This window comes from Harpia harpyja, chromosome 8 (assembly GCF_026419915.1).
Source record: "Harpia harpyja isolate bHarHar1 chromosome 8, bHarHar1 primary haplotype, whole genome shotgun sequence".
Taxonomy (NCBI): domain Eukaryota; kingdom Metazoa; phylum Chordata; class Aves; order Accipitriformes; family Accipitridae; genus Harpia; species Harpia harpyja.
The window spans coordinates 12,106,004-12,169,530 of NC_068947.1; the positions used below are offsets into that span (position 1 = coordinate 12,106,004).

The window sequence follows — 63,527 nt, forward strand, 5'->3', positions numbered from 1 at the left end:
TCCGAAAAAAGTCCACAGCCTTAAAACGGCGAAGGGAGTCAGCATGAGCTGCCAGGCGGTGCTGTGCACCCCAGGAGGTGTAAGTGGAGGAGGAGGGAGCAGGCACAGGGAGGGGATTTCATGTCTGTGAATGGATCTCCACTTGAAAACCAGCTGGCCGAAAAACTGAAGGCGGCAGTCACACAGGAGTGCCGGCCATTGGAAACATCTTCCTTACAAAGCAAAGGCTTCACAAGTTGGGACAAGGACGAGGTGACCCTCTTGGCTTCCCGTGAGGGAGTGAGGTGGCTGGAAAAGGCAGGCAGCGAGCTGCCAGGTGGCAAGTGGCACAGCCTGAGGGGCTGGGAGCTGACACCCAGACCTAGTCCGTGGACAAGCAGGGTCCCAACTGCAGTGGTAGCCGCAGGATGAGCCACCAAAGCAGACAGCGCTTCTTTGAGCCCTTCGTGTGTCCGTGCCTGAATGCCTCCCAGGAGCAATTAGTCGCTGAAATGTAAATTATAAGCATCAATACAGGGTCGAACAAGTGCTGTTTGCTGGCCAGGGCAACTGTGCCAAAGCTCAGTGCGTGCTGCAACGTGGACTTTGCTAAGCCAGTGCCCACGTTGCAGCCGTCTGAACACCTGGTGGGTGGAGGACACCTCGGTCGAGCCAGGATGAGCTTTTGGGCACAAAATGTTCTGTATTAGAGCAAACCACCCCGGTCCCAGCAAGCTGCAGGTGAGCAGAACTATGGCTAACAGGCCTGTCGGGCAGAGGCAGCTGCGTCTCACTCTAAACCTCGGGGGGGGGGGGTCCAGACCTTGGGGTTTTGGTGAGCCCATGCCTAGTGTGACGCCTGCGCCTATCTCCCCCTTTCTCTCCCCAGAAGCATGGCTCTCGCCGGCGCCCTTCGCCTGTCGCTCGCCTGCCTCCTGCTCTGCGCTGCGGCCCCAAAACCCACGTGCGACCCCGGCACCTGCGCCCCGTGCCCCGAGGGGGACGTGGAGGGGCTGACCGCCGCCGGGAGCTGCTGCCCCCCCTGCCCCCCTCCCTGCGCCTGCCCCCCCTACCTGGAGAGCGACTGCGAGATGCAAGGCTTCGCCAGCGGCCACGTCCCCGTCGGCCGCTCCTTCTACATTGACTTTGCCCGCAAGCTCTGCACCTGCCAGCCTGGCGGGGACATCACCTGCGCCCCGCTGTGCCCCCGCCTGCCCCCCACCTGCCAGGCCGTGGGCAGCCCCGTGGCCGACGGCTGCCCCCGCTGCGTCTGCTACGACGAGGAGGAGATGGCGGTGCCCGCCGGCACCGTCACCACCCGGGGTGCCCAGATTTGCACCTGCCCCCCCCAGGGGGGCCGGCTGCAGTGCAGCGGTGGCCAGAGCAAGGAGTGAACCTCTCGTCTCGGCCGGCCGAGGGCAGGAGGACAGGGAAGCTTCTCGGGCAGCAGAAGGCTTTCTGCACCGTGGGGCGTCCTCGCTGAAAAGGGTTAAATGCTTCAGACTGTCCTAGAGGACTTGGCGATGAATACGGCCGTGCCACGGAGCGCTGGAGAGATGCCGCATTGTATGTCATTTATACGCCAGGGCAAAGTGTCTATAGCGGGTGAGCTTGCTTTGTTGTAAGGTTTGTTCCATGGCGGTGGGCTGTGAGAGATTAGATTGCTGCTAGCATGTAACTGAAACAACGCAGTTATTTATTTATTTGTAAGATGATTGGGCTTTCGTACGTGTTTATGTTTATATAGTGCGTTTATATAACTTGCTGGATAAACTTCCTCCCGGGAGCGAGGTTTTCGCTTCCTATAATTCCATCAAGTTCAAAGCGGTGGCACCAAAACTAGAAGATTGGCTGACATTCCCCAATCAGGCTTTTTTTGAGGTGGGAGGAGTAAGTGGGTTAGCACATGGCTGTGTTCTTAGGAGGAGGCAAGCCCCTCTCGCGCCTCCATCCTCCAGAGCAAACCCTTGAAGACTCACGTAAGGATGTTGGCAGCCAAAGCTCGATCCTTCACAGCCACCTCGATGAATCAGTTACCCAGGGCTGACCCTGTTGTCAGTCCCTGCTGTGTCCCGGTTCAGCAGGAATACCCCAAATTGCGTGTCAGTGACTCTGTCCTCCTCACTCTTGCTCTCCCCTTACCACTGCTGGAGACATAGGATATGGCTGAACTGCATCTTCCGAATGCTTTGACATATATAGATATATACACACATATACATATATGTACAGGGAGACTGTAATAAAAAACACAGCTTCATCAGGCTGAGACGTTAACAAGTGTTAATGGTGTTCCTTCAAGGTGTTGAATAAAATCAATTTTACCAATAAACTTCTGAAAAGTTTACTGATAAGCACACATACACTTTCCTCATGCGTTAGTTGGTGTTACTTGGGCCAGGCAAGCCTCTCTCCAGCCGCCTTGGCCCTGGGTATATCTGGAAACATTAAACGTGGCCCCTGGCTTCTTTTCACATTCCTCTCTACTGCATGTCGGATGCCATTCGACTGCAAAAAAACAGTGAGCGGATGAGATTCAAGTGAAAGGCTAGAGAAAGATCGGAGGAAGCGGGTGACTTTGCTTTTCAAGACTAAACGAGGGTCCCGGTGGACTGGGGCTGTGGGAGGCTGACCCTGCCCAGGGCTCTGGTGACCCTCGTCCAGAGACGTGAGAGATCAGTGTGTCTGAAAAACTGCTGCACCTCAAAGCTGACCCTGGGGAATAAGGGCACCCGAGTGACTGCACCGTCCCCCTCGGCATGGCCGCCCCACCGAGGGCCCTCGGCTGGTAGCTGCAGGGTGGGAGCAGGCTGGGACCCCCAACCCGGCCTTTTCGCGAGGCTGGAGGGCTCTCGGGGACTCACAGGGCTGGTTCGGGGCCTCGCACCGGGCGGTTTGAGAGCACGCAAAGGGGACATGCTGGGGACATAAGGGGACGTGCTCTGTGTGGAGATAACTCCATGGTCCTGCACCGGTGGCTGCGGGGATGGGGGAAGCAAGGAAGCAGGAGAGAAGGATGCCTTTAACAGGGAAAATGTGCCCCCTCAGGCACCCGACCGTGCCCGGCAAGCTCCCCAGCAGACGGGACGACCCTCGCAGCCATCGCCCACCCCGTGGAGCCGAAGCGCTCGGCAGTTTCATCTCCTGCCTGCGTGATTTGCAGAAAACCACAGTGAACCTGAGGGCTGGTCAGGGTGAGGAAGAGTGCTCGCTGCAAACCGAGATGTGACGGGGCCTCACAAAAGCTGCCACGGGGTGCCCGTGCCTCCGCGTGCTCCGGGTCCAGCCGGCTGCCGGGGCCCCCCAGCTCCAGCACCAGCTGAGCCCCCGGCCTCAGGCACGTCCCTGCCCTCTTCCCAGAGGACGTGTTTCTGTCACGGGGAAAGGGGTTTTACCCAGCGTCCCTTCCCCCACCACTCTTCTCCATTTGGTTGAAAAAATCTCTTTGTTTTTAATAAGGTTAAAGCTCCCTGTCACCTTACAGACCAGACACCAGGCATCCCGTGCTGCTATTGAAGCCAGCAGCGCAAGAAATTCCTCCCATTACCAAGGCTTTTAATTATATGCTGTGCAGCTACTTACAAATAGCTGAATAAATTCACATCCTGTACACGCTTGCAAGGTTTGAGTATTTTAGTCCGTGGGGTTACCTCTCATTCGTGTTTGCCAAGCATTTAAGGAAACCAGTTTGCAAGCGTAGTGGTCGGTTTTGCAAGTGTAGCGATTGTTCGGAGGGAGTCACGAGTGATTTGGGCAGACTCCTTGTCCCCTGGGGAGGGTGGTGGTCAGCTGAGGCTGTTTATTCTTTGTCACGCATCTTATCTGTCCCACCGCTTCCCCCTGCCTTGCGTGACTGATAACCTTTGAACAAGAGAGAATGACCGACAGACGGCAATCCCTGAATAATACTGGGTTTGTGTGAATGCTCTTTACACAGGGTCAGCATAGGAACAATGAGGAGTTATTCTTCAAACATCTGTGCAAAAAGTCCCTGCCAGCTCCTTTGCAAGCCACCCATTGTAGGTGGTGAAGAGTTTCGTTGCTCTGCCACCATCGCAGATTTGAGGATAGCTTGCATCTCCAGCGTCTGCCTGGATGTCTCACAGGATCTGTCTACATTTCATCACACTGAAATAAGTAGCTGCATTATGCTACTTTTTCCATCAACAGCTGCACTAGCACAGGGAGAAAAGAGAAAAAAACCCAAACCTGTTCAAAGATGACACACCATTCAGTTGTCAGAATTTATTCACTTAGGTTTAACGTCTTGGTTTTTAGCATGCTTTATTTGAAGGGGTGTTTTCCTGAATTCTCCAACATGAATCACCCGTGTGCTTGTCTACATTTTGGACAAAGTATTGCTGGTATTGTTATTTATATTTTTCCAGCTCAGATTTTCCCCATGGTCTGGACATCAGCGTAGTTTTGTGACTACCCATTCGCATGGTCACTGTAATTTTGCGTCACAGCTAGGCACATGTTTGCAGGTAAGGAGCCATACATGTTTCTTAAGTACAAAGCAGCATACAAACTCCTGTACCTCCCTAAATGAGCCCTGAAAATTGAGTCAAAAGCTGAAATTTGCAACTCCTAAAAAGAACTCATTTCACATATAGCACAATCACATTTGGGGGTGTTGTTTGTGTTCTTCGGTGTCCCATAACTTTGTAAAAGATCATTGCTGCTGTGGGACTGACAGGGCCTTTCTTCATTGTATTAATGATTTAATCATTGATTTAAATAGAACCAGGTTTTGGGCATCAGTCCTTTTAACATGTCCTCTCAATTCCTGCCTCACAAGGCTGTAAAATATTAGGGTAAAATATTCATGAGTGACAACCCATTAGGAGATGTCCTTTTGGCAGAGCTATATCCAGTGCCAAGAAGGTAAAGTATTTGCCCAAGCCCTTCTACCTTTCCTGACACCCTGCCAGAAGAAGTGAATTCCTTCTGGGTGGCTCATCAAACAACTTCAGCATCCCTGCTGCTCCGCTCTGCTCCCCTAGCCTACATCTGCAAAGCCTGGGTGTAGGTGGACAGCCATCTGTCATTTTGTTTAGATATTATGCTCTTAAATTGTCACAAAATCTGATCCTGTGGCAGGTTCTGCACTCTTGATTCCTGATCAGGATGAGAACGTGACAGAGGTTTCCTAGAGGATCCCCCAATTTAACTAAATCATACCCACTCAGTGTTGGTAACAGACTGACTACATCCCCCTAGAAATACTTTTTCTTTAAAATTTGGGGGCAGGGAGAGGTAGCATTTGACACTATCTTTTGAATGTGTTCCTTATAGGAAATTTTCAGTGTATACGGTTGCCCTGACATGCCTGCTGGCATGCCAATGATGCAACGTACTGACCAACAAACAGCACAAGGAGGAGAACTAAACTCACACACACAAATGTTTTTTGGGTCAACATAAAAAGAAAAATATTATGAAGTAAAAATCGGCCTACACCACGACATTGAGCTGAAGCAGATTTTTTAAACATGACTTCTTCGCCTATCCCTTTGGTTCAGTATCACAGTGAAAAATCATGGACGTATTTTAGAAGAAACTGCAAACAATATCGCATGGTATTAAGAGAAATCCTGATTGTTAGACATTCTCTGCATTACAAATAACAGCCTTTCCTTCTTCCGTGTGGGTGGGCAGGGGGGACCATAAATGTAGATTTGGCATTTAAAACAGATGTCCTCTGGGAAAAGCAGAGAAGCTGACACTTGGGTTACCTTAGTCAAAATTACAGAACAGCAATCAGGGGGCTGCATAAGAAAAGGGATTTACTGGTCAGGAGTTTCAGGGCAAACTCAATATATGCACAATTGATGCAGTATCTATTTTGCTTCTGAAATTTAAAACAGAAGTGGATTTTTCTGACCATTTAAGTGTAATTTCTTTAAATTAAGGATTTGCATGATTTAATAGGGAGGGGTTTTGCATGTTTCCCTAAGATGTGCATATTTTGTGATGCAGAGTATTAAAATATGCATTTCTAACCCTAAGACCTTTTACTAGAGCACACATGAACATAAAAAAAGCACGTACGTGACAAAAATGACACACATTCATTTGGGAAAATAATGTACAAATTGCTTTAGGCCTAAAGCGATTTAGCTTTAGTGCATCTACGCAAAGGACAGCTTATTTTTAGTTATCATTCCAGTACTGCATTCATAGCAGCATCCACAACTCAGTTCTGTAAAGTTGTTGGGCTTTTTCCAGCAAAGCTGGCTTTGAATCTTGGAGTGATTTGCGGAGTCATTATTCAATGCTTTTCACAGTTCAAAAGCTCAAGAGACACAGGAAAAGTCTAGGGCATGTAATCAAGGATTAATTGTTGCCAGCTTTCAAAGAAAGGAAGGGGGGAGAAAAAAGAAGAACAGGAATACAAAAACAGTTGTTTAAAAGCAGAATGGAGGATTGTAGAGGAAAATTATTATTTCTGTAGCTGCTCAAAGTGTCACTGCGTTTACAAGTGGCTCAGGGGTATTGTTTCCCCCAGCATCTGAAAAGCTGAAAAGGCAGCATAAGTATTATCTAACAAATGCCAACCCACTTCCTCAAAATTTGAGTTTCATTTGATGATGCTTCTCAAAATTTTCAAGAGCTTTCAAGGTCTCAATCCAGCTATAGTACTGAGTTACAGTTAATCAGAATCAGCTGTGCAAAACAGTGCTGTGTAAAAAAAAAAAAAAAAAAACAACCACCCCACAAAAAAACCCCAAACCCCAAACCACCCTCTTGTTCCACTATAAAAATAGTGAGACAACAGTAACAGAAATATTCTCTCTGTCCTTCCTGGCCTTAATTTGGATCTCACCCACGGAACCATATATACTCCTAAGTCTCTTAGAAAAATCAGTACCTGCACAGAAAATGATTTTGCTTATGTAATGGCAGGTATAAATAAGTCCCCTTGTCTTTTCTGCGTGCTAGCCTCTGCTGAAAGTAAGTGGTCTAAATCTTAAAGACCAAATAAAGTTATAAACCAAGCTACGCAGAAATGTGTAGTAACATAATTTGATGAATGTTAATACATTAAGGAGAGTCTCTGCAGTTTGTAGCTCATAGTGAAAGGTTGCAGGGGGGCACTGCAAAAACGGCATACAAGTCAATCACTAGTTTCTTAAGCATGATCTGCATATTTTTCATGACTGCTAAAAATCTAAGTTTAAAAATGCTTGGATCTTAACAAAAGTGTCTCTAAATTAAATTTTATTACCACATTCACATTTAGTATATGAATCAGTTTATATTTAGGATTCAGTGATCAACTTAACAAAAAGCATGCTAGGAATTAAGTGTCAGGAGTAGGTCCAAGGGCCTAATCTTCTGACTTGTGCTAGTAGTGACACAAAGTCCAAGGACCAACAGGAAAGATAAATATCTGTAAGAGATTTTCCCTGGTGACTTCATAAGCTCTAGATCACACCTTAGTTGCATCAGGAAGACAAACCAAACCTGACCTACAAAGGTCACATTATTTTCAGGTTTTAGTAGGGTATCTAAATGGTGGTTTGTCATTTTGTTTTCTAAATACACCACAGGCTTATTCCTGCATAGCTTGCACACTCTGAACTTGCACAAATTTAAATAGGCATTTAAAGTAAATACAGTACCTAGCGTGTGTCCCAGCCTTATCTGTTACTTTTTGCAGAATCCTCATTATTCCCTCATTTTAGGACTGAGGATATTGCTCTGGCTTTCTACAAAGAGGTATATTTAGAAACAGCTCTAAGTTGCATACTAAAGGCTTACTGTTTTGTAAACAGGTGCTCCACAAAAGCAAACCACTCATCAGTTACTTATGACTATGCTTCTAATTCCTATAACGCCTTCTCAAAAAGGGGATTCATATTTCAGGGGAATTTGAAACCAACGGACAAGAAATACAGTATACTGGACATAATTTAGGTGAAATAATCTGCTTTGCAGGTTTTGGTTGGTTGGTCGGTTGGTTGGTTTTTTTATTCTCTTCAGATTAGGAAAAAATTGGTCCCTGGCAGCAGTGGAGTTAAAACTATTTCCAATGATATCACCAGGAGTTACTCGCACTACTCTCAGGCACTCTTCAAACATCAGACAAAGAAGTGATCAAATACTCCTGTGTCTAGAACACATACCGCTCAGCTAATCACAGCTTAACCCTTTAAAAACAAAATATGATCCAAAATCCTTGGGGACATGTTCTGGAGTAAATAAACCACTACAAAAAGATCATTTTCTAAGAAAATGGTCAATTATGCTTATAACTGCAGTTTCTCCAGGGTAACAGGAAATCCGTCGTAGAGTCGGTCAGAAAGCCGACAGAGACCCTGGCCCGGTGACCTGAACAGTTGTGACACAGCCCGTGAAATTCAGAGGAAGGTGCCCGCTCCCCGTCCAGCTGTTACGCCCGGGGACGTGTCTGCCAAGCGAGGCAGGGCACCACGAGGCTGCGCCAGCTCCAGCCGGGGCAGCCCCACACCACCCCTCCAGCCCCATGTACGGGGCTCGGGGCTCTGTTGTTTGGGGATCACACGTGGATGTCACCGTGCCAGAGGCTGGGGAAGCAAGAGTAGGAATAAATGATGCTTCAGTGATCAGCAGAAGTACCTCTTCTCTTCAGGGCACCCGTGCCTGTCTGCATCTTTGCTGAGTAAGACTCACACACACTGGATGAAATGAGTTTGAGTTTTGTGCTAAAGAGGAATCGCTATCTTGTAATAAAAAGGCTGATTGTTTCCTAAAGGTTTCTCATTGAGTAGAACATGGCAATTTTAAAATGCATTACAATCTATCTGGCTAAACAATTTAACACGTGGGACTTGCACAGGGCAAGTCTTTTCAAATACACTGGTACCATATACGCTTGGAACCATTACTGAAAGTTTGATGTCCATGCCATTTTAATTAACAATTTTGAAACAATGACAAAAAAAACCCCAAAGTCACACACATTATGGACTATTTACCTGCTAATTCTTTCTTTCATCAAAGCTGCTCCTGCATACAAAAGCATAATAAAAATCCCCATACTGCTAAGAACTAGTAAACAGTTTTCTTCATTTGCATAAACAAGAAAACTCAAACAAATAAAAAGGCCAAGGATTGTCCCTGGCCAAGAACTGGTTAACTAGTTTGAAACTATGCTCAAGACTTCTTGAAAACATATTTGTCTTTCAGCCAAACAATACTGTTAATGTTAAAGTAACACAAAAGCTTTGCTTTAAAAATGTGCTTTTTCTGTTCACAGAGAAACAGTAGTGTAAAAATAAATCATCCATGAAGCATATTTTCATTTTTAATTTTTTCCTTTGATAGATCAGTTGCTTCAAAATCCCTTAACAACCAAGGAAAAAAAAAAGTTACAGGGTTCACATTTTAAAGATTGTCGATTGTATAGACCAAATGTTGCTAACCCACGGAAAGATTTACGGGCCACTTCTGTCACGACCCAAACCCACTGGATTCTATTAACATGAAGCAAATATCTTTATAGTAGTCTACAAGGTTGGTAAGGCATTTCACTGCTTTCTCACACCTTGCTTTTCTCTGGCAAAACCAGCTGTGATCACTCAGCAGGTCCTAAAGAACTAAGTCACAGAAAAGGAACAGATTTTATATTTCCAGGTGACAAGAATGAACAAATAACATGATTTGGGCAATCACTTAAAAGCACATTAGTGCCAATTTTACTACGTTTTACACCGGATGATCAAGTTACTTTAGGACTTAAAAATTAAACAACCCCAAACCTATTTGAAGGAGCTTAGCAAGCCAAGGGCAGTGCTGGGGGTGGGGAAGGAATCCACACTGAGTTTGAGTTTGGCAAAACAAACCAGCTTTACTCTTCAGCTACACTGAACAGTAAAGACCAAAGTGTATTCAGCATGAGGCTGATCATTTGATCATTTGCACACTACAATTAAACGTGCATTTTCACGGATATGCTCTGTTTTTAGGAGATGGTGAGAGTTTGAATTTATTATTAGGAAACCAAAACATTTCACTTAATTGTTTAACATGCGAGATTTTCATGAGGGAATGAAGGTTAGTTACATTTCCAACAGGATTTCAAAACTACATTTTGCCTATTCAACTCTAAAAAGTAAGCTGAATATAAGGCTGAAAGGTTTAGAAGACTAATCAAAGTAACAGAAGTCAGAAAGACAATAACAGTACAGCACCTGAAAATGGGTAATTCACACATTTTTGACATTTATGTCTTGCATAGACAAATATTCAATTTTTTTTCCTCCCAAGACAACTCAGCTTCAGAAAATAAATCTTATATCAACTTCAATTACAATTAAATGCATGTGTTCCAGTTTTTCAAAATAACCAGGGTGGTTTGGGTTTTTGTTTAAGTGCTACAAGTCTAACGGTTTTATGAAACTATCATCCATTGGAAAGACTTTATTTCACCCTTTGGGCTGTCAAGTTCATAACGTCAGGAAGCTGAACTGCCTTCCAATTCTTTTTCCACGTGATTAGAGAAACAAATAGATACATTATTCATGCATTAAGTCTTTGTGGCCTTACTCCACCAGAATATCCATAAACCCGAAGCTACTTTTAAAGCACAGGAACTGGGAACTCTAACTCCTCAGCACAGGTCTGCCTTCTGGCCACATTTTGAACATCAAAACGATATGTGGTGCACACCAGGTCAATGCAAATTCCTGCCCTTCTAAGCCCTCTGTCCATACCCTGGTTTCCACTGGAATAAAACCTAGGTATGCAGGCAAGACAAAGTTGGAGGGTTCTCCAAAAGGTTCCTAATAGTGATCAGGGACCAGAACAAGGAACCAATTCTCTTGCAGGTAAATGCAGCCCAACATGCACCCTTACAGAGTTTCCATGAGGTCAGCAAGACTCCACTTTAATCCAATATCCAGATCTAGGAAACTCTCTGCAGAGCCAGAGCTATGTCTGTTGATTCTAAATGTTTTCCAACATGATTATTTCTTTGGAACAGTAATTTCAAAATATATCCTGATCAATTTGGAATTGATTTACTAAAACACAATGTTTCTAAAGTTAAAGAACAACCAGCAATTGCCTTGCCTGTTACAGAAATCTTGGAAAAATTGGACTGAGAACCCTGTTGTGGGTTAATGATCTAGATTACATAGAAAACAAATTAAAAGTTTCAATAATCATAATTGCAGAAGAATTACATTGATTTTAAAAACAAATTAGTTCTATTGCATATGAATATGACTTCAACTGGGGGCAGGGGGGGATTATACATGGGTTTAAAGTTAGGTCCCCTATAAAGACTTTTTAACTAATGTAAACATGTACCTTTCCTGAATAGTTGTGCTGGTTTTGGCTGGGATAGAGTTAATTTTCTTCATAGCAGCTGGTATGGGGCTATGTTTTAGATTTGTGCTGAAAACAGTGTCGATAATTCAGGGATGTTTTAGTTATTGCTGAGCAATGCTTACACAGCGTCAAGGCCTTTTCTGCTCCTCACCCCACCAGTGAGGAGGCTGGGGGTGCCCAAAAAGTTGGGAGGGGACGCAGCTGGGACAGCTGACCCCAACTGACCCAAGGGATATTCCAGACCATATGATGTCATGCTCAGCATATAAAGCTGAGGGAAGAAGAAGGAAGGGGGGGACATTCGGAGTGATGGCGTTTGTCTTTCCAAGTAACTGTTACACATGATGGAGCCCTGCTTTCCTGGAGATGGCTGAACACCTGCCTGCCCATGGGAAGTGGTGAATGAATTCCTTGTTTTGCTTTGCTTGTGTGCGTAGCTTTTGCTTTACCTATTAAACTGTGTTTATCTCAGCTCACAAGTTTTCTCACTTTTACTCTTCCAATTCTGATGTGGTGCAAGTGAGCAAGCGGCTGTGTGGTACTTAGTTGCTGGCTGGGGTTAGACCACGACAATAGTGATGCTTTGCTTAAACCAGCAATCTTTCTTACACAGCAAAAAAGGATGACACTATTTTTTTAAATCATGAAAAGAACAAGAATTTCTGTGCAGTTCATACCACTACAGAATTCTCACTGAATTAAAAGACAAGGTTTGAGTTCCATATATTAGGCAATACCTTTGATTAACTTGGTAAAGCCTTTTCAGTTTTAGGAATTCACGTTCCTATGTTTTTATGTTTCTAATTTGACAGTAAAACTACTCCTTATTCCCTCTTTCACAGTAAATTCTGCCAACTTCACTTTCCAGATATTGATAAACTTGCTGAAGACAAGGCTGCAAATGTTTCAGAAAAATAAAACTTCTGCTGCAGGTAAGGTGGGGCGAATAAAAAAACCTAACCAGATAACAGTTTCTTTCTGAAAAATAAACTTTCAGAAGTTTACAAACCCTGATGCCTTGTTGTTTCCTACTGAGTTCCAAGTGGCACATAAACTACATATTCCTGAACCCTCTTCCAGCTAGCTGTATTGATATTAAATTGTCTTAATACCCTCTCTCTTTTTAAGATCTCAGTTCTCATAGTTTCAAAGTGTGGGCAAGTGCCCATTGTCACATTATCTCCAAACCACAGAAGTTTTGCCCATTTTGGTTTACCCTTCCCTTCACTGCTGGCTACTTGCTACCTCAAACAAGTCTGCCAGCTGAGGTGCTTCCTAAACCACCTCAAAGCAAGCTGGGGAAAGCTCTGCTGGTAGATCTGAGGCAGCAACAACTGGTCAGAGAGGGAAAGGAGACAGTGAGAAATGGCCTGTTCCTCCAGCATAGGTTGATTTGGAAAAGCTCATTTTTGTGCATAGGCCTGTACGCACTGAGAAGTAGACTATTCATCTGCCTACGTGCTAGAAGTACAAGGATTAACGCACTATTAAACGTGAACAAGGGTAGCTGAATAAAAACCCCCAACAAACCAACATATATAACGGAAACCGTGAGGGTGATGAAGCACTTACGGAGTTAAGAAAAATACAGAATCTGTCTCTCAGTTCTAGTCATCTCAGGTACCCTTTGTAGGAGCAGTAGGCTGCATGTTTCCAAATAAGCATGATTTGTATGACACCTGTCTTTAAATGTTTTGGGGTCAAGCTAGATTTGACAATAGCCTTTGAGATAGCTGTGCTATGTCAAAGCCTTCCTAATTAAATCTTTCATTATTCATTTACTATGCTCTTTAACAAACATGGCACATTAGTGGCAAAGCAGAGAAGTTAGAAGAAAACAAATTCTTTAGAAATTACCACTCCAGCTGGAGTAGATCATTACAGCACTTGAACTAAGCAGCAACATCCTCAGCCAGAAATAAGTGAAAGCCAGAGCAGAAACATCACTTGTGTTGAGTAAAACCCAACGCCAATTTTTCAAAATAGCTACTAGTCACTGAAAACTAGTATTATTCTCCACGTATGTATGCCAATGCTACTGACATTTATTTCTGAAGTTTTTCTTCATGCCAACTTATGCTTGTCTTGAAAGACAATCTTTAAAGACCAGCTTCCAACCATTTAAGCATGTCGAAAAGTACATGCATTAATCCTGCTGAAATCAATGGGACCTAAGCACATGCCTGAGTGTTTTGTGAAGTAGAAATTAAGTATTCAATTAAATATTTGCATCTGTCAAAGGGCTTTGTTCAAATACAATATCTAAAGATTCTAAAAGCTAACATTTTTTTCCTTGTCACGTTAGAAACGCAACTAGATTTGGTCTAAATCAGAAGGAAGTTCTGGCCTTGATCTAACCCAGCATTGTGACAAACAGACAGGGGGAAAAGAGGACGTTGATCATACCGTGAGACTCTTGGAGTCTGTTATTTGTACTTAACAACAGCAAATACAAAGTTCCAAAAGTAAGTCTTCATGGATAGACAAACACAGACTCCAAACTTTGGGAAAAAAAGAAATGAACTGTTACCACAAAAGAAAAAAAACCCAACCAAAAAAAAAAAAAAAAAAGCATTTTCATCACTACTTCTTAGTTTTTAAATGACACACAAGGATTTCTACTCTAATAAAGCCTGCTGTATATTCTGGTAGTATCCTTCAGATTTGAAGAAATTTTATATAAATCCATAAGTTATATTTCTTTTTGTATTAGGGGAAAATATTTAAAATGCAATAAAATAGCAGAGTGATAGCAGAATTCATGAGCATATAGTAGGCAACTTTTCATTTTTCAGATTCAGTTGTACAAACTATAAACTGCTAAATTTCTCTAATAACTGGAAAAGTTGTGGGTATTTGAGTTTACTTACCTGAATACTCATTTAGCAAATACCTTCAGATACAAGTCTAGACACAGAGTTAATGCAATTTGAATATTAGTTTACACATAATATAAATCAATGTTTGACAATATCAAAATCCCATCAAACAGTGGGCTGTTCTTATGCTATTATCAAATATAATATATCACTGTGGGATAGCTGAGAATCATAGAATGCTAGCGTAGGCTTGTTTATTAAATTTGGTCAGTTTTCAGACCTTCCAAATAGGAATACTAAATATTTATTTTTTCCCCTCTGGAAATTCTTTTTTTTTTTTTCCCCTCCTGCTTAATACAGTCGTCATCCCAATTCCTAGTGAATTTATAAAAATATTTTTTATCCAATAACCCCAGCAAGGTAAAAATAGGAGTTTTTATAGCAAATGATAAACAGGCTCACAGACTATGAGAGAAACTAAACTTATTTAAATTGCCATACATTCGCTACTGAATCACACATCAACATTTTCTTTTTATGTGTGTTGCTGTCCACCTCAGACTAGCAGTTTTTAAGGTGCAGAAGCATCTTTCAAATATATGCATCTAACTTAACGATCAAGTTCCACACACTAGTGTCACATGCTTTAAATTTACATCACCTGCCCATCAAGAGCTGTGTTAAATAACAGCACTAATTGAAACTGCGTAATTCTTTAGAAATTGCAGCACTTCCAATTCATATAACAAAGGGGTGCTTATGTGGTTCTTTATATTACTAGATAAAATTTTCTGAAATAAGAAATGAAAAAACACATTTGAAAGAAGTTGCTGCACCTGCAAAAACACTCTTTAAGCTTACTATGAAATACAAAAAAGTGCACCCTTCTATATCTACATATAAAACATATTAGAAATAAAACTTGTGTAAAATGTTTGCTGTGCAAACTATAAAAACAGTCAGTCAGTCCATTCTTTTTCCTAAACATTTTGTCACACTCTCTTGCTTCCTACTGCAGAGAATCGCTGTTATCCAAGACCAGCCCACTGATATTTGTTGTTGAGAGATCTCCTCCATCATCTTCACCGCTGTCTACAGACTCATCCTCACTTTGCCCTGCCATCATAACTTGCTGAACAGCCAAAGTAGCACCATCGGATGACAAAGACTGGAGACTGTCTACATTCATGTTGACTGGAGCTGTAATTGTTACAACAGCACCTGGAGAAGCACAATTGTAGTACTTAAAATCAGAAACCAAGAAAGATGCTAAAGTAATACATATTTATATATAAAAGAGTTTGTTTCTAATCAACAGGAAGAAAACCTAAGGAACTAAATTAAAATAAAAGCTATATAGATTGTCAAACAAATATCAGGAAATGCCAGAATTAATTTGGCCAGGAATCTTGAATTTAGCTGAGTTATGGACACCCATTACACCAATTCTCCAATCATCACAAGACCATTTCCACAACTTACTCCAGCTTAATTCATTGCAGAAAAATGGGAGTGTTCATAGAGATTCAAGGTGACTTGAATGGATAAAGCTGTTGTCAGATTGAGTGGCGGCTGAGGGAAAAGTGGCTACAAACCGGAAAGAAATAAAGCAGCAGGCGGCAGGACAGAAAGGATAGTCCTGAGATTAATGCAGTTATTTATCTTTCTTAAATTGAGTCTATTTTTTGATCTGATGCTAAGGAAGTCACTTCATTGTAAGTCTTTGGAGGCTCCATTACATTTCTCTGCTTCTCAGCATTCAACTTGAAACACACAAGGCATATACAGAATTGCAGATGCTCAGTCCCTCCAGCAATAGTGAAAAGAATGTGAACAGGATGGGGGAGTCATGAAACTGAAACTGCAGTCCAATACTGCTAATCAAACAGAATGCTACTGACACGCATACACATACTGAAAGAAAAAAAGGTTAGATGTGCAGCTAAGTTCTGTTGCTTCATAACTTTTGAAACAAAAGCAATAGTCTGTCAAGATAAATTCCAACAAAATACCCCCCCAAAACACAGAAAATTTTTAAAGAGAGAAAATTGACACATTCCTGTTATGTTTTTCCAGATTAAAAACACATTTATACTGTAATATCAAGAAGTTTCCCTCCCCCCAAAGGTATCAAACCCTTCATTTCCGTTACAGAGGAATCAACTTTATTATCTGTGGTTTAGCCAGTTCTCCTTACCATCCGACATCGTGAGCTCGTTAGATTGCTGCTGAGCAACTCCTGAGGCAATGGAGTCAGGCCAGAACCTTTGAACCGGTCGGTTCTGAGCTGTTTTCTTCTTTGTTTTTGGAGTTTCAGAACAACTGGAATCCAGCATTGGCTGAAGAATTCGCCTTCTAGCATTGATAAACCTAAACACAATCAAAAGGCAAGAAGTACTTATGACCAGTCGGCTATAAATTCTCTCTCTCTCATATACAAAGTACGCAATGGGAAAAAAAAAAAAAAAATTAGGAATATACAATCTTATCCCTACCAGCTTGGCTTGACATTCTTTTTAACATGTAAAACTGCTCCTAGAACACTAGCATCCTTTGATTTTGGCAAACTAGCTATGAAAGTACTTCTATCATTTTGCTGCTAGCAGCATTTCCCCCCCCCCACCTCAGAGGGGGAAGTTCTCCAGACAGCATGACAGATGTACATATTTCACGATCTTATTAAAAACTAAGCACCAGAAAACTTGCTGACAGCACAGCTCAGAAAGCTGATACTCCTCTCATTAGGGTTCGCCTAATATCTAGCCTCTGCCTAACCTAGTTAGTTTTGTCTGGTTTCATTTACTTCCTTAAGCTCCCGCATTACTTATTTTATAGGCTCCCTGGCTTTCCAAGGTCTGGTTCCTTTTCCAGGAGACAATAACAAACACATTTTTCAGATCTTTCCCAATTCCTTTCCGTTCCCTGGTTTTCACTTGTTTACTTTAGCATGCTAATCGCTGCCCTTCCCCTTTCTGCTAGTGAACAAGAAAATACTTAAACCACATCTCACTTAGCTACCAGCAGTTAACTGAGTCCATTTCAATGTAGCTAACTGTGGCAAGGAGCTGTGACTGAGGATAGCATCCCTTGCTAAGTCTGACAAAACACATCCAGGACCCATCTTTACCTGCAATGGAAGGAAGTAGGGTGCAGCTGGCAGGTCGACATGGTGTAATGCAATGCTTTGCAGAGACATTAGTCGGATCCCAGTACCATAGAGTTCCGTTACTACTGTGTCACACAGGCATAGTTACACTGTTCCACTTTTGGAATCAGTGTACTGCCACTATCTTGAGTATTTCCCCACTGGACCCCTCTGCAGCCACGCAGCCAGCGTCATCTTTGAAATCTGAGGAAGATCCCTGTTGGGACTTAGCTGCAACAATTTTAGGAACCAATACCACAAGCAGAATAGGATGCATGTCAGCACCTTCATTTCTCTTCTGCAGGGGCAGGCATATTATCTTAAACCTCTAGTGAAGATAAGACGTGCTAAAACACGTTGAGCCATGAACTAGAGTAGTTGAGGTACTGACACTCTCCATTTGGACATCATTGCTCAGGGGACAGCATCCTTTGATACAAGAGCGGAATGAGTATGTTGACGGTAACTTCTTAAACATTTGCAACCATGATTACCAGAGAACACTTTCCAGAGCTTCAGGTCACTAAATGACTTTAAACTTTTGTTTCTTTACTTGCAGAAGAGACATGAGAGTACTTCCATCTCTTTCAGCAATAGAACACAGTGTAATTCCTTAACGTTGCAAAGTTTTCTGCAGTCCTTATATTATTTAAATGGCACAAGTATTATTATACCTTACTATAAAAATAATATGCTTATGTATGAGTGCATTATTATTATATTTTTATACATATTTTGTAACACATGTAGAACAGTAAGTTCAACTCCAGTTACATTCTCAACTATTTCTCTATGTTGTAAGCACGTGGAAACACCAACAGACATTAAGTAAGAGTTTTTGCTCTTACCAATTGTTAACCTGGAGTAGTGTCAGATTTGTTTGTGCTGCAATCTGTTTCTTCTCATCCTCTGTTGGATATGGATGCTAAACAGGACAAAAAGGCAAACAAAAAAGGCATAAGCTTGTTTCATCTCCTCATCAAAAATAAGGACTCCTTTATTACAACTGATTAAAGCTGCTAGATTAAGACCATCTGACTCGTTAAAACACAAACTTTAGAAACCTCACAAACTTTTATAGATAAAAATAATTTAACAAAGAGTGCTTTACTACAAAAAACTGATTTTATCCTTGAAAGCGTATATGATACCATTAAACTGCTGATGTCTAATTCAGAAGAAAAAGCTTCTCATGTCTGAGGCTGACAGGCTTTATTAAACAGTGTGATCCCTGGGCAACACAGCATGTGATAAGATCTGATTAGTTATGCTGTCTAAAGGCAGTGTCACATGAGAGTACTGACACACATTTTCTACTTAAATAAAGCTACTCCAAACTAAACAGATGAAGAGAGTGCATGTAACATAAAAGACATACACACAGTTTCCCTGTATCATTTGTCTGTTGTAAAATAGTTATAAAAGACAAAAAAAACAAACCCAAAAAACAATCAACTAAACATTGTGATACAACTGGAGACTCATTTATCCTTTCAGGATAAGTATTTATGCAAAGGAAAGACATTCTATTGAAAGCACAAGTAGACAGTAAAACACTTAGTACATATTAGAAGGATCGTTGGAAAGGAGATAAAGCCAGAAAACTTAAAATTTTCTCTCTCAAAAAAACCCCAACCACCAAAAAACAAACCACCAAAACCCACAGAACACAGATGGAACTATTTTTCCTTGTGCCATGAACCAGGGTGTAGAGAGCATTAAGTTCTCAACACAGTGAAATGAAGAAAGATCCCTTTTCACAATGTTTATTGAGATCATGAGGCACAAATGTAACACACTTATTAAAATAGTAATAAAAAAAAAATCGTCCGACATTAGACAGTGGAGCTACTCCAAATGACTTCAGGGAAAACTGAACTGAGATTACACAAATGACAACAGAATAAATTCACCTTCTTTATGAAGCAAAATCATACGAGACCACATAAAAGAGTTACGTAAAAACCTGTGACTCCTGATCATGTTCAGTCCTTACCCCTATGTGCTGAAAAAGCCAAGATCTCATCACATTTGTAGCGTGCTTGGGAAGAACTCCTCTCTTATTTTTCGATGAGCCATCATCTTGATGCAAGATGCCTAGATCTTGGTTTAATTGCAACTGAAGCTGCACATACAATTTTAGAAGAAATAAGGCAGTTAAAGTAATAGCAGTATTCTGTATCAATGTATGAGTAACTCGTTTATAGAAGGAATGAAAAGGCTTGAAGCATGCTGATTATAAAAAGCTACTTAATTTGCTAGGGAAGACTTACAATAGCAGCTCTCCTACAATAGCATTCCAAAATGTCTTTATCCAGGGAAAATGCTGGATCAGATTTCTATAGTTTCCACATTTCACGTAACTTCTGTTTTAAGAATTACAGCTGTTATTAGGCTATGTGACCTTGTGACAATAGCCAAATGTTGATTTTCTATAATTTAGAATAAAATCCACCTATGCAGTATATGTCAGATTAATCCTCTGTACTAATCTACACTATCTTAGGGATCTGATTGCCTTTTCACCCTATTTAGTGATTTGCACATGTGAAGAGCAACTGAAAAACACAATGCTGAATATAATTGCTGTGTGCAAACATAAACAACTATGGAAGCTGTAAAATAGTACTGATTTAAGACTTAGATGAATGACTTAGTAAAATTAGTTATTATGCTAGAGGTGCAAACAAAGATGCTAAAGGTCCTGCTAAACAAAGGCATCCAAAATCTCAAAGAGCAAGAAGATGTATATGGTAGAACCCTTAACTGACTTTACAACACTCTTACTATTTTCCTAGAGGTTCATACTTCTTTCTCACTTTTTCTTTCTTTTTCACTTCCTATGGATATACCAAATCATTTGCACATTGGTCATCTGAACATTAGGGAATACATTCTTAAATGCTTACGCAGAGATAACAAGAAACAGCACATAAATTGCATACAAGATTATATTTCAGACAATTATAACTTAAATCATTCTAAATCAGTTTTTTCCAACAGCACAGAGCAATTTCTTCAACCCAGTCATTATGTCTATGTCCTGTATGAAACAAGTTTTAAACGAGGTTTAAGCTATCAAATTACAACAAATATATATTACAACAAATATATATATTTGAAGCATACTTTTATTTCCAAAATAATGTCTTATTCTAAATAATCTGCTTGTGTATGGAGGCTTTATAATGAACTTTTAATAACTCTCCCCCAGTATTTTTCCCCTACCTCCACAGCATTCTGAAACACTGAAAAATATTTTGAAAAAGAATTTCCTATGGGTGGCAAGGAACACAGGTCCGAACCTATGTATAGTAGGAGAGTCCTACTAACATCAAGAGTAGCCACAGATATATATAGAAGGTCAAGTCCTCTTTTTGTTTATAGGCTATAGGGACTATTTTCCACTCAGTGTTTAATTTTTTTTATCAGAGGTATAAAAAGCATTTTTCTTCAAAACCACTTCAGTCTAGAAGAATAATTTTACACATTTATTTCTGAAAGGTATCTGATCTGAAGACAGAACTGCATGCATCCTAGGGAAGAATATGGGCAAGTACGTATATGCCACTGCCAATAAAAATAACATAAGAATACTCTAACCATACTTTTTCGGTTGGAAGGTCAGAAGAAGGAAGAAGAGAAGACTGAGTCAGTGATTCCCAACAGATTTTATGCTGTGGAGATGGCAGCTCCTCATTCACATTTTTAACTGACTCTGGATTCCTGGAAGATTTGATTTACCACTTCCTGCTACAGGAGAAAGCTAGCAAGGTTTTCCCTAACTGAAGATGGTCTAGTTTTCATGTTTCCTTCTCCTTACTTGTTTCTTTGAGCTCTCCAGATCTAACTCTTAAGAGCCTCCCCCAAAAAGAGTGCTGGCCCTTATCTTTTAGGGTATGATATAACGAGCCCAATGTGAGATCTCCCATAGTCTCAACTGAGTATTTTGAAGGTTTTATGGCAAAATGCTTCTCAACATACATAAATTCTGAAATACATACAGTTTCACAGTACTAGTGGTTGCCATCATGACAAAAAGTCGTATTTCTGACAACAGCAGTGTGGCACCATAATGCAATATAGCAAATCTATCCAGCCATAAACCTAGTTCATCAATTAGAAAAGTTTTAGTCATTGAAAAAGTGTCTACTTAATTCAGCGGGTTTTTTGGTTTGGTGGGGTTTTGTTTGTTTGTTGGGTTTGGGAGTGGGGTTTTTTGTTTTGTTTTGTTTTTAAATCTGTGTACCTGTTCTTTTCTGCCATCAGTAAAAAAGATATTTAACAGGTAGGAACTATGATGACCTGTCATGGCAAGGGAGATCTGTCTGGGACCTTATCGCACGTTATACAACTTGTAACTCCTATAGAAGTGCTTGCATTAATTTTACATTAGTCACTCTGTGTGTGTACACAGAGCTTATTCTGACAGTGTGTCAAATTTAAACCGAAACTCTTAAAACCAGTGAGATTTATTTGAACCCAGAATACTATTGTGTGAAGCCCATGAAACAAACCTGAGAGTTCTGAATCCGAATAGTCCCAGGTGACAGTGCTTGTGTCACCACTTGACCTTGTGGAGTGACCACTGTGACTGGTTGATACACTGTCCCCCCTTGAAACAAAACAGCAACAAAGATTATAGGTAAGTAAAAGGCCTTCAAATATTACTCTCTTTAAACACACAAACACATCAGCACTGCAGACAATACAATGGTTTTGATAATACATCAACTATTCTTCCCTGTGTTTTAGGCATTCTAAATCTATTTTCAAAAGGAAAATGCCATGACTTTCAGGCTATAAAATAGTTCAGCGTTTTAACTGAGCTAACTCTTCAGCCAACAAGGGACACACCACCAAAACCACACCTATGTGTGTCGACTGGTTAGGGCAGTCAGCTGGGTGACACCTAGATATCCAGATCAACCAAGGTGACAGAATCTTGGTGAATGCATAGTGGGTCCTGGGCACCAGAGCCACAAAGCACATATTGTGCCTCAGGGTAACCTATCTGCAAGTATATGCTGTAGGAGCTGACTACATTGCTTTGTTGCATTTGTAGTCAAGGGGTTTTTCTGTTTGTTTGTTTTAAAACCTTGCTTAGAAGCAAGATAAAACATTTCAGTTCAAGCATCATCCCTATACAATAGTAAAACAGCTTGGACATCAGGTGTGGTTCCAAACTCCATACAGCATGAGACAGCTAGCAAGTGCAATATTTTAGGTAATGCATTTTTTTGTCAAACAGAATTGTTTAGTAAAACACTCCAGTCTCTGAAATGTCTTCTAACAAAAGTAGCATTGCACAGAAAGATCTCTTAATATATGTAACCTCCACTCACATATGCATACTTGGTACACATATAAATTAAAGGAACATTCAGAAGCCAGTAAGGTGCTTGACCGTATTGTAACAGCTTTTCAGGTATTAGAGTAAAAACACATTTTAAAAAATATTTGTGTATTTTTTGTAACAACTATAAAAAGAAACCAAAATGAAGACCAAGGTGCCAGTTTTTTCTTCACTGTGTCATACCTGCTACTGTTGCCATAGTTACATTTCCCTGCTGCAATGCTGATGCTGGCACCATAATCCCTTGGGGACTGAGTGTGCCTGCGATGGCACTTGGAATTTGCTAGAAAAATAAAACAATTAGTTGCTTGCATTTTTTTTTTTTAAGTTTAGGTTTGGGGTTTTTTTGAAGCAGATAAAGCATGCTTGTGTAATTTTGGCTCTAAAAATACATTTGGAGTCTAAATACAGGATTAACTTCAAAGAGAAAGAGACTTCATTAGAGGTTCATCATTACCTACATTAACTTTATCATTATCACCAACCATTACCTTTGAAAACCCTCACGAAAGCAACTGTTAGAAAAGACATAAAACTATCATGAGAAATTTTAGGAAAGAAATTATTCTAGGTATATAAATACTAAGAGAAACAGTTTCAAAGGCACAAGGGAAAAGGACAGATGAAATGGACCCTTGATGCTCCTATTACAAGCATCAAAGCTTTTCAATTTTAGTTATTACCTTAATTCCTTCAATTTCAAAATAATGTATTTTGAAATTGAAATTTCGAAAACCTAAGTAAGGAGTTCAGACAGTGAAGTTTAAAAGTCATTGAGGCTTTTCATAATACACAGCATCAAACACATTACTAAGTCAGAAAAGGACCATCCCCTAAGACTAGGTATCTAGTAGGTAGACAGATGGCAGGGCTCACTTTCCAGCATCTAACAGCAGAAGCATCAACCATAACGTACTAACTGTTGTCAATTTACTACAAAAAATGCAATTGGTTATTGCATTTAGGTAGTGTCAACAATGTATAAACTGAGATTCACATGTATAGAAATGGGTACTGTTGATAACTACACAGTTACCCCAGGTCACATGCAATGACATACATCTCAAATATTGCAACTATAATCCATCAGACATTGTCTATTTGTTCCACAATACAGATTGTGTATAAAAAGTATCAGTCATCTCAATATTTTAATGAAGCAGACTAGACTAAGGAGACCTTCTTAACAAGGAATTTTTTTTCTTCTCCTTTGTTTATTCTTTTTCCTAGCCTCCTTCCAACAAAATTTTAAATCCAGACTATTCTGAATATCTCTATTTGCTGAACTGAAGGAAATCATAAAAGGAAGACAAACAAACAAAAAAAAAGTGACTCTATGTTCCGGTCATTTCAAGAAATTTGTCTATCAGGCAGTGGTGCACAGGTGTGCACAAAAGAAAATAAATACAACAAATAGCTCTTTCTACTCTTAACCGATTTTGAGAAAGTGAAAGAAACTGCAGAAACCCTTCAGACTAATAGCAATAGAAGTGTAGTTATAACTTCCTAAGGAAATCTAAGCAAAAATATACTTACCTGTATTTGAAACATACCTGAGATTGCACAGGTGAATAAGGACTTCCAGGCTCTCCACTTAATAGAGTTTCACTATTCATTTTTGTCTTCAGGCAGGCAATGTAACGGCTACAGAAATCCTTACAGAGTTCATTAACCTTTTCTAGCTCAAGCAGATGGATACGTAGAACTTGGATTGCTTTTACCATCTAGGGAGCAAATTGGAAAAAAATTTAGAAACAAAGTAACTGTTAATTTAAAAAATATTTAATGTGAGATTTAAGCAAACACTACTTTCCAGTAACAACAACCATCCAATTAAAGCAGAGTTACTAATTGCTAAGTGCTAACTAGAGTTCCCTAGCTCTGACCATTATGGTCCTGAAACGTGAAAGGAACATGTTTACATACAAAACCTGTATCCTTCCACTGCATAAGTAAACTACCATACAGGGGAAAAAAACACAATAACAATACAATCTTTGTCTCTGTCACATGCAACACATTAGGAAGACAGAGCATAGTTAAGGTGTACACAGAGCACAGAATGAACCTGCATGTCCATATGATCTTTATCCCCATCATACAACTCTGGGTCATATACCACATTAAGACCACAAGTGAAGGAAGGCAATCCCATCCACACATATTATTTGGAAAGTGTGGCTGGAACAGCCTTAGTAAGCAATAGTCATCTTGAACTACATATCAGAAATAACAAGTTCAGTTCCACATTACACCCTGACCCAAGAAAACCAAAAGCATACAGATGAATTTGAGATAAACTGAGGAAAACCCTTAGCACGAATTTGTCACACAGATTGCTAGGGAGGGTGAAAGGTACAGGAAACGGCCTGCCATCTCACCTGTAACAAAAATACAATAGCTTTTATTTTTCTGTAAAATTAGAATAAAGAGGTCACAAAGTTTGTCACATTGTTCAACGAAGCTTAAAGTAATCAAACAGTTCTTCAGTCCTAGAGTTTCCAAGTTCCTCTGCAATTGTATGTCAAAGATTAAGAACTCTGGGGTAAAATCATGTAAGAACTTTCAGGTGAGGAGATGGTTTCTGAAATAGAAACCATTAAACACAAAGCACTAAACCCAATAACAAATCCATGTTTAAACAAAAATTGAAGTACAGGAGACATGTACGTGATGAGAATACTTATCATGCTTACTGCGAGAAAAAGACTCGTAAGCTTGGATAGCTAATGGTATTACATACTGCATAAAAATAGCTTAGGTTATTGTAAGGGTCATGGCACAAAATCAAAAGCTAAAACCAAATCTAGATGGTCTAAATTTTCACGAAGCAGTATGAAATCCAGGACATTCAAATATGTACATAACACATTGGCAAAGTAATTACTTTATTTTTTATATAGCGTGCCATCCCCAACATTAACTTGCTATGCTATATCTCCAAGAAAAATATCCTTCAGTTTTATGAAACTGAATAGATTATGATTTTTGAAACGTAGTGCAGAGCTTGATTTTAGCATTATTTAGAAAAATATGTCCTAAATGTCCCAGGTCATTTACCTGGCCAGAGCACTGAACCCAATGACCAGAAATGATAGCTTACTAAATAATCCGCTTATTACTTCTAACTAAAGAAGCCAACTGGGAGCTGAAGTTGCCTTTGTTCAAAGCACCTGCAGGAGATCAAGGCAGGCAAACTTCTGCATGTACTCCCCTCTCCACCACAATGACTTTAGCTTTCACTGTGACAGATCTTTTCCCTGTTTTTTCAGGAAAAGGTATTCCAGTTGTATGACACTCACCCAGTGTAGAAAATTGTATGTTACAATTAACAATAGAAAAAAAAACCTGAAGTGATAACAAAAAAGGAAATCTTATCCCTTCTCAGGGCTAAAAAGACAAAAAACCAAACCCACACCATCTATCTTTAAAAGCACAGCTGCAGAAAAACCTGAGCTGTAGACTTGAGGCAGTTGATCCAAATTAAAATATGGTAACTCTTATAACCTATGACACCACAAGCCTTTGAAATAATAAGTGTAATGGCCCAGCGCTGAGGTATATAAAACAGCAATCTTCTAAAACAGCCCTCAGCAGTGGTTGCTGTTTAAACTGTGTTTAAGTACCTTTAAACACAACCAAGTTAAACTATGCAAGTTTAACTAGATTTTAACACAAAACAAAGGTCATCTGTGTTTAATGATATTCTGCTCCTTTCAGAATTATTAATGATTGTTTTCCAATACTGCAATAGCCAGAGTTTCAGAGACAAAAAAGCTTAAATTACAAAATTCTTCATGTGTGGCAGACCAACACAGAGCACATATATTAGCGAATGCGTTGAACATTTGGCTAAAACTGATGTAACAAAAATATACCTTTGGGCACATAACATGTGACCATATCAGTGATTAGTTTTGCTCAGTCAGGAGGTTTCTTTTTTCTTAAACCATTACCCATATTTATATTATTTATTTATCAGCATTTGTTTGGAGGAAAGATAAAAGTCCTTTCTTCAGCTTAGATTTAGTTTCAAATTGATGGTTGATACTTGAAGTGAAAATTGAATTAAAGTCAAAATTAACCATAAACCAAGAATTAGTAACACTACCCAGGTTTCTACAGAGCCACACACAGTCACGCTACTCTTACAGGAAGCTGCGCTACTGTGGTTAGCAAAGCAAACAAAACTTTGTAAATATGCCATGCCTGTCACCAGGACTTATTTGCTCATTTACAACTACACTAATTGTGGCCATATGGCTCCTGGTCTCTTGCAGCATGGGTGGACCAAACTTAAAATCTGTTGGCAGAAGTTCACTTTTTCCTTGCAACTAAAAAATAAAAAAAAATTTAAAAAAAAAAAGGAAAAAAGAAAATCAAGAACTGCTGATAAAATCACCCATGTTGAGCAAAGGTAATACAAATAAATGTTTCCAGACAGATCACAGCAGCAGTAATATTTCATTCCTATGTTCTTAAAAGGCATACCTTAAAAAAATCTGTAACAACCATGTTTTTGTTATTTAGTGCTACTGAGTAGAACATGCCACAGAAGAATGAATTTTTATAACCCACTTGATTCAGCCTTTTCAGCTGTAGAAATAAACCTGGAGCATCATTTCAGAGAAATGCACAGTCAGAAGTAACCATGAGATATACGTATATTGTTGAAACTGTTGTAAATAAAGATAATGGTAAACATTAAGCAGGGGAAGACTACTGAAAAACTTCTAGTTCTTGCTAAAACTGCTATCCAGAGCATATTCACATATAAACGTATCATATATTAAATTTGGAGACATCTTTAGCCCTAAAAAAGCTTTAGATGATGCCTGCATCCTGTCTTTTCAGTGCCTCAAGCACGTGGTGCAAAGGGCACAGAACACACTATGCACTACCTTAGTCATAACCCCCAGCTCACTTTTGTTTATCTAAAACATATACCCACAATTTTTTATGGATTTCAGGGCATATAACATAATCATATAGCAAATACATATGTGGACAACATATATGAAAGGATCTCCATATACTGACAAGTAATCTTCTCACTCAAATGACTCTTCTCATTTGCAAAAAGGAATTAAAATACGTACATTCACAGCTCACCTACCTTCCCGAGCAAATCCCTCTGGGGCGATTTAGGTCTTCAGGGAAGAAGACAAACTCTGGGAGAAGGGGTATTTTGTTTTCATTTGCTTTGATTTGATAGCCTCCCTCCCCTATTTTGAGTTCCCAGCTACGAGACATAGCTAGGAAAGGTATGACTACAGGTTTATGAAACAGTTCTGCAGATAACAATAGTAAGAACACTTTTCAGAAATGCAAAAGCATGGCTTGTTCACTCAAGAATATTCAGATGACATCAGCCAGCTTTACCACCACTACAACTTTCCCTAACACAACTAAAAATTCAATAGGATAGCCTTTGAGAAGAGGTTACTGAACCAAAAATCCTTACCCCAAATGAAACAAAAAACTCAGGGGTCTTCAAAAAAGGCAGTGTCCTGTTCAAATACAAAAGTGAGAGTATATTTAACACCCCATGTTTTGTATTGTTTCTAGACTTGATAAAGCTTTAAGTAACCTGCTCTGACTTCACAGCTGACCCTACTTTGTGCAGGAGGTTAGACTACAGACCTCTTGAGCTTGTAATCCAACCTGAATCATCCTACAGTCCTATGAATGTGGGGAAATTAAAAAAGCCACCCATACATGGGAAGAGTTTACCCTGAACAGAAGCTATACAGGAGGTAGGAACCACCCTGAGGCAACATGAAGTTTCTGCAGTGGCTGGGTAACAGTAAGCAAGAAAGAAGTGTTAAGTACTGAATGTCTTAAGACATAATGTAATCTGTGAAAGCTCTAAAAATTATCTGCAAACACTCATGCTGAACAACTTATAGGGACAGGTTCCTCCATGCCTTAGAAGTCCTAAGCACAAAAGGATACTAATGGAGAACAAAAAGAAGTTGGTTCACCGGTTTTTTCCAAGATCTGTTTTATCTGTGAAAAGGAGACAGAGATGTCAAAGGGTAAGGGGCAAAGGTTAAGAAGCTAAGGGTAAGAAGCTCCAACAGATGATACTCCATGTTATGGGAATATAGCTGAGCACACTTCCAGAAAGAAGCATGTGCACTTGGGAACCTCTGGCTAGCAATACAGACCACCAAGATTTGGTTTTTAACAGCAAACAGCTCTTCTGGTACTGATGCTTGATATAAGGACTAGAGGTGGATGCAAAGTAACAAGTCAAAAAGATAAGGAGGAAGTTAAAGCTCTGGGAGAGAAAGCACACTTCCAGTCTAGCAAGTAAAGCAGGAGCACAACCTTCAGCTTCTACTTCCTTCCCACAGGGACTAGGATTTGAAAAGCGGAGGTTTGCAGCACTTCTTGCAGCTAATCGGCACTTGATATCAAGTTCAGAGAAAAATCAATGGAGACACAGACAGCATGAGTGACCAAGAATCAGAAAGGAGAACAAAATTGTTGAAAACCAAAAGATCCCTGTAGAACACATTCCAAGATAGAGGATAATTCTGACTCCATGCTGTGCCACGCATATCTGTAAGAGCTAAGTATTTACTGTAAAAAATCATAAACTTGTACCTTTCTTTTACCTCCCTGAATAGCCTAACCTGTGTGGTCAGAGTCAGGGAAGTTGGAAGGGAAAAGTTTCAAAGTTCTGTTTGCGGCAAATAGTTCTTGAAAAGCAAGTATGTAACTCCCACAGAAAAGCCACTTTCTTTGTATATTTATTAGGGATGGACTGAACTCCTTCTGACTGGAAGATGAATCTGCATTAAAAGTAAAGACATACCTAGAATGTCAAGACTTCCTAGATCTCAGGACAAGCTGATAAAATCTGTCCAGGAGCTAGCACTGAAGCTTCTCAGTTTTCTTTCAACAGATCTCAGAATTAAACTTTGCATTTTCCTGTGATATGCTCTTCCTTGGAAGGAAAAGAGGAATCTTATACACCTCTCAGACAAAGGAAGAGACAACAACTGAAACTTCATGCTTCAGGGAAGCCATAACAGTTTTGTAGGTTTTTTAGAGCTGCAGGTTTTGAACACAAACCATTGCTGACTCTATTACGTGAATGCACATACAGAAAAAGAACAGGAACATAGCAATAAATCAAATAAAAAAACATGCTTAATCCAGGTCATTTCACAGAGTACCTTAAGAATTCATTTAAGGAAAAAAAGCCTTCCACAAGAAAGTGCGATTTTTTCCACCTCTTTCCAAATTCTTACAATCTCTTCTGAGAAATTCTCGCTCTTCTAAATATGCTGAAGCCCAATACCAAAGTTCTGACCCAATCCAGAAGCCATCAATATTTATAGAAATGTTCTCATCCATTTCACTGCAAATGCCCTATTTTGACAATGTGTCTGACATTCAGTCTTGGGAAAGACACTGCAAAAGTAAAAGGCCTAGTAACACTATTTCTGTGTTGACCATAACACTTTGCCATGCTGCTTCAAGATCACCAACTGACGCTGTTGGAGTGGTTAACTAGAAAGAATGGAATCCCTCCATCTAGATAATAAAAAAGGTTTGAAACTTGGTTTACAAGCCAGGCTTAGCAATATATGCATATCCTTAAAAAATTAAGTTTCAGGTGGATGCTACCTGTATTTCCCAGTGCTGAAATCCTTTATACTAGTAATGCAGGAAACCACTGATTAATTTAGAATGGGAACCATAATACCAAAGTAACAAGGTAATCTAGACTGTCGCTTACTAAGAGCTACTCAAGTTAGAACAACCATACACTGCTCTTAATAGGCTTCCTTTCTGGTCAAACTGATCTATTGCCTGTGCTGTCCGATTAACATTCTGTGGTCCTCTGGATGAAAACCAAACTTTTCCTTTGGAATATTCCAGGCATTTCAAGTGAGTGCGTAATGTGAAACATTGCCAAGATTGTAAGAGGCCCTACAATCAGTATCTGTGACCCTTCACAATTTCTGTTATCTAGTCGATTAGCCTATAGGCGGTATGGAGCCTGCAACAATATTCTGTTGTTTTGGAGCCGTTAGTTTAAGCTCCATCACAAAAACTGTGCGCTGTAGTTGAATTCTACGTGCCACTTCCAGAAGAAGGAAAAAAACTGAAACAGCTGAATTAGTGGCCAATTTCCTTACTGTAGGCAGGCCTGTGACTCTTTTCAGATAGGACTTGAATTTGGCTCTTTATACTATACTATACCGTTCAATCCATCTCAGTTTAGCTCTGACTCCAAGTTGAATGATTGCTACTGAGCAAGCATTTACACCGTATTTGTTTGACTCTGCTGGGGTCAGATAAGAGCACAGGTGGAAAGTAAGTAGTTGTCTGGCCTACCTGCTCCACCGTTCTGCCTCGTTCTAATTAGCAGTCTTCACTAGCTTCTCCTTTCAAGTGAATGGTTGATTTAACATTGGAGTTAAAAAGGAATGGACGGCAAGAACAGAAGACCTAACAAAGGTGCACAATATTACAATCCCTCTCTACTAAAAAGAGATATTTCATCTATATAAAAATGTATATATTTATGCAACCAAGGCAGAAAAAACTGCCCAGCTACAGCCTTCTCTGTGCAAGCACCAATAGTTCAAGCTGAAGAAGAGACTGAAAACCATACTAGCTATTTCACAACTTGACAGAAACTCTTTTGCTCTTCTGCTCATTGCCCCTGACAAAATGGACAGCCTGTCAGAATGTCAGCTGTTCAGAGTCCCCAGCCTTCAGGACAGCCAGAGGACAAGTTGCACACTCAGATTTCATTTGGTATCTAGTAATAGAAGGTCATAGCTAACAATACGACTACAGAACAGGAGTTCAGTGTCGAAGATTTTTGATTTTGCAACATGGTTCCTGTTTAAGATAGTACTGACCTCAGCAGCCACGGAATACAAGACATAAACAAATACTTCCTCATCCATCTCAAGCAAAAGCAAGCCACATGTGTGCAGCCCATCACTGATGTGAATACCACATAAACCAAGAAACTTTGTCACCACTAAAATCACAAACAGGTCAATCAGCAGGAAGGACTATTTGAACAAAGCAGACCCATCTACAACCAAAGTAAGCTAGGTCTGAGAGTATGTTTGTGTACAACCAAAAGCATGTGAAGCAGCCCAAGGCACGTAGGATCTTTGGGAAACCGATCTTTGAAGGCTCACAGAAACCACAGAATAGTTGAGGTTGGAAGGGACCCCTAGAGATTGTTTAATCCAACCCCCCTGCTCAAAGCACAGTCAACTAGGGCAGCTTGCCTAGGTCCTGTTGAGTTTTGACTATCTCCAAGGATGGAGACTCTACAACATCTCTGGGCAACATGCTCCAGCATTCAATCACCCTTACAGTAAAAATTTTTTTCTTATGTTTTAATGGAATTTCCTGTGTTTCAATTTATGTCCATTTCCTCTTGCCCTTTCAGTAGGCACCACTGAGAAGAGTCAGAGAGCCTGACTTCTTTATTTCCCCATTAGGTATTTAGATATATTGGTAATATCCCCCCAAACTTTCACTGCTGCAGGCTAAACAGTCCCAGCTCTCTGAGCCTCTCTTCATACAAGAGATGCGCTAGTCCCCTAATCATCTTTGTGGTCCTTTGCTGGACTCACTCCAGTATGTCTAATAGTGGGGAGCCCAGAACTGTACCCAGCCCTCCAGATGCATCTCTCCAGTGCCAAGCAGAGGGAAATGATCATGTCCCTTGACCTGCTGACAATGCTCTTCCTAACACAGCCCAAGTATGTTGAATTTCTTTGTCACAAGGATGCGTTGTTGTCTCATATTTAGCTTGGTATCCACCACGACTGTCAGGTCCTTTCCCGCAAAGCTGCTTTCCAGCTGGTTGGTCCCCAGAATGTACCGGTGCACAGGGTTATTCCTCCCTAGCTACAGGACTTGGCATTTCCCTTTGTAGAACTCCATGAGATTCCTGTTTGCCTATTTCTCCAGAAGTCACAACGTACCTCTGAATGCTGGCACAGCCATCTGGTCATCAGCCACTCCTCCCAGTTTTGCAACATCTGCAAACTCACCGAGGGTACACTCTGTCCCATCATCCAGGTCATTAAAGATGATGTTAAACAGTATTCCAGTACCAATCCCTGGAGTACACCACCAATGACTAGCCTTCAAATGGACTTCATGCTGCTGAACGCAATACTTTGAGCCCAGCAGTTCACCCAGTTTTCAGTCCATCTCACTGTTCATCTATCTAATCCGTATTTTATCAGTTTGTCTATGAGAACGTTATAGGAGACTGTCAAAAGCCTTACTAAAGTCAAGATAAACCACATCCATTGCTCTTTCCTCATCCACTGAGCCAGAACTACTACATTCCAACTATTAAATTTCAATTGGGATTAGAGAGATAAGGGAAAACTATATTTGTACTGATTCAGAGTTACAAATGAAGAAAATAACCTGAGACTTAGCAAGTCAACAGACCTGTTTCATGCGGAACAGAACTAACTCTCATTTTTTAGCAAAGTATTGTAGGCAAGTATATTAAAAAAAAGTCTTTGAAGCAAGAGCCATGGGGAATTTTACTGGTGTCTTCAAATTCACGGCTGATGTGCAAGAAGCGCTCTGGAGGTGTCACTGATAGCAGTAACAAAACCCCAAACATATTAGAGAGTGAAAGAGAGAAAGAAAGAAGCAATTCCAAAATTATAAGCATTTGTGGTAGTCAACTTTCTAGATGCCTGGGTCAAACCACAAGATCCTGAAACTGATATGTTATTTGGGGAATTCTGTGTGCAATTCATTCTTTAACAACCAAAGGTCCCACAAGATTTTGTACATGTGCAAATCAGCATCTGTGATGAACTGCAGTTTTTAACCTGGATTTAGTCTTCCTCAGAAACTAATGGCTCTTAAAGTATTTACCTCCTTCTCCCTTAATAATGCACTTCCCCCTCCAGCCCCTAATTTGCCTGAGTGCTTTCCTGTTCAAGAAAGATCTAAAATGATGGTACTAGTGGCCCTCAAACTCCAAGGGTTTCTGCACCCCAATGGAACAGCCATACTCTTCACAGACAGACCATCTCATTATAACCATTCCGAAGTACTTATTTCTGCTTACAAACATAAGACAATCATTATATTGTGCTACAGGTATTTCATAAGTGTAATATTACACCACTCACATTTCAAATAAAAAAAAAAAAACCAAACTAAAAAGCACAGCACCCCACGCCACTGCTGCTCCCACTAGGGCAGTAACTAAAATAAGAGAATTATCATTTATGTCCCCTTGCCTTTATTTTTCTTCTTTCATAGTCTATTTTTAATTCCTACAGTGACACAGTCATTCGGCTACAGGGTTTATTCATGGAACTGTTTTAGTAGGTATGTCAGTGCTGCTTTCTACTTAGAAAACTAAGTCACTGTCTGTATCAATAAATATTTTTCAGATGAGCTGCATCAAAATTTGCCCACAAAGGTCTAACAATTAAGATATTGAGATTTTGGGAGTTCCATTCTGTTATAGTTGTAACTTTGGTAAAAACGGCCAATGCCTGTTCTTCAGTTCTTCATTTATAAGCTGACAATCTTTACACTAATACTAAGAGTATCATTATGTATCATATTATGCGTCCTCCTTTAGCTGCTTTCCCATCATTCTGAAGGGCACTGTCTGGGGTCACTTTCTAACACAAAAACCTTATTTGAGCCTCAAAATGTTTCCAAACCGAAAATAAAAGCTTCTGTAAGACAAACAGCTCCACAGCCAAAGCTGCGTGACAACTTTTTGAAAGCACTCTTGCAGGTGGATTAGTGCAGAGTGAATTGTGTTAACTTGATACATCCTTGAAGATTTAATCTAAGGTGATTTTATATTTAGACTAAGATCACTGACGCAATGTATTAAGATATTTCAATCCTGGGCACTGTATCGTACGGTTAAAAGGATATAACAAGTAGCTGAGAAGGTAACTTTTAATGTCTCTAGCTAGAGCTGTAAAAGCTTGCCTCACTCTAGAACATACTGTCTTCTGCCTTCTTTACTCTCATGCTGGTCTAATTATAGAGACTCTGGTAGCTTTATTTTCTATGACACTATTTAAATACTATCTTCCCAGAACTTAAGTACACTAATGATTGGTCATAAAGTGCTTGGAAAGAAATCAAGTTATGCCAAATTACTATTTAGACTGCTTGCAAAAGCAGCCAAAATTGACCCCTTTTTTTGCTATATGCGCCCCTCCTAACATGCTGTTCACTGCAACACTCCGGCCAATTTTAAACAGCATCTCAGATTTATTCCTTGTTTAAGTCTTGGTTTTGTTTAAGGTACATTGCCTTAGCCTGCCCACATAAATCTCTCTAGATATCAGCTTTAAAACATCACCATTTTTGTTGTTTACAACCTCCCATCAATTTAATTTTGTTTGTGAACATCCATGTTTTAAGTAGCCTTTTCTCCTGTGAGTTACAATCAAGGATGAACACTTGTTTTACTACACAGCCCCCTTAGAGGAACAGGTTTTCAAAACTGAAACAAACACTTGACCTCTGTAATTCTAACACTCTTGAATATGATAAAATCTAGTTGCAACATGACTCTAAAGAGACGAAGGCAGGTAGACAGTTTAGAAACTAGCATGCCAAGAGAGGTGTTCTCTAGAGATGTGGTTCAAGAGGGAGACTAAGGGACTGGGGAAATCACAGCTTCATCACAGGAAAGATTTTCAGAAAGCCTAAAGGAGACAATGACACATAAGAAAAAATTACGTATACGTTAAAGAGATTCTAAGCTCATTTTGTAACAGCTCTTCTCCCACATTAACTACATGAACCCTGACTAAAAAACATAGTTGGAAAAAATTTACACTGATTACATATTTTTGAAAAGTATATGTTATACACTCGACACACTGAAGTTGATTTGCAGAGTCAACCTGGCTATAGCAAGCATATGTTTCTGTTCATCTCCAATACACTGATCTCAGCCAGTTTAGAATGGGAAACAACTGTGAAGAGCCTAATGTAAGTTTACAGGTAAGAGGGAAAAAAAGGGGTGAGAAGAAATTTTTTAAAAAAGTTTCTCAGCGTTAACATAATGAAGAATCTCTTGTAGGAAGAAAAATGTAAGGAGAAACTGTAAACACCAGCCGAGATCAGAAATTAAGAGGCAAATTTGATGATTGTTTCAGAAATAAAAGAAACAGCTTATACTTACCAAATTATCAGTTTCTGGATCTTCACAGAAAAAGGGTTTTCCTTCTTTCTCCTGCTTCCTTACAAAATTTTCAATATCTACATCAAAACTAGCAGAAGTTGTACCTTCTGAGCCTTGTGTAGATTGTTCACATTTTTCAAATAATAGTGCTAACAAGGGAAATAGTGGGTGCCTAGAATGAAAGTTAAAATACATGAATAGGTATTTTCACTCATGTGTACACCACTGAAAAGTAAGACATCTAGCTCATGTAAGAAACAGAATTCATGTAAGAAACAGAAAGCCAAGTTTTGGGAGAGACTGAGCATAACACCACTGACTAGCAAAACATGATGAAAGTTTGGGGTTTTTTCATTTTGATTTACCACACGCTCTAGAGGCGAGTAAAGCAGTAAAATATGTGTATTTAAATAAAGAGAACAATCACAAGCTAAAAAGCTAATTACAGCTTAATTCACTGTAATTGAGTGGCAAGAGATACATTAACAGTGCATTAGAAATGAGGATTAGGATTTACAAATAGTATGAATGCAGATTTATATTATGAAATAAAGTCTGATGAAATTCATTTATTCTTCAATGTGGGCCTTATTTATACATCAGAAATAACTTTACATAACTGAGAATAGTATCCAGGCTGTACTCAGAGGCCTCCTATGAAATTATGTTCAGAGCAGAAGATGGTTTTGTTAGCACAAGTCTGTAAATGAGTGGATACATCTTTCTGCTTCAGGTTTTTGGTTTGTATTTTTTTTTTTACAGGCAAACTGGTAATAATTATGTCTTTGTAAAGCACTTAAAGTGAAAGAACACTTAACCTCATCAAAACTGAGCATACTGCTTAGCACAGCACTTAACACTGGAAAATCTCAAAATTAGTGTGTTTATACATCAACATTTAATCCAGTTTGAGCTAATTACTGGGCAATAGATTGTTATCCCTGAAGAGACGGGAGTAAAGATCGACCTAATTGCAACAAAAATAAAATCTCACATTAAAGATAAAAACTACAGTATAAGAAATAGTGACCATAGTTCAACAGTCTGAGTAGCTTACTAAATTTCGCTTGTGCTTTAAAGGCAGCCACCTTTAGCATATGCTTTAAAACCACGCCGAAATTTAAGAATCCCACAATAAAGGGAAGTTTTTTTGCTTGGCTGAAGACTGACAGTGAAGCTAATTTGATCTCATTCTTTCCCTGGAAACTACTGGCACAATTAGCCAAGAGATCAACTGATTTTAAGCTACTTATTATTAATTAGAAAAAAAAAATATCCTCTATTCTTTACCCTTCAAAAGACAGAACACGAGTCCATTACTACCTGTAAATGGCCTGCTTGTCTGCATCCATTGGAGTTTGAGATTCTACAGGGGCAGGACTCACCCCTTCTGCATCAGTTTCAGAGCAGTTGGGATCTTGTTCAGTTTTTAACTCTGTTACTACTTGCATCTGTAGAAAAAGAGTAAGTTATAAGTAAATCTGTATGCTTGACGTAAAATAAGTGTGCTGTTTTCTAAGGAAATAGCAATGCAAAGGGCTACTAAATTGCCAGAAGGTTGGTATGACTTGGCAGCTACACAAAAAGCCACAGCAGTAACAAAACCCCTCTTTTAATCCTTGACACTTTTTGATGGGTAGTATAAAGGTCACTTCAAGTTTCCACACTCAGCTTTAAAAGGGGAATGACAGATATTAGCAAATTGTTAAAGCATTTTGTCTCTGAAGCGGTTATTTTTGGAATAGGCTAGCAAAAAATAAAATTTTTTTTGCTTCAAAAAATTTATGGGGATGTCTGCATAAAAAGCCTTTAGGACGAAAACAACAGAAAGCAAAGTTTCTACTCTTAAGTGTTCTTTTTTATTTCTTACTGTACATTATATCAAGATACTGAAGAAAAGAGATCCTGAAGTTTTTCTTGTCCATTAAAATGCACATTTTCTTACAAAGAACTGAAATATTCTGTGTCCCTCCAATCTTTCAATTATCAGGAGCATAACCTCCCCTGACCTTTGCCACTCAAATTTATATATTGTAATAAATTATTTTAGGAATATCAAGCTACTAGAGAAAACAGCAGTAACTGCTTCTACAAATCCATTTAACACACAGTTACACAGTCTGCCACCACTGGAAAAACAACATAGAGCCACAGTTTCTACTGAGCACCTCCTAAATTGCACTAGAGCCTCCTCATGCCTTTGAGGTGCTTTGAAGGTGTTGAAAGTGGTTTTCCCATCACCTCCAGCTAAATATCTTTCAGATTAAAAGGTCTTAAAGGAACCTGACCTCTAAAAGTCATAGTTTCCACACACAACCCAAACTCCTAGGTTTTCTCCCCTTTGAGCAGTGGGAACACCTGTACAGAGACAAGAAATCACTGCAATCTTTTTCTAATTTAACCCTACCAAGTTTTATCTCGAGTAGAGGACAGACACTGCTCTAGATATGACTAGGCAGCCAGAATTGACACCTGCAGAAAGGAAGCATACAGAATGCAATCCTCTGCCCTCTTTTCCCATGAGATGTATGTATCGCATCAATCACAGAAACCCTCTAAGAGGAGGGCTGGCCCCCAGAAACTATGAGAGAACCTGACTGACAGAATTTAATCTATTTCCACACAACATAAGCAAATGGAATTTGTATTATTCCCAACAAGAAGTCTGGGAGAACCAAAAGGCTTGTGCTTTATTACCTGTCAGGGCCAAGCCACCTCCTAGCAAAATCAGAAATTGAAAAAATGCCAGCATATCCTACCCAACAGAGCAGCCTGCCTGGCAAAAAGCTTCCTCAGCAAGCACAGATGATTTTTAAACCAGAATGCTTGCAAAAAAGATGCAACTAATGGACTAATTTCTTGGCTAATGACAAGAAGGAGGAGCAAAATAAAAGGGGATGACTCATACAAGTGGTTATAAATGTTGAGCCACACATCTGCAAAGTTTGAAGGGACAGAGCACGTTCAGTTAGGGCTCTACCTCACTAGAAGGAGGAAATAGCTCACTTAAACCTGCAGGCTATTTTCTGTGGGCCATTTCCAAACTACAAAAGCAGCAGGCACCCAAATTACCTGTCTATCTTGGTCACTGAGAACTTAAAATACAAAACAAATAGAAAGAAAATGCTCTCTCCCAATCCGTTCTTTACAAAAACAAGTATTATTTTCATTGATGTGTCACAGGATGGCATGTATTTACTGGGGGAATAAAGTAAAAGACGCGAGGTAGGTGAGAGGACAGAGAGAGAAATTAGAACTGCAATAAAAGAAACAAACAACAACAACAAATCAATAATCCCAGACTGCATTCAGATAAATATATTTTTATAAGAGATGGGAAAAGTTGCTGGTTTTCTTCTGACTGTTCTCCACTGTTGCCATCTGCTGACAGAAGTACTTGTATTTACTGCTTAGGGCTGACACACAGTAACGTAAAAATGGGTCTTCAGAGTACAGGCCATGGCATGACTTGTGTCCAGTTAACAGTATTTTAATTTAGCAATTCAAATTGTTGCAATATACAGCCTGTTGTACAAAAAAGAAACATCATGACCAGACATATCTGAGTATGTTTCATTATTCTAGTTGTTTGTTAACAGAAGTAAGAAACTGGAAGCCCACTGACCAGCTTTCTAATTAGCAATTCTAATCAATAACCTCATTAAAATTAATTCCAGTATTTTACCAGTTTTCAGCCTGCAGCATAATTGCATCAACTTAAATGTAGTCGAAGTAGCATATAATTCTAGATAACTAAATTTATCCTTCACTTGCTCAAGACCAACAAGTCTATGACTGTGTAAATATCATCTAGCCATTGTAACTGCAGACATGTAAGAACACTGAAGCATCATGTACACAAATTATTACAGATGCTCATTTGACTTTCCTAAAAATAGGAACATCACAGCACACAAATCATCTAGAACGGATTCAGAAGAAAACCCCTTACCTAACCATTCTTCCATAAGTTAAGCAAAGTCATGCAAAGATTAGCTAAGCCTTTAATAAGTATCCAAGTATTAAAGAATAGCAGCTTATCACTTTAAAAATCTTGTTTTACAAACAAGAACAGATACTTAAACAATGCCAAAGCAGGCATTAAGGAAAAAGTCACTACCTTTTTTCTCTTGCTAACTGTATATAGTTCACAGAGAAAGAAAAACACACCTACCTGTTGTCCATCTTGATAGTTGTCTATACTTAATGTCTGTGTTGCCATCATGGTTAATAAAACATTAGTTATGTCAAATCATCATAAGTATGAACAAATATTCTTGGGGAGGGGAAAAAAAAAAAAGTCAATTACAATAGTGACCACTTAGAATCCAGTTCTAAAAGGTGAGGGGGAAAAAAAAAAAAAAAAAAAAAAAAAAAAAAGATTTACGCACACCTTCCCCCCCCCCCAAATCAGCGAGTTTCAAGTTTATTGACTATGATAGTTATGTGCATTTTCTCAAAAAAAAAAAAAAAAACCAAACCCAAACATGTTGGAAAATGCAACATGTTTCATCAGTGAGAAGTTCATTGTATCATTTTATATTTTAATGTAAGATTTTTAATAAGAAGCTGAGGTTCTTTTACATTCACAAACTTCAAGTAAACATAGCATTTATTTTTGCACTACTTAACTAACATTCTAAGGTAACACATAAAATCTAGAAATGAGCAAAGGTTTATGTTTCTGTGTTTTGAAAAGGCTAACAACACATTGAGCATTACTGTAACTGAAATAATAATAGTCTACAACCAACGAGCCAAATGTAGGAAGTGTTAAGGAATACCCTATTTATTTATGAGTATGGATCCATAGTCTAAAGTAGGGCCTGAAATTACTTTTAGAAAACAAAGTCTCAAATCACTTCTGACATCAGCAATCTACCAACCAAGTCATTTAAGGCTCAACAAAGAATGGAACAATATCTAACAACTTTTAAACAATTAGGCCTGTGTCATTATACAGTTTCAAAAGTGACCTAGGAATTCAGAAGTCACATTTTCATAGACATTTGATACTTTGGGAAATACTCATTTTATTAATAGGATTTATAACACAAGTAAATTTATGTATGTTATTCCCTCCAAACATTAGCTGAAGTTTGGTGCCCAGATAGGGTAAACTTTTTTTTTTTTTAAAAGTTAGACGTCTAGTAATTAAAAAAAAAGTTAGCATAGCACCACCACCAGATAAGAGTTTACCCATCAAATTACCAATTTACATTTCATTTTTTTGTCAGATTAGCAGCCATTACAACTGAAATCACATAATTCATTAAGCTATTACCATTAACTGTTACCATAGAACTCAATTTTCCTTGACATGTAGGAGTTCTAATGTTTAACTACTATAAAAAAATTTCATATTAGAAAAGAAGACAGAGCTCATGTCTTGAAAAAGATTACATCCAGGTATTAATTCCAGGTTTTGTGCTCTCTTCCACTTATGTCAGTACTGAAGAACCAAGTTTCAGAATTTTCACCAGTTTGAGATCTGAAACAAAACCTTTTTTCTTTGTAATGTGTTCAATCGCTACAAATTTTTCAATTATTTTTAAATCTTTGCTTTGCCATTGCATACTACTACAGTATATGACCATTTTGAAAAGCAATTTTTACATTTCTGGATATCTTCCCCTACAAATTATAATAGTCTCAAGTAAATGTTTCACTTAGGAAACAGAGGACAAATTTCAAGATTCCCTTCTTTGTTTATTTAACAGTTTCAGGCACAGAGACAAACCTAACTCCTGAGGACAAACCTGAAGCCTTACTTTGCATCAAGTTCTACTCAAAATGCGATTCCTAAGCATTACTGCAATTTCTTTTTTTTTTTTTTTTTTTTTTTTTAAACAGCTTTGAAGACCAGAAAAGTTCACTGGGATGACGTAAGCACGACTTCCTTTACAAGCTGGGTTATTGACTTGCACTCACTCATGCTTAAATGGAGCTGTTACCCTCTGGTAGTCTATGCCATTTTACACACACAAAAGGATCTTGGGAACCACAAATATGAGCAAACAAGAGCAGATCTTGGTTCTGGCATTGGGTCGTGTGCTTACGGAGCTGAACAAGTTTCTATCTGTAGACAACACGCACATACCATCTTAAGAAGCTTGTGGAATACTAGCTAAAAGGTATCCTACAGTTTGGGAACTCCTATGCTGAAGTACATTTTTCTTAAGAATACAATTTACAGAGGAAAAAGAGTAAAGACTGCCTTTAGAGTTTTTCTAATAGGTTTAATGAAAGTATTTTCTGGTTTGAGTTTGTCTATCTGTCTTTATAGGATATCAGTATCTCTTCCTTTGAAACTCCAAAACCATTTCTGATTTCTCCACCAAAATAATAATTAAAAAAATGGGAATGACATAAATGCATTCACTGATAGAAGTACTTCAGATTTTTAATTTTTTTTTTATAGTTATGAATCATTTAATGTTAAAATTAAATTGGCATTTGCCAGAATAGCAAAGTGAGGTATCTTTCAAAATACTTTAAGGGGACACATTCTAAAACATCAGCCCTGTAAGCATTTGCCCTGTGTTTAAACATTCGTTTTCTTTCAAAAATGGTAACTTACAACCAGGGCATTAATGTCTTTCTGTATTTATAGAGTGAACAGGCACATACAAAATGCTGGTTTTCTTCCTTCTCAAAAGGTGCACATTTCATTTCAGACCAGACTACCCTCAAAATAAAAGTAGAACAGTTGAACAGATCAACAAAGAAAGAGTAAACGCTATTTCATGATTGTTTTAGAAGCTGAAGAAGTTCCTCACAAAACGCTGTTAAGGAAATTGTTTGGCTGTGGGAGAAAGATGAAGTTCTTTGTCAGAAGTGAGGAAATAAGATGTAAAAGTCACAGAAAAGGAAGAATGTCTTAAGAGTTAGCAAGGATGTGAGATCATATTAGTGACACAAAGAACAACAAGGAGAGGGAAGCAACAAAGATAACACATGTAAACGGGTGAAGACAATAGGACATGGCAAGAATTTCTGGATAATCGGACAACCTGGACCAACCCTTCCTTCCAGATTTCCATAAGGAAGAACACATTCCACATATGGAAATCCCTCAGGCCACACAAAGGAAGAAAGAGGTGCACAGCTTTGAGCTAGATCCATAGATTATTTCATCAAGGACTTTTGCCTTATTCTCTCCCAGGGGAATGGCTGGAAAGAATTCTGCATGGGTATATCCTTCATTTCTCGTAAGAGCTTCCCCTCTGACTTATAATTACAGTAGAAGAAGATTAAGCTATTAGGCAAGATAGCAACTGATGAGATTTAGTGAAGACAACTACTGCAAATCAAGAAGAACAAATTGAGCTAATCACATACTTAAATTGAGGCAATTAACTGAGGAATTACTTTGGTTCACTAAAGAGAAACATCTCCTCATTACCCAGTAGTGGTAAGAAGCAAACTATGTTAAACTTTAAGAAAAACAACTGAAAAGGTATTTACACATTTGGCTTTTATAACCTAATTTAGGATACAGCATCCAGTTCTAGTTAGCAGATACACAGCCTAAGCAGATGTTCATTCTGCAAACAACAATGCTAGATGAAGCTGGTATCGCTCCCAGATGTTTATCACTGCCACCCTGCCAGAGCTAATTACTTCCACTGCTCTACCACTGAGCTCACAGAACACGTGAATGATTCTGATCCTTTTTACATAAAGTCAGTTAGGCTAGTTCAACCCGCTGTTAAAGGTGGCTATGATGTAAACCAGCTGACTTTGTCTGAAGCATATTGCTGTGCACTCATACAACCCCTGCTCTTGGCTGACCTATTAGTGTGGTAATTTCTGGCTCATGTGTGGCGATTATCAACTCACAGCAGGACCATCTTTAACCAGCACAGCTATACCCAATACTATATGGACTAAGGTATCTGAAGTAAGCCTAAGAACATATGACTTCTGGACAGCTTAACGTTAAAAATGCCAATTATTCTTTGTTAAAGAAATCGAGAGTAGAAGGAAAACTGTGCATTGATGTTACATTCAAAGAGTTACAAATAACAAAAATAACCCGAGGCTGAGAAAGTCAGCTAGTCTGCTTCATGCAGAACAGAATTAACTCTCATTCTATTTATTTTGAAAGTAAATTGTGAGGAAAACCCAAGGAAACATTTAAGGTCACGTAAACTGGAAGCTGATGCATGAACTGCAATCAGAAACTCCATTGACACCTGTGGCGAAAGGGAATTCGTAAAAGCATTATGTTCTGCAAAACAAAGCTGAAGGAAAAAAAAAAAATCAAGCCTTTAATAAAAATAAGTATGAAAGTAAAACAGAGCAGAAAGGAAGCTAAATTAAGAGGGGTGATCATAATTAGAAATGTGGATTCTTTGTGCAAGTTAAGGAGTATCTAAGAGAAGAGATTATAGGTGAGCTGAAACACGTACACAAAGTGATCACTTAACATACATCACTCCTCACTTGCTCTACTTACTCCTTCATAATTAAGAGCAAAGGGACCACCCAGTAATGTTAACATAAGGTGCAAGTAAGCTGTTGGAGTTCAGTAATATCATTTTTAACACATACAAGCTACAACAGATGTTTGTAAGAGATATAAATAGTTATGCTTCAGGGTATAAACTAACCACTAACCATCTTAGGGTTGTGAAGAAACTACCCAACAGACTTGCTAACAAGTAATCGTTCCTTCTAATTTTCCCCTATACACATTTCTTTGAAGTCCTTCATGGACGACTGGCAGATTCAGCATGGCTATTTGTTCATTCTTATTTAACTTTAGGCCTGGCACTTGCTCTATAACATAGATTCTTATATTCACAAAGTTAAAAAGAAACAAAAATCAAACCAGCAAGCCTGTTTGACATATGAAAAGCATCTAGAACTGCCTTCACTTTTCATCAAAATACAGTGATATTTGCTTCCAGGGCACGCTGCTTTCTAAAGGAGATAAAATATCGGCCGCGAGAAAGCTGCTCACCCCTTTCCTTCAATGGATTGAAGATGACATTATCTTATTCCAGCAGAGTGATCCCACTGATGTACAATGTAGAGGACAGAAACCTAAAAACCAACAGAGAAATATTCAGGAGACAATAACATAGAACATATTTTCTTTAATCATATTCAGTCTCAGAAAGTATTTTGCTTATGATGTGGTTCCCTCCCTAAGTTTATTTAAACTGACAGGATTTTTTGTTGTTGTTGCATGTTTTGCAAAGGGTTTTTTTGCATTTTTAATAATCTCTAATCACACTCACTATCCCATGCTATTATTTGAACTTTCCCTCATCTTATTCCATTCATTCTCCATATTTATCTTTGTCTTTACTGATACCTCTAACAGAAGGCTACATTTGGACTGCTAACTCGCTTGCTGTTCATCCTTCATATTTTACTCTCTGGCTCACGTCTGTCTGCTTAGACTAGACAAGACACATCCCCAAAATACAACTACAAAATGCAAAGAGGAATAACTCAACAGTGTTGTAAAAATTAAGCATGAAACCAAGAAAGGTGAAAGCCTTTTTTTTAAAATTTAAATCTCCTTCGTAATCGTGCTTTGATTTTACCATGGAATGTATTCTAATGATGGCTATGATCAAGTAATCTACTACACGATAAAAACTAACAGACTATAGGAATGGGTGTGAGCCATTGTTAGGATCACATGTTCTGTGAATACAGGTTCTGCTACAGGATTATTCAGCAATTTTAAAAAGCTTTCAAAATATTACCACTTAAAATTACTTTAATTATATTTAATTTAATAGCACCTGTTTGATATATTAAAGCTACTTTTAAAAAGTAGTAGTGATCGTGAAGAAAAGTAGCAAAGATTGTGAAAATGTATTTAGAAAACACAGCTGCTCAAAAGCATTACAAAAAAGCCTGCAAAACTATCTCAGGGGAAGCTCCAGACACTAATGTTACACGAAGGCCATCTGAAATGATATGATGGCCAAAACACACAGCTGAGATCTTGAATCAGATTATCTCTGTTTCTCACCTAGTCAACGTTCCTGCGTTCCCATATTTGCCAACTGCGTAAGAACTGTAATGAAAGTATCTCCAACATTTTTGAAAGCAAGATGAAGTTGGTATTTGGATTTGAGAACCAAAATCTATCCATGTGTAGTGTAGAAGTAATGTTTTTCAGACGAGTTCACATAAAAACAAAATGCTAAGGGCCACTCAATATAGACGCCATCGCCAGTTCATGAAACCTAGCTCTAAAAGAGCAGGGAAGATACGCAGGAGTTGTAAGACAGTGTAAGCTTCAGCCATTGGTTAGAGGTGAAATACTGAGCTAGAAGGAGTTTCAGTCCAAACTGATACTGACCAAACTGAGGTCTTGAAGCCTCAAGGGGCAGATGACACAATAAAAGTTCTTACCACTTTCTCTTTAAACTGCCAAAGACCTATGTCCCCAAAGAATGGGCTTCTCTCATTTTTGCAACTTCTTAATTCTCTTGTGAGAAGACAGCGTACCCTCTTATCCCCTTCTTCGCATGCTATTTATCTTCTATAATTTTGGTACTCATTTTCACCTACCTCAACTTCTTAGGCTATTTTCAAATAGAGGACTTCTCACTATTCATAGTATCTTCTGAATGGAGGTCACTGCCAAATAAATTGGGATTATCTATTCTTTGTCTCTGCTCAGACATAAAGAAGGACTACTTCACTATTGCAAATCTGAAAAACCTGCTCCCTTCATTCAGAAACAACTGCAGCAAAGAACCACTGCTGCCAGATCTGGTCAGTCAAAAATATTTCACGTATGAAGAAGCCCTTGCCTGCAAAGCCTTCAGCTGAAACTGTGGAAATAGGCAAGTTTCTAGAGAGTGTATGAGATATCAAGGGCAGAAAGAAAGAGGTAGTGAAGAAATGCATGCCCAGGTGAAAGATGCTGCAGAGGAAAAGGTTTCGCTGAGGAGCCAGAGGACATTGCAGTCATATTGCCTTCTTCCAAGAGACACTTGGCAGCAATTAAGACTAGAGTCTACCCTAGAACATACCAGACAAGAAAACAAAGAGAGATCCAAGTTTGCACATTATGTCCTCCTGTATATCTCAGTGGGGACAAGAACATGGAGACAACACCAAGGCTCTGTGGAGCCTGAACTCGGAATCACTACTGCTTATTTGTTTTTTCCTTTTATTCCTCTGCAGACAAGCTTTAAAGTCATGTTATTATAAGAAAGAAGATACTTAACTATGAAACAAAAACCAAGGGCAACTTGGTTTGTCACTTAAAAAGCGTATCACGATTGGAGTTTTCACTACAAAGTAAAATATGACCTTGTGCATTCAAGCGTAGAACCCTCTTTTCAGTCATTCTCTCATTTTGCATGTCAGCTAGTAAGAAACAAAGACCTGTGCATACATTCACATATACAAATATTAGCAGACATTAAGATCAAGACACATTTGTATTTTTATAGATGCAAATAATAACATAGAGTATATACGCAGAGTATGTATGACAACATGCCATCAGGGATTCATTCTACCTTTGCTGCAGTGGTTATCTATCTCCAACAACCTGCCTATGAAGAGACGTTCAGTAAAATTAAGACAAGCAAATCAATATGAAGTTGGTGCATACAAGTTTATTAAAGCTGTGCTCAATGAGAACATACTCCTTATTCAGCAGCAAGGTGGCTTCCATTTCCTCTATCTTATGTACTTACAAAGTATAGTCATTATTTAGAATATTATACTTTTAGGAAGATGATGTTCCTGTTCAGGAATATAATACCAGCCTCAGGGAGTTGCACTACACAGATACAGCTAAACAGTTATTACACAATAGCTATGCTGTCAATTTCCCTGGGAGACAAGTCCTAAAAAGCCACAAAACCAATTTTCGGCTGCAGTAAAATGAGATTTACTTTGTGTCACTTTTTTCCCTTTTATTGTTTGGTGGTGCAATAAAGTTATTTATATATTAATCTTGATGAATACGAGATTACATTAAAAAACTGAATGCATGTTATACTTTAAGAAACTGAAAGTTAACAATAAATTAAAACCCATCACTAAAGTTGTATTTCTTCAGAAATACAAGCTACACTACAAGCTATCACCAACCTTTCTTTGCCTGTAGGATTTTAAGCATATATACTACGTAACACTGACTTTATTCAGCAAGACCTCTCCAACACTATATATACTGCTTTGTTGTCCCATTAATCCTTCATAGCATCCTCCTTTCATATCATCCCATTTCAGAACTTAACAAGCCATACAAAGTATTTATATCACAGACTATCTTCGAAGCATCACCACACAATGTCACAGAGCATGACAAACAACAAACCATCTCACAGAAAGATTTGCATTCATTTACCAATTCACTCTGTGTAAACTCCGCTTTCAGAATTTTAAAGGAATTCTGGAAGTTCCCCCATTTGCAGGTACCAAATATGAAAAAAAGTATTATAAAAAATGTGCCACTTTACAAGCTAAAATTGCATATGCAGTAACTGATAAAACTGATATTAAGGATGCATAATATAAATTTCTCAAGGCACAACAACAAAAGCAGAATTAAGGGCACCTGGGTCTCTTGAAGAACTTCAGCTCCTTAACTGTGCATATGACCTTTGCATTTACACCAGCATATTTCTTGGGAAGCATTCATAACCATGGTTCACATTCATGGTTCATGTAATCGCTCATTTACCACAGCGCATCTTAACAACAAGGAAGATAAAGATGAGAAATCCTATCCAATCTAGCCATAAAATAATGTCATCTCAGCATGCCAGGTATCCTGCCTCCAGGTAGCTCTTGGCATTGCAGAAGGAAATCCTCAGGCTGCTCTCCTACCTCCTGCAAAATGAAAACCTCATTCTTCTAACTATTAAAAAGATTCTTAAATTCAAGAAACTTCTGGCAGCATCTCAGTTTCTCCTACCTATTTCACACTGTAATTTGACCCTGCTTTATTAGCTCCATAAAGTAATAGTAAAGAATTAAGGGGACTAAACAGAAATTTTGGTAAAAGGGAAACAAAACTTGCGGGAAAGGAAAGCCCCCTTCTTTAATTGCTCCAAGAGTTCCAAGGGATTAGGGTATGAGGGAGCAAAAATATTTCCCATCACTCCCTCATCCATCCCAAATATTCACATAGTAAATGAAGATTCCTTTAGGGTTTGGGGTATTTTTCTGTATTCTTAACACTGCAAACTGAAGGACTTTTTACAGTTCTTGCTTGTGAATCCTAGCATACACATCATGAATCCTCACACATTATCTACCTGTCACAGGGCAGAGAAGTATTTTTTGCTCCTCACTATTTAACCAATGTGCTGTTATCATAACATTTTAGACTCAAAATCAAGAAGATAGTGTAGTATCTGCCTTGCTGCTATCATGGTAAGAGGACTGCATTAGAAAGACTACCAAAACCCTCTTACATACCAGGGGACATGTATCAGCAGTTCCACAGCTGGACCTGATTCTGGTACAACTTTCCTACTTAATGATATTTAATTACTTTTTCAAACACAATTTAATTAAAAAAAAAAAAAAAGAAAGAAAGAAAGAGAACTCCACCCTCCACATTTCCCCAGCATTCCCCACATGGATAAACAACAGGTTTGCATATGTGCTAGACACAATTCCACTCCCTTGCTACTGAAGCCTTTGGAATATCCACACAAGTGTGTAGTGAATCTCTTCTGGAAATGCTCATTTTATCATATCCTTCCAGGCGAATTAAACCAAAGCAACGGGAAATCCCATTTTAATCATGATTTGTATCAGCACCCAATAAACTATGACTCAAATTAATCTTGGTTTGTGTTTATACTTTGCGGTTTCATAAAGAAGACACAGAATAACTACCAATCTCACTATGCTTTTATTGCTGTTGAATACTTTACAATGTTAGCAAGCAGTTTATGTAAGCATATGTAAGTTTTCCAACATTTTTATTATAAAACCATAGAAGTTTCTAATGATTCTTTCTATGAAAGACTGAATTCCTAATGCTACTGAAGCACAGTTAAAGGATGAAGAAGAGTTTCATTTAACTAATAACTGCATTTAAAATGGACTGAAGACATTGAATGCAGAAGAAAATCCCTTCTACACATTTTTGGCATTTAAACACTTCATCAAGATTAAGATGTTCCACTGTCAATTATTTCATTTTTATGTCCTTTATGATTTCAGAAATAACGAGCCTGTCAATGAACCAAACATTAACTCAGACTAGCTGAATAAACTAAAGTGACACAAAATCCTGGTCCTGCAACCCTCTGTCAAATCCAGTTCCAAATGGTCAGTAACTGTCTCAGAATCTTCCCTCTTTTGACTCTAACATTTTGTCAAACATGAACAACTTTGTTTTGCTACTAAGTTTAGGCCCTAAAATGAACTGTTATTTTATTTTCAAAATGGTGATTAGATAAAAATTCTTCCTTTCCTGCTCCACTTTGTCCACAACTCTTTAGTAATAGTGAAACAGAAGCAATCAGGTCAACTAGGTTTTGCAAGGAAGATGTGCTGTGTTCTAGCCTCTTCTGTTCCTGCTGCCAACCTTCTTCATGCTCCCTTACTTTTCTATCCATGTTCTTTCCGCTCTTCAGCCTCGTACTACCCTTTCCCGTTGTTCCTTCCACACCAATGTACAGCTTGTCCTCTTTCTCACCTCTTGCCCTCTGTTGTTCCCCCCACTTCTGACCATTTGTCATCTTGCTAGTGCCATGCTTTTCAGGTTTCAGGGCCGACTGCATTTTCACCAAGCTTCAATCTCTGTTCCCCACCTCTCCCCGAACACCAGTCTTCGTCCCTCCATGAGTACAACTGCTGCCTAAGCATTCTGGGGTTGGGGGAGAAGCACAGATAAAGAAAGACTATTTAGGATTAAACTTACCCATCACCTACTGCTGTGGGATGCATCATGCTTAACTACTTGGTCCAGATGATGACTGCACAGTCAGGTGACATGCAAGGACCAACAGACAGGAAGATACTTGCGTTACATGGAATATTCAGATCACTTAGTTAATAAATATTTGCTGAGTAACATGTGCGAACCAGTTTTTCAAGAGCTTATGATTCGTTGAAGTTTCTCGAGGAACAGCCATATGCTCTGTGTGAATGCTTACGCTCTCCTTCACCTCTCTCCTCTGCAACGCTAAATTCCAGAACGCAAGTGTTGATATGCTCTTAAATAAGGCAAACAAGCATTCCCCCTCCCCCTTTAAATTAACATCTTTACTTTCTCTTAAAGTAATTTTCAAAATGCTATGTCATTTTAGCTTAAATTTTCCGGAATAACCCTGCTCAAACATATTTATCACGGCAACTTTCAGTATGACTAAGCAGCAAGCTACTGAAAACACCACCTCAAAATAAAAAAAAGCTAACCAGGTAACTTTACTCATGGCATTGCTACTGTCACGGCCTAGAACACATACAAATTCAGTGATCACAGACTGACCTGGAAGTGTAAGTTCTTTAGTTACAAAAATATAAAACACAGCACATACATTTTCATTCCCCTATTCTCTAGGCATGTTAAACATGTATAAAGCTCCAATTTCTGTTTTATTACCACCTCTGTTTCCTTTGAATATAAAAGACTAAGACTTCAGTTTTTAGTAATAAGTACTATAATATCCTTTTCCCTTTGTTTTGTTTGCTATGTAATTTGAAAAAAGCTAAGCAGGATGTCAAGTATAGCCACATTTCCTAACTTCCTCTGTCCTCAAGAAAAAACACAAGGCAATTCCAAAAGCTCCCAAATAAAATATAAATTGGAATTTGGTGGTTTAAAAAAAATGGATCCCTCTTAGTACACCGGCAGTAAGCTACCATATTCTACTTTTTTTGCCTGAATTTACTGTCAGCTGCAGAAGATTACAGTTACAGACCCATAGGTACAGCAGGCTAAGGGACAGTACATGCTTATCAGTCAGTTAGCTCCCATTTTCAAAAATGATCTTTTGACTGTAGCAAATACCTCTTTTATAGACATATGTAGAGAAAAAATGAGAACATCATGGGCGGGAGTAGTTGCTATATTAAAAACAAACAAGCATGTTCATATGAAGGATGATAAGCAAGCATGTGACGACAAACAGACCTAAGTTTTATTTCCACTTCTAACACTGACTTCCTTTTTGTCCTTCAGTAACATACACAACTTGGTATCCTCATGCTGCTGGCAGGGGAGCCAAGTTACTGCCCTTTACCACCTTCATAAAAACATGCCAGTATTCCATTAATAACAAAGACTGGCATTTCCAGATTCTTGGTGTCATTATTTTATACGCTAGTTCCATTTGACGATACCCGTGTTCCACAGTTGCAACATGAAACAGTCTTATTAAACAAAGTGAAGAACCTGCTAACAAACACGAATACTTCAGCATTCAATTATCTTGGGGAGAGCTATAACAGTCTGGGTAAAATACTTTGGTAACATCTGGCACCAAGTAAGCAAAGGAAATAACTCTATCAGCAGCTTTCTTCCTTGCTCTTGGGATCCTCTTGCTTAGAAGAGCAATAAGTTGTCTTACAGTTTGCACAGCATTGAGCTGTGGTAAAATATCACCCCCCACCCCTCGCAGAGACTTATCATTTATAAACCTACATACCCTTTTAACAAGTGAGACTGAAGCAACCAGCTGCTGCAAGAGAGAAGTAACATTTGTGGAATTTTAAATTTCACAGAAAAAAAAAAAATTTCAGTCTTACTTACACCAAAATAAAAATATTAATCTGCTTTATTGTAAGCTTTCATCACATGTGTGCCAGTTTTGCAAAGGTAACATTTGGCTCCCAGACCACTACATAATATTCTGAAATAAAATTTGGACTACATCTCTCTTCATTCAGGACATTAGCAGAGCCATTAGAACAAGCAGTTCCACTATCACAGCAGTGGTTCTGTGGATCATTCACCTTTCGCCGTTAGTACAGGGCTTAATGACAGCAAAATAGTCATTCTTTTCCAGGAAATTTAATTGCTCCTAAACACTTCTAAACTTGCTGTGGTAGCAATCAGAATTATTATGAGTTTATTACAGCACTGCATTTACAGTACAGGGAAAGGTATGAGAAAAATACAGTCAAAAAGCAAAATTTTGAAAAAGTACAGCTTCTAGAAGATATATCCATTTTATAGGACTGAAGTATTTAGAACAAACACGTATATTTCATTCATTCTAAACTCCTTTCAGTTGCACTAATGGAACACTGCAAGGACTTAGTTTTTAAATGTTTTTATCTTCAAAAGATAAACTGAATCTTAAAAACTGTATCTAGATTAAGAAAGAGTACAAATCAAGGCTGTAAGTTATTTAATATTAGACTAACTTTTTACATACCAAAGTGAAATTTCCAAATACAAAATAAAACCCCAATCAAGTGTAACAACATCATACATAAGATTCAAAGAATTCTCAGTTTTCCTATTAGCACATAGGAAATGGTAACAAGATAAATTCCAGTCCAGCAAAGCACTTTAGCTACACAATAATAAGACCCACTTTAGACATGAGACAGGTATTAGTATTCAATTTATGTAGAGAAGGATACACAGGCACAGATAAAATAAATGCATGCCCCAAAATCACTCAGGAGACCAATGAGAATGATCAGTCTTCAAGGTCTCAGTGCAGTGCAATGGCCTCTACGCTACCTATCTTTACCCTGTGAATGAAGTAAACGGAGCTATGCCTTTCACCACTTAACTGAAGCTTATGTTAAGAAAACACAGTGAAACCTACACTGAAGTTTTCCTGTGGATACTTTAACCATAAGTTGACAAGAAAATAAGTAAAGTGATAACAGTCAACAGTAAAAATATACTATACACCTCATAAAACTGAAGACAGAACACACATAAAAAAAAAAATTAAAATTACTTACTTTGGATAGATTAAAACAATGACAGACCAAGAAGTGTGAAACTGTTTCTTCAGACTGAATAAGTGTGAAATGTTTGGGGTTTTTTTTCCTCACAAGTTTTTGCAAACTTAAATGTAATGATTATATATGGCTACACACAGACTCAGAAAAGGATAACTCTGTAATTTTATTTTACAGAGCTATTTAGAAAATGCACTCAAAATGCATTTGCTGTTGCTTGATACTCTAGCAATGACAAGATCTAGAAATACATAAAAGGATTTCTGATACAATCACAACAATTTGTTTCCTGGTTCAGCATAATCCATAAAATTTGTACATGCAGCTAACAGGGACTAACCAGGACTCATTCTTAAACAACACTTCAGCACTTACCCAGCTGCAGAACCTATATCACTTTAACTACATATGTATATAACCAGAGGGATATAACCCCATAGCACAGCCAGACCATAACCAGTTTATATCCCACAGAGGAAAGGGAACAATCTGTAAGTGTATTCACAGTACGGAGAATAGCAAGGTGCATAAATTTCTTAAGCTATAGTTGTTACAATTCCCCTAATCAAACAATCTACACTGGTGAAACTTTGCGCAGAGCATGCTCTAGAATAAAATTATATGCAGTATTATGAACTAACTATATGTGCATGTTTTTGTAAAGACCAAGAATTCTTTAGCTTTTTTAAAAAAACAATTAGATGAGATATTTAGCATACACTGAAAATGGTCTACACCCTCCTGCTATCCTCCATAGGATGCTGGTTCAAATGTTTTCCAGCATCCACAGACCAGAACATATTGTCCGCGCTCCCTATTCCTGTGATCTGTTTAATGGAATGCACACATCATATTCCAAATAGGGGCAAGGACAGAAATGAATCTTGCCTGGACAGCTCTTAACTGCATGTGACAAGAAAAAAAAAAAAAATTCATTGCATGGCATAAAAATTCACTTATAAGGGTATCATACCAGATCTAGAGTCTCATTCTCCCTCCCAAAACCATGCTAGTCATTTACTTAGATGTAACTGACAAAAAGGCATCACAAACTGCCCACAGATTTAAAAAAAAAAAAACCAAAAAAACCAAACCGTGACTGCATCTCTAAATTACATTATATATTCCCATTTAGGATAAGAGAAAATATTTAAGAAATCCTAAAAAAAAAGACTGTGATAAGCTATAGAGAGAAGTATCACACAGATGCATCAACTACTTATATTGTTAACCGATGAACTCTGGGCCATACAGCTGGCGTTGTGGGAATGAGGGAAAGCTATCGACTACTCCACGGAGACCCGAGACATGTGGCTAATTGAGGCAATATTTCAGGATAAAACCAGCACTTGATTTATTATTGTTTACACACATCATAAGCAGGGCCTCTGGGCAAGTCAAGTTTCAGCTCCTAATTGCGGCTGTGTAAACACTCAGGAAGCCTCGGTCTAGGTGTCAAGAAGCCTCTACTCGTAACCGAGGCAAGAGACAATGAGGTCACATAAAAAATATATTAAAAAAAAAAAAAAAAAGGAAGAAACCACCTCACGCCAGAACTGCGCACACTGCCCCAAGTGCCAGCCGCTAGCACAATCTGCTTTCTATGAATAAGAGGGGAGGCGGCGGGGGGGGGGAGCACAGCCAGAGACGCGCCAGACCCCGCTCTCCCGGGGGCCGGGCCGGGCTCCGCCGCAGCGCGCCGCCACCAAAGCGGCACCAGGGCCGGGTCTGGGGGTCACCACCACCACCCCCCCCGCCCCGGCACCCCACGGGGCCCGCCCGCGGCCGCAGCGGCCAACTGCCGCCGGCAGACCCCCTCCTCCCGCCCGCTGCCCCCCCCCCCCCCCCCCCCGGGGCCCCACCCGGCCGGGCCGGGGCAGGTGCGGAGGGGCGGCAGCTGCCGCGGCGCTTTGATCCCCGCCACAAGCGAGGGCTCCCCGGGCTGGGTTGGGTCGACGGGGCCTGGCACGGCAGCGAGGGGAGGCGGGGGCGAGAGGGACCCCGGAGAGCCCCTGCCGCCCCCCCCCCCAAGGAACTCCTGCCAACACGGCGCTGGCCCTTTAAGTATCACGTCGCCTCCCCCCTCCCGTCGCCCCCTCTCCCTCCTCCTCCCTCCCCCCCCCCGCCCCGGCCGCCGCGTCCCCTCCGCGCGGCGCCGATCGGCGGCCCGCGCTCCCTCTCGCCCCGTCTCCTTCTCCACTCCCCCCCCCCCCTCCCCGCGCGCGAGCGCGGCGCCGGCGCGCCCCCGCCGGCGCGCGCCCACAAGAGACAACGGTTACACGGCGGCCGTTCCAGAATTTTCCTCGCTCCCCCCCCCCCTCCTCCTCCTCCTCCTCCCCCCCCGCCCCACTCCCCTCCCCGCGCCTGCCCGCCACCGCCCCTAACCCCCCTCTGGGTGAGTTGCGGAGTGCGGGTGCCCCCTCCCCGCTGTTCCGCGTGGCGGGCTCGCCCCCCCCCCCTCCCCGCTCCTTCCCCAACCACCCCCCCGGTCTGGTGGTACGCCTGGGCCCGGCCGGCGGTGGCGGCGGCGGGCGCGCCGTGATGGATGGCTGGCTGGCTGGCTGGGAGCGGGTTTGAGTGACAGCGCTTACCTGGGTGCCAATCTTCGTCACACTGACAAGCGGCTGCAGCAATCGGGACCCGCACCGCCGCGACACGCGTCACCGCGCACACACGCACCCGGCCAATCGCCGGCCGCGCCGCCCGAGACGACACCACGCCGCGTATCACGCCTCATCAATATTCACCGCGGGGGGCGGGGCACGCGCCGGCGTAGGGAGGTGGCGCGCGGTCGCCCCGCCCCGCCGCCACAGCGGCGGGGCGGGGCGACCGCGCGCCACCTCCCTACGGCGGCACCTCCCGGCTCGCGCTCATGAATATGGACGAAGAGGGCGGGGAATCCCGAGCGGGCCCGGCCACGCCTCTCCCCGGGTCGGAGAAGGCGGCGGGGCGGGGGGGGGGGGGGAGGTGAAACCACCTCCTTGGGGTCGGGGGGGAGGAGGGAGATACCAAGTGGGTCCGCCACGCGGGGAGAGGGCGACAGCCGTGAGGCGGGGGTCCGCCACCGCCGGCTTCCCGCCGCTTCTCCTCAGCCTGGCGCCCGCTGCTCTCCCGGGGGCTGCTTCAGGGCTGGGGGAGTGGTCCCGGCTGGCTGAGGGCCTGGTGGGGGTCCCTGGGGGCTGCGCCTCACCCCGCCTTGTCGGGTGCCCCGCGGGGAGGGTGGCGGGAGCCGCCTGGGGCGGGCGCGGAGTCACCCCGCGCCCCGGAGAAACCCCGAGTCTGGAAGTCTGTCCAGTCCCCGAAGGCTGTACAGGCCTGTGTCCCAAAAACTCGGGGGGAACTTCTCCTCCACCCTCTGTGTGGGGAAACTGCTCGGCAGATCCTTTGCCGTGCTGTGACCCTTCCTCCCCCAAACCTGCTCCCCTCTTCCTCCAAACCTCGGCCCCACTGCAGGCTCTGAGTGAGGGCAGACCCTGCACTGCAACCAGCATATCCCCAGAACCTCAGGATCCCGCCCCGAGCTCCCGCCATGACCCGAAATAAAGGTGCTGGGTACAGATGTCTTTCTTTTACTGAAACTCTGCTTTCTTTCTCCGCTTGGAAGAAAACAGCACTATCGCAGCTCTTCCCTCATGTTTTACCACTGTTATATATGCCCTGTTTCCCAAAACTGTTCTTAAGTAAGGAGCAGGAGAATCGGGGAAGGAAATGTGGTTTCGGACAGATGCATGACTTGTGGCTTAGCCATTTTGCTGTTGGGATATCTAAAAAGTTTCTTGTAGATTCTCTGCTGTGCAAAAGGGCTTGAATGTACACCTTTCGATCCGATCACTGAGATGATCTGTCATCTCTACCCTGCTCCTCATTCTTAAGACTTCTGAAAGATCATCTTAGCAACCTCTCTCTCTCTTTGAGGGCAAAGGTTATCCAAGGGCGGGGGGGAAGAAGCTGATATGTACAGAGCAAATCTCATCTTATGAAGCTCAGCTCAAAACCAAAGCAGGTTTAGTTTCAGGTTTTGTAGCCCCTCTGCAGAACAGCAGCTGGGAATCTACTCCGTTATCCTGTGCCCCAGTAAACTGGGAATGCCCTACATTTTTTCAAGGTCCATGCCACTCTTCCTCTTGGTTTAACAGTACTAAGCTGCCTAGTTTGTTTTATATAGCACTTTCCTGGGCCAGGCCACTTATAGAGGATGTGGCTAATAGTCTGGCAATAGAAACAGCTACTTAAATGTTCCTGCAAGCCAGGTCTACCTTCAGTCCTCCAAGCATAACTGCTGTGTCGAGACCCTGCTCAGCCAACACAGTTGCTCTCGGCCTTCAGGAATCTAGTCACTCTGTGCACACTGCCACCATTTGTCCACTAACAAAACAGTCATTTCATCCTCTCACTAGACCGTCTGGAGCCTTTACAGGAGTTCATTTTCCAGCCATTTTTCCCCATGCAGTCCGAACCACATGGACGTCGGGCTTGTGAACTGAGAAATTACTTGCACACCTAGCAGAGAGAGTGGGAAAGAAAATGAACTATGCTAATCCAGAGTGCTCAGATGTGTGAATCGGGTTGGTCTCAAAGTTCATGTGAATGACTTATATAAACAAGATTTAAAAAGAAATACAACTGTTAGTTTGTCTTACAAGAGCCTCTTTCTCTATTTCTGCTCTTGCGCTGTGTAACACCTCCTCTAATAGAGTTCCTGTGGCCAGGCTGGCTTCTTCTACCACAAGTTTCATCTCTCATTATCCCTGACACATTCATTAGTGACACATTCACTAAACAGTGCTTAAAATTAACTGGTTCCCATGCCCAGACTTGCCTCTTCTTCAAATTTGATTCTCTCTGCAAACCCTTTGTTCTCCTTCTGCCTTGCCTGCACTTCTTCGGATAGGAGTTCACCAATTTCTTCTGAGAAAGTACAGATTAAATTCAAACTAATTTAGTTTCTGTTTAATCTCTTCTCCCAGTGATCTTCAAAGCCTTTCTTGATGCCTTTCTCAACTTGAATTTTGCTTTCTCCTCCTGCTTCTCTTTGCTTTTCCTTCCCTTCCTGCCTGCCACTTTCTCTTCCCCAGCTGCCCCCTCACACATGACAGGTGTAGAAATCCCTCATCTGCTGTCTTCCCCTCACCCCAGTAATCCCATCTCTTGGTCTCCTTTGTAATTAAGGTTACTCCATCCTTTACTCTCCTCAGCCTCTTACACTTTTCATGACACCAATAAATGTTCTAACTCCCTCGATCTTAAAGCAGGTGACTCCGCAAGCACCAGAATTAAGAAAGCCTGGCTCCCCACACATTTGTGCCTCGTGGTTTGTTAACTTTAGGGTCTAAGGTGCAAGCTTTAACTGAAATCTCTTCCAAAGTTGTCATGCACATAATGTCTCTCTTTAGTCAGTGGATGCTGTTGCCTAAAAGCTCCCACTGCAGACTTTCCATCATTCAGGGAGTACACGATACCTCTTCCCTATGCCACAACTTATTGGCATGAAAGTTACAGAAACTAAATTATTCTCACAGCTTTAATCCTATCTGGAGTAAGTCGCGAGGTTCAAATATTATTAAACGACATGGATACACCCCCAAATATACCTGTGTGACATGACTGTATACCTCATGACATGACCATGTAAAACTTGTTCCCATAAGAAAGTAACCTAAAAATCACACCTGATGTAACTCGTGCCTTCCAGCTGCCCATGTCTAAACTCACTGAATGCACTCTTCCCAATCACTGTCAAGAGGTCCTTGCTTTTCATTTTATCTTCAGTTCTCTCTGATACAGCTTCTGCAGGCTCGAAAGCTAAGCTTAATTTTTAAAATATCACAGCTGAAATGACTCCGGAAGATGAAGATTTAAGAAAAGCACTAAAAATTACAAGGCTTTTGAGAGAAGCCTGCAACATTTGGAAAATAGAAGGAGCTGGGAGGAGAGGAGCAGCATGGGAAAAGAATGAAGAAGTAACTGAGACAACTGATTCAAAGGCAAACAAACAAACAAACAAACAAACTAAAAGGGAAAGGATAGGTAACCTTTTCTTTCTTTGTTTCTAATTGTCCAGACAAACTGTGTTCTCCCTCGTCAATTCTGCAAAAGGACAAGGGTTCAATACATAGGACAGAAGACAGCAATCATGAGGAAATTCTTCATACTACGCATTTTATAAGGGTTATTACACAACTGATGTAGTTTTATGCTATGAACTTCCATGGGTATGGGTGTACTTGCTTAAATGCAATAGTGAGAGGGCTGATTTTTTTTCTAAAAAAGCAAAAGCTGCATGCCAAGGTGAATGAAATGCCATTTTAATATTTTGTAATCACAAATTACAAGTGCATAAAAATGAGGTTCTGTAATATTTAGGCTTGTAACTGCAAATAACAGAATACTCACATTCTCAAACCTCTGTTACTTTCTCCACACTGTACATATTAAATACGCTTATTAAGTATAGCTCATTACTTAAAGCATGCACAGATATGTTTGTAGGGTCAGGCCCTTACTTGGTTACTGAGAACAGTCCCAGATATATAAGAGCATTCCTCACAGTTGGACCAAATATTTGCAAACACTAAGCAATGAAGGTCCCATCTCACCAAATGAGAAAAGCACTTTCCCAAATCTATTCTCTGAAACACACTTTCAAGTGCAATTTAGAGATAGTAGGATTGTGTAAATGTATTGGAGGGCAAAACTGTATCCTACATACAGTTGCTAGACAAATTAGGCTTACTCTGACATCCTTTATTAATTTCCAAGTTCTAAATATTACAACTGTGTGCATAATATAACATTCATATGCACTTAACGTATTCAGAAAAAGGAGACTTCTCATGGCTCTTGATTGCGTACTTTGCAACTCTTTCATAATTAAGCTTTCAAAGGAAACATTTACACAGAGGTGAAGGGATGGGCTTCCATGCAGGTGGTGGTAATCTGCACTCATAACTTACTGAATAAAGACTGTCATTGCAGTGATAAGACTGGAAAAATCTAAACAGAGCTGGGTTTTCCCTGGATTCCCATAAAAATCAGGTGAGTTTTTAAGTGCTGATCTCTTAACAATGGGAGGCCTCTGCAGCAAACCAGTTTCTTCTTTCATCACTCCAAGGGAAAAAAGTATGTAGTAAGACATGTCAACGACTTAGATGTCCTCTGGCTGTTTGGAGAGCATTCCAAAAAGCAACCTCTGTGTGCCCTGTTTGCAGGCACAGCACATTCACATCTGCAGCCACAACTTTACGTGGTACAGGAGGAGCCTGGGAAAAATGTGTGACTTATTTTATAATGGATATGACTTTTAAGATTTTAAGGCTGAAATTAATGAGTTAACTCAGCCTAAATAAATGTCAAGCTTTGCTTGAACTAGATCATGGAGATCGGTGTAACTCAGCTGGGAACACTCCCTCTGGAGAAATTAAGAGCTCATGTCCCACAGCAGGACCTGGGCTCGGACCAAGAGCTGGCACTGCAGTGCAGTACTACTGCAAGGAGTTTCTGCGTGGGGATCAAGATGCCATCCTTTTGATGAGCTGTTATTGTCCTATGTTTTTCCACCCTGTCTGTTCAGTAGAAAAACCAACATACTTAAAGCTTCCTTCAAAAAAGGAAAAATTATGAATGTCTTATTCAACATTTCTCCTCTTGTTAAATCAAATTTGAATTTCCAGAGCTCTACATTAGCTGAATCACTGGCTGCATACTACTCACTCCATCTGTTTATATGGTTGAGTCACTGCATTACCAATATCTTAACACGTTACTTGGAAAGAATTTTGGGCGATCTGGAGGATAAAACCCCAAAGCTCTATAAGATAATGTTCCCTTCTGTATGTTCTGTAGTACCATACTTCACCTTGACCCCTTTCTGCTATCAGAGATGTTAATTTGAACAAACTGCTATTTTGGGAAAAAGAGCTTATCATAAAAGTACAGCTTCTGCTTAGAAGCTGAAGACTGAGCTGTGATGTAGAAATCCACTGTCACCTCCCCATGTGCAATGCCTTGCCCTGGGAACCGTGCGAGGACTTCCATGGTGATGGAACAAACATCTTTCACAACCCAATGTATCTTTTTTCCACTTGAGATGCTATAAACAGATTACCTTCTGAGGGCAAACTGTCTGCTTTTAATGATGCCAAAAGTTGAGAGTATCTTGTTTGACTGCAAAGTTTCATCAAAAATGTGTTATACTTAGAGACATTTTCATTTCCGTTGGCATTGGGGGGGGAGGGGCAAAAAATAGGGCAGCCGGCCAGAAAAGCAGAATCAGAAGGACCAAGGTGGAATTGCTAATACACACCTTGATTTTTATTTTACAAAAAACATAAAAAGAGAATATTTTGTATGAATCTCACAGTGGAGGACTATGAACGTATTCACGTTATTCTGGGAATTGAGAAGCAGAAAGTGAAACCAACTGAAATAAAAGAAAACCAGTGAGACTAGTTTTACCTTCCAGACAAGGGGCTAGATCCAACTCCCACAGAAGTCAGTGGAACAATTCCCACCGGCTTAGGCGGGATTTGGATTCGGCAAAGTGAGATGCAGAAAAAATAACCAGGAAGCATTAATGAGAGGTTCTCAAACACTGCTCTACAGAGCACTTTCTTCAGTCCATAGAGACCTGTCTTTCCTCTCCATTACTCATTTACTTCCAGCTGCTTTTATGGGTTTCTGCCTTTTGGAGCCTAGAAGAACCGAGAGGCGTTGGTAACAGGGAATGAGAATGGCCAGCCAGCCAGCCTGCTCCCAACACTGTTTTGCAAATGGAAGGGGAAAGAATTCAATTGCTGAGCAAATAGAGAAAAAATAAAGAAGGGACTATCTGAAGGAGTAGAAGGCCATTAAGCTGAGAGGATTAGGTGGCCTTCAGCGAGGATTAGGTGCTTTACTGCCTAATGCAACTGTCTAGCCAGGCACCCGAGCTCCTAGCACAAAGCAAAAGAAAAGCTGAGCTCCACACAGACGTCTGCACTGAGCTAAAAGCAAATAGGAAATGCCAAGGGCAGAAGCGTTCCACAAACATTCCCCTTCTCGTCTCCGCCAGGTTGAGATTTGTGGAAACTACCATGGACACCCACCCCTGGGCTGAAAGCAGACAAGCCCGTCTCTGATGGTCCACACTGCAGTACTGACACCATATCCTCCAGGCCCACATCCACACTGTCATTCCAGATGTGACACACATTCCTACCACCACGTCTAGATGAAGCCCTTCCTCTTTGGAGCAGTCAGACATCTGGATCAGGGTCTGGATCAGCTGATGGTTGATGTTTGGGACGGCATTCCCATTAACGCTTTCAGGCTCTTCCTCAACATGAAGGGCTGTTGCCATCTGAGCACAAAGCTAACACATGCATGCATGACAGCCTGGATGGACCTAGCTGGCACCCAGTTCTTAAATGCAGGGCACTCCTTTCTTCCACATGTACATGTGGGTCAAACTACCTTAAGTCCAACAGTGGCCAGTAGTAAGTGCTTACTGAAAGAGTGTAGGAAACGTGAAAACAACTGGGTCGGCCTTCCTCCGGTGTATCTTAGGAGCTCCTGGGGTCTGAATGAGAAGTTGGAATCAGACCATCATATTCAATGGCCACGGGCAGACTTCTCCATTAATTCCTGTATTCCCTTTTTTGAACCCATTTACAGATTGCAATTCTATAATGTCCTTTTGCCCACCAGTGAGTCTCTCCTGGAGTTAGACTAAGTCAGCCTTTCCTCACAAGAAAGAGGAGATACAGGAGACTTTATGGACATTTTTTCTAAGATTTATTGGTGAGAAAACATTGTAGGAAAGAAAGAATATGTCAACAGCTTGCAGAACAATAA

At 40.2% G+C, this 63,527-nt stretch overlaps 2 protein-coding genes across 10 annotated transcripts in view; one reads left to right on the forward strand and one right to left on the reverse strand.

The window, feature by feature from the left end:
• LOC128145037 (fibulin-2-like) overlaps nucleotides 1-2,295 on the forward strand; it is a 3,786-nt gene extending 1,491 nt beyond the window's left edge. Inside the window, exon 2 of one of the 2 annotated variants that reach the window (XM_052794616.1) lies at nucleotides 869-2,295. In XM_052794616.1, the coding sequence (XP_052650576.1) occupies nucleotides 873-1,373 (501 nt within the window). In that variant the 5' untranslated portion in view covers nucleotides 869-872 and the 3' untranslated portion in view covers nucleotides 1,374-2,295. The remainder of the gene's footprint in view (nucleotides 1-868) is intronic. The other variant, XM_052794617.1, reaches the window with a different exon arrangement.
• Nucleotides 2,296-8,852: 6,557 nt separating this feature from the next.
• On the reverse strand, nucleotides 8,853-56,437 carry PKNOX1 (PBX/knotted 1 homeobox 1). 8 transcript variants are annotated; one of them, XM_052793855.1, is made up of 14 exons: nucleotides 56,288-56,413; nucleotides 52,421-52,453; nucleotides 50,692-50,746; nucleotides 44,782-44,864; nucleotides 39,988-40,089; nucleotides 37,137-37,264; nucleotides 35,814-35,985; nucleotides 24,172-24,342; nucleotides 22,802-22,901; nucleotides 21,780-21,877; nucleotides 19,259-19,387; nucleotides 18,111-18,187; nucleotides 16,315-16,487; nucleotides 8,853-15,338 (listed from the first exon to the last, which is right to left on the reverse strand). In XM_052793855.1, exons 5-14 carry the CDS (start codon nucleotides 40,036-40,038, stop codon nucleotides 15,127-15,129), a joined length of 1,311 nt encoding a protein of 436 aa, XP_052649815.1. In that variant the 5' UTR covers nucleotides 40,039-40,089; nucleotides 44,782-44,864; nucleotides 50,692-50,746; nucleotides 52,421-52,453; nucleotides 56,288-56,413; the 3' UTR covers nucleotides 8,853-15,126. The 8 variants fall into 8 exon arrangements, with proteins under 8 accessions (XP_052649815.1, XP_052649816.1, XP_052649811.1 ...); XM_052793856.1 differs by lacking the exon at nucleotides 52,421-52,453 and having other exon boundaries at nucleotides 56,288-56,414; XM_052793851.1 differs by lacking the exons at nucleotides 50,692-50,746; nucleotides 52,421-52,453 and having other exon boundaries at nucleotides 56,288-56,437.
• Nucleotides 56,438-63,527: the final 7,090 nt, after the last annotated feature.

Coding starts and splice junctions, on each gene's coding strand:
- PKNOX1 (XM_052793851.1), bottom strand. CDS start 40,038: ATGATGGCAACACAGACATTAAGTATAGACAACTATCAAGATGGACAA. Junction 35,986..37,136: donor GACAAGCAGGCCATTTACAG/GTAGTAATGGAC, acceptor CTTTCATTCTAG/GCACCCACTATTTCCCTTGT. Junction 16,488..18,110: donor CTACTCCAGGTTAACAATTG/GTAAGAGCAAAA, acceptor GATTGTGTTTAG/GTTTATCAATGCTAGAAGGC.